The sequence below is a fragment of the Phyllobates terribilis genome, unplaced genomic scaffold (assembly GCF_046119375.1).
Source record: "Phyllobates terribilis strain yellow unplaced genomic scaffold, ASM4611937v1 Scaffold_2__4_contigs__length_985480577, whole genome shotgun sequence".
Classification (NCBI taxonomy): domain Eukaryota; kingdom Metazoa; phylum Chordata; class Amphibia; order Anura; family Dendrobatidae; genus Phyllobates; species Phyllobates terribilis.
In genome coordinates, this window is record NW_027362762.1 from 500,242,914 (window position 1) to 500,312,828 (window position 69,915).

At 45.3% G+C, this 69,915-nt stretch overlaps 1 protein-coding gene across 4 annotated transcripts; it reads left to right on the plus strand.

Moving 5' to 3' along the window:
- The first annotated feature begins 13,139 nt into the window (after positions 1 to 13,139).
- On the plus strand, positions 13,140 to 46,490 carry MEAF6 (MYST/Esa1 associated factor 6). 4 transcript variants are annotated; one of them, XR_012287042.1, is made up of 9 exons: positions 13,140 to 13,295; positions 15,917 to 16,032; positions 19,390 to 19,477; positions 21,635 to 21,680; positions 32,909 to 33,101; positions 37,711 to 37,740; positions 40,289 to 40,342; positions 41,025 to 41,058; positions 43,617 to 46,490. XR_012287042.1 is itself a non-coding variant. In XM_073665894.1 (8 exons), the coding sequence occupies exons 1-8, from the start codon at positions 13,206 to 13,208 to the stop codon at positions 43,623 to 43,625; spliced, it is 606 nt and encodes a 201-aa protein (XP_073521995.1). In that variant the 5' UTR covers positions 13,140 to 13,205; the 3' UTR covers positions 43,626 to 46,490. The 4 variants fall into 4 exon arrangements, 2 of the variants coding, with proteins under 2 accessions (XP_073521995.1, XP_073521997.1); XR_012287058.1 differs by lacking the exon at positions 37,711 to 37,740; XM_073665894.1 differs by lacking the exon at positions 40,289 to 40,342.
- The last annotated feature ends 23,425 nt before the right edge of the window (positions 46,491 to 69,915 follow it).

The following is a 69,915-nucleotide window of genomic DNA, read 5'->3' on the forward strand; positions in this document are numbered from 1 at the left end:
AATCTAAATCTATAGCACTACCAGGCTTCTGTAGTATACTTTGTACTATGTAAACCTCAAACTAATAATTTAGTACAGGCGTTTGCCAGCAATTATCTTTTCTCTGGCCCCCAAAGTGTTATAACGGCAGCTGCGTTTGGCCGTCTGCCATTCCTTTTAATTTTTGTATTACTCTACAGGACGCTGCAGAGCGTGCAATGGAAGATTACGTCAGTCAGGACATACTCTGTGAGTGGAGTTAGCGCACAATGCAGCGCCTCCAGTGACGTCTATGCCCCAGCCACGGGTCCCCAGTGACGTCTATGCTCCAGCCACATGTCACTAGTGAGGTTGGCTGTGGCTGTATATGCCCCAGACACATGTCCCCAGTGTCTCCAGTGATGTCTATGCCTCAGCCACATGTCTCCAGTGATGACTATGCCCCATCTCAGTGTCTCCAGTGACGTATGCCTGAGCCCCATGTCTCTAGTGAGGTTGGCTGTGGATGTATATGCCCCAGCCACATGTCCCCAGTGTCTCCAGTGATGTCTATGCCTCAGCCACATGTCTCCAGTGATGACTATGCCCCATCTCAGTGTCTCCAGTGACGTATGCCTGAGCCCCATGTCTCTAGTGAGGTTGGCTGTGGATGTATATGCCCCAGCCACATGTCCCCAGCAGCGACGTCTATACCCTAGCCCCATCCCAGTGTCTCCAGTGACGTCTATGCCCCAGCCACATGTCTCCAGTGATGTACAGTGCATTGTGAAAGTATTTGGCCCCCTTGAACTTTTCTACCCTTTGCCACATTTCTGGCTTCAAACATAAAGATATAAAATTCTAATTTTTGGGGGAAGAAACAACAAGTGGGACACAATCTTGAAGTGGAACGAAATTTATTGGATATTTTAAACTTTTTTACATTGAAAAGTGGGGTGTGCAATATTATTCGGCCCCCTTGAGTTAATACTTTGTAGCGCCACCTTTTGCTGCGATTACAGCTGCAAGTCGCTTGGGGTATGTCTCTATCAGTTTTGCACATCGAGAGGCTGAAATTCTTGCCCATGCTTCCTTGCAAAACAGCTCGAGCTCATTGAGGTTGGATGGAGGGCGTTTGTGAACAGCAGTTTTCAGCTCCTTCCACAGATTCTCGATTGGATTCAGGTCTGGACTTTGACTTGGCCATTCTAACACCTGGATACGTTTTATTTTTGAACCATTCCATTGTAGATTTTGCTTTATGTTTGGGATCATTGCCTTGTTGGAAGATAAATCTCTGTCCCAGTCTCAGGTCTTTTGCAGACTCCAACAGGTTTTCTTCCAGAATGGTCTTGTATTTGGCTCCGTCCATCTTCCCATCAATTTTAACCATCTTCCCTATCCCTGCTGAAGAAAAGCAGGCCCAAACCATGATGCTGCCACCACCTTGTTTGACAGTGGGGATGGTGTTTTGAGGGTGATGAGCTGTGTTGCTTTTACACCAAACATATCGTTTTGCATTGTGGCCAAAAAGTTCGATTTTGGTTTCATCTGACCAGAGCACCTTATTCCACATGTTTGTTGTGTCTCCCAGGTGGCTTGTGGAAAACTTCAAATGAGACTTTTTATGGATAGCTTTGAGAAATGGCTTTCTTCTTGCCACTCTTCCATAAAGGCCAGATTTGTGCAGTGTACGACTGATTGTTGTCCTATGGACAGACTCTCCCACCTCAGCTGTAGATCTCTGCAGTTCATCCAGAGTGATCATGGGCCTTGTGGCTGCATCTCTGATCAGTCTTCTCCTTGTTCGAGATGAAAGTTTAGAGGGACGGCCGGGTCTTGGTAGATATGCAGTGGTCTGATACTCCTTCCATTTTAATATGATAGCTTGCACAGTGCTCCTTGAGATGTTTAAAACTTTGGAAATCTTTTTGTATCCAAATCCGGCTTTAAACTTCGCCACAACAGTATCTCAGACCTGCCTGGTGTGTTCCTTGGTCTTCATGATGCTCTCTGCACTTGAAACAGAACCCTGAGACTATCACAGAGCAGGTGCATTTATACGGAGACTTGATTACACACAGGTGGATTCTATTTATCATTACCAGTCATTTAGGACAACATTGGATCATTCAGAGATCCTCACTGAACTTCTGGAGTGAGTTTGCTGCACTGAAAGTAAAGGGGCCGAATAATTTTGCACGCCCCACTTTTCATTTTTTTTTTTTTAAAGTTTAAAATTTCCAATAAATTTTGTTCCACTTCATGATTGTGTCCCACTTGTTGTTGATTCTTCCCCAAAAAGTTAGAATTTGATACCTTTATGTTTGAAGCCAGAAATGTGGCAAAAGGTAGAAAAGTTCAAGGGGGCCAAATACTTTCACAATGCACTGTATATGCCTCAGCCACATGTCTCCAGTGATGTCTATGCCTCAGCCACATGTCTCCAGTGATGTCTATGCCTCAGCCACATGTCTCCAGTGATGTCTATGCCTCAGCCACATGTCTCCAGTGATGTCTATGCCTCAGCCACATGTCTCCAGTGATGTCTATGCCTCAGCCACATGTCTCCAGTGATGTCTATGCCTCAGCCACATGTCTCCAGTGATGTCTATGCCCCATCCCAGTGATATATATGCCCCAGCTACATGTCTTCTGTGACGTGTATGCCCCAGCTACATGTCTTCTGTGACGTGTATGCCTCAGCCCCATGTCTCCTGTGATGTATATGCCTCATCTCAGTGTCTCTAGTAACGTATATGCCTTGGCCTCATATCTCCAGTGCTGTCTATGCCCCATCAGTGTCTCCAGTGACGTCTATGCCCCAGCCACATATCTCCAGTGATGTCTGTGCCCCAGCCCAGTGTCTCCAGTGATGTCTATGCCTCAGCCACATGTCCCCAGTGATGTATATGCCTCAGCCACATGTCTCCAGTGATGTCTATGCCCCATCCCAGTGTCTCCAGTGACGTCTATGCCCCATCCCAGTGTCTCCAGTGACGTCTATGCCCCAGCCACATATCTCCAGTGATGTCTATGCCTCAGCCACATGTCCCCAGTGATGTCTATGCCCCATCCCAGTGTCTCCAGTGATGTCTATGCCCCATCCCAGTGTCTCCAGTGATGTCTATGCCCCAGCCACATGTTTCCTGTGATGTATATGCCCCATCTCTGTTTCTCCAGTAACGTATATGCCTCAGCCACATATCTCCAGTCATGTCTATACCCCATCAGTGTCTCCAGTGATGCCTATACCCCATCAGTGTCTCCAGTGATGCCTATACCCCATCAGTGTCTCCAGTGATAGCTATGCCCCCATTACAGTCTCTAATGATATCTATGCCCCTTCCCAATGTCTCCAGTGACGTCTATGACCCTTCCCAATGTCTCCAGTGACGTCTATGCCCCAGCCACATATCTCCAGTGATGTATATGCCACTGCCCAGTGTCTTCAGTGATGTCTATGCCCCAGCCACATGTCCCCAGTGACGTCTATGCCCAAGCCCCATCTCTGTGTCTCCAGTGATGTCTATGCCTCAGCCACGTCTCCAGTGATGTATATGCCTCAGCCACGTCTCCAGTGATGTATATGCCACAGCCACATGTCTCCAGTGATGTATATGCCCCAGCCACATGTCTCCAGTGATGTATATGCCTCAGCCGCATGTCTCCAGTGATGTCTATGCCCCATCACAGTGTTTCCAGTGATGTCTATGCCCCATCACAGTGTTTCCAGTGATATCTACGCCCCTGCCCAGTGTCTCCAGTGATGTACAGTATATGCCCCTGCTCAGTGTCTCCAGTGATGTACAGTACAGACCAAAAGTTTGGACACACCTTCTCATTTAAAGATTTTTCTGTATTTTCATGACTTTCAAAATTGTACATTCACACTGAAGGCATCAAAACTATGAATTAACACATGTGGAATTATATACTTAACAAAAAAGTGTGAAACAACTGAAAATATGTCTTATATTCTAGGTTCTTCAAAGTAGCCACCTTTTGCTTTGATGACTGCTTTGCACACTCTTGGAATTCTCTTGATGAGCTTCAAGAGGTAGTCACCGGAAATAGTCTTCCAACAATCTTGAAGGAGTTCCCTGAAATGCTTAGCACTTGTTGGCCCTTTTGCCTTCATTCTGCAGTCCAGCTCACCCCAAACCATATCGATTGGGTTCTGGTCTGGTGACTGTGGAGGCCAGGTCATCTGGCGTAGCACCCCATCAATCTCTGTCTTGGTCAAATAGCCCTTACACAGCCCTGAGGTGTGTTTGGGGTCATTGTCCTGTAGAAAAATAAATGATAGTCCAACTAAACGCAAACCGGATGGAATAGCATGCCGCTGCAAGATGCTGTGGTAGCCATGCTGGTTTAGTATGCCTTCAATTTTGAATAAATCCCCAACAGTGTCACCAGCCAAGCACCCCCACACCATCACACCTCCTCCTCCATGCTTCACGGTGGGAACCAGGCATGTAGAGTCCATCCGTTCACCTTTTCTGCGTCGCACAAAGACACGGTGGTTGGAACCAAAGATCTCAAATTTGGACTCATCAGCGCAAACAAATCTCTTCTGCTTGTTGCCTGTCCTTAGCAGTGGTTTCCTAGCAGCTATTTTACCATGAAGGCCTGCTGCACAAAGTCTCCTCTTAACAGTTGTTGAAGAGATGTGTCTGCTGCTAGAACTCTGTGTGGCATTGACCTGGTATCTAATCTGAGCTGCTGTTAACCTGTGATCTCTGAGGCTGGTGACTCGGATAAACTTATCCACAGAAGCAGAGGTGACTCTTGGTCTTCCTTTCCTGGGGCGGTCCTCATGTGAACCAGTTTCTTTGTAGCGCTTGATGGTTTTTGCAACTGCACTTGGGGACACATTCAAAGTTTGCGGACTGACTGACCTTCATTTCTTAAAGTAATGATGGCCACTCGTTTTTCTTTACTTAGCTGCTTTTTTCTTGCCATTATACAAATTCTAACAGTCTATTCAGTAGGACTATCAGCTGTGTATCCATCAGACTTCTGCACAACACAACTGATAGTCCCAACCCCATTTATAAGGCAAGAAATCCCACTTATTAAACCTGATAGGGCACACCTGTGAGGTGAAAACCATTTCCGGTGACTACCTCTTGAAGCTCATCAAGAGAATGCCAGGAGTGTGCAAAGCAGTCATCAAAGCAAAAGGTGGCTACTTTGAAGAACCTAGAATATAAGACATATTTTCAGTTGTTTCACACTTTTTTGTTAAGTATATAATTCCACATGTGTTAATTCATAGTTTTGATGCCTTCAGAGTGAATGTACAATTTTCAAAGTCATGAAAATGCAGAAAAATATTTAAATGAGAAGGTGTGTCCAAACTTTTGGTCTGCACTGTATATGCCCCTGCTCAGTGTCTCCAGTGATGTATATGCCCCTACCCAGTGTCTCCAGTGATGTATATGCCCCATCCCAGTGTCTGCAGTGATGTCTATGCCTCAGCCACATGTCTCCAGTTATGTCTATGCCTCAGCCACATGTCTCCAGTGATGTACAGGTGCATCTCACTAAATTAGAATATCATCAAAAAGTTAATTTATTTCAGTTCTTCAATACAAAAAGTATGCTCTATGACTAAGGGCGCGCTCAGTGCCAGAGTGTTTTTACCGCCAACTTGTGGAAATTTTTATTTTGCTTTTTGATATGAAATAAAGTTTGAAGATTATTTTAACTGGAGGTGCCTTCCCACTTTACGCTTTTGATGGGTCTCCAGTGATGTATATGCCCCAGCCCCGAAGTCTCCTGTCATGTGTATGCCCCAGCCCCGATGTCTCCTGTATGTACAGCAGCCTCTGTGTCTCCTGTGTGAATATACAGCAGCCTCTGTGTCTCCTGTGTGAATATACAGCAGCCTCTGTGTCTCCTGTCATGTGTATGCCCCAGCCCCGATGTCTCCTGTGTGATGTATATACAAACCTTCACACTATATAATTGCCTTCATACAGTATAATGCCCCCCCCACATAGCCCTCAAAATATTATAATGGCCCCACATAGCCTTCCGTACAGTATAATGCGCACCCCGTAGTCCTCCATACAGTATAATGCGCTCCCCATAGTCCTCCATACAGTATAATGCGCTCCCCATAGTCCTCCATACAGTATAATGCGCTCCCCGTGTCCTCCATACAGTATAATGCACTCCCCATAGTCCTCCATACAGTATAATGCGCTCCCCATAGTCCTCCATACAGTATAATGCGCTCCCCATAGTCCTCCATACAGTATAATGCGCTCCCCATAGTCCCCCATACAGTATAATGCGCTCCCCATAGTCCCCCATACAGTATAATGCGCTCCCCATAGTCCCCCACAGAATATAATGTGCTCCCCATAGTCCCCCATAGAATATAATGTACTCCCCATAGTCTTGCATAGAATACAGGGTGAACCATTTATATGGATACACCTAAATGAAATGGGAATGGAATGAAACTTCCTGTTTGTGGCACATTAGTATATGGGAGGGGGAAAACTTTTCCAAATGGGTGGTGACCATTTTGAAGTCGGCCATTTTGGATCCAACTTTATTTTTTTCAATGGAAAGAGGGTCATGTGACACATCAAACTTATTGAGAATTTCATAAGAAAAACAATGGTGTTCTTGGTTTTAATGTAACTTTATTCTTTCATGAGTTTTTTACAAGTTTATGACCACTTTTAAAATGTGTTCAAAGTGCTGCCCATTGTGTTGGATTGTCATTGCAACCCTCTTCTCCCACTCTTGACACACTGATAGCAACACCACAGAAGAAATGCTAGCACAGGCTTCCAGTATCTTTTGTTTCAGATGCTACACATCTCGTATCTTGATGGTATGGTGGAGTATATGGGGTACAAAGATAGTGGGGCCATTCTTCATCAATGGAAACCTCAATGCCACTGGACATCTGAAATTGCTACATGATGATGTGTTGCCCTCTTTATGCACTGTAGATGGCACGTTCCCTGAGTTTTTCCAACACGATGGTGCACCACCATATTATGGGTGTCAGGTCCGAGCATTCCTACATGAACAGTTTCCTGGAAAGTGGATTGGTCGTCATGGGCCAGTTGAATGGCCACCAAGGTCTCCCAATCTGACCCCCTTAGACTTTTATCTTTGGGGTCATCTGAAGGCAATCCTGGTATGTATAGCACCCCCCCCCATCCCCCAATCCTGGTATGTATGGCACCCCCCATCCCTGGTATGTATGGCACCCCTCATCCCCCAATTCTGGTATGTATGGCCCCATCACTGCACACATAAAAAATAAACACTTATACTCTCCTTCCTTCCTCACCTCTGCTCCAGCGCTGCATCCTGTTTTGCTGCAGCAGCTCATGTCAGCATCTGAGCAGCGAATGACCTCACAGCCATGCGCTCTCAGACGCTGATGTGAGCTACCGCCATATTCACTCCTCTCCATGCCCGGAATATGGACGTGGAGAGGAGCAAATATGCATTCTCTTTAGTAGCGGGCACTGTCAACAGGAGCCGCGGCTCAGTGCTCGTCCGTGCCTGCTACTAAAGAGAATGAATATTCATTCTTCTCCACGCCCATGGGAGTAGAGAAGAGGGAATATTCATTTCCCTTTAGCAACGGGCACACGTGGTAGCTGCAGCAGCGGCCACTGCGTGTACCCCGCTCCTCCGCCGCCGCAACTCCCCCTCCCCACTATCCACCAACGGAATTTCTATACACTCAAGAATATACTCAACAATGTGCTGAAAAACTCGGCTTATACTCGAGTACATACGGTAAATACAATACTCACCTATCCTCCTCGTTCCCCCGCTGCTTCACCCCTCCCCCGGCACATGGGCCCCATAGCAGTCGCGTAGCCTGCCGCCATTGGCGGTACGCCACTGTCCAAGATCCTATCCCAATATGTAGTAGGTGTAATAATAATATTAGCAAATACCTCCAATTATAAATGTAGTATAGTTCTCCTGATTCAGTATGTCACTTACCTCATGTGCAGTCATTGCAGGACCTTAAGTATCCATGGAAAAAAGCAATTGATCCAGCGAAAAAGGCATATAGAAGAAAATAAAACGTAGCTTTTATTAGCCATATAAAATAATGCTCCACTGTTTAGCAATATTTTATATGGCGAATAAAAGCTAAATTTTATTTTCTTTTATATGCCTTTTTCGCTGGATCAATTGCTTTTTTCCTTGGATCCTCTCTTAGTTGCTCTGGCTGGATCCGTGTGAGGCGTAGATTGCTTCCCACCCCAAACAGGTGACTATTTTCTTTGTGTATACTTAGGTATCCATGGTTACGACCACTCATATAGTGACAGTTAGTTGTTAGTGGTCATAACCATGCATACCTAAGCTACTACAATGCCCTGTACATGCAATAAGTGACAAAGCGAATCAGAAGAACTACACTACATTCCTAATTGGAGGTATTTGGTATTATTATTATACCTACTACATATTGGGATAGGATCTTGGAGTTGGGAATATCCCTTTAATTCTGAGTTGCTGGATCACGCTGGGGGTTACGTGTGAACTAGAAGTCACCTGTACAAGGAAAGAGATGTGGTGTCATAAGCAAGGTAAGTGAAAGCAGTGCTTCCTCACAGCTTCTATTACTGCCTTCAAATGAACTGTAATTAGGGGTTGGTGATAGAAGCAGGGTGATAACACCACCGCTCCCTGAAACAACTCGTGTGAGAGCGGTGACAGAGGCTGAGAGGTGGTGTTTCTACCCCTGATGATGTCTCATTTCAGGGAGAGATGGTGGTGATAGAAGCAGGGACTGTGGTGGGCAGGGCCGGCGTCAGCGCCCGGCGCACCCGGGCAAGTGCCGGGCCCTGAGCAGGTGGGGGGGCCCACTCACTGTTGGGCAACCCGCTGCACTATTGGACCCGTGAGCAGGGCAGTGCCGGTGTCAGCGCCCGCTCCCCCCACGCCTGCTCAGCAGCCGGCACAATACTTACCTCTCCCTGTGCCTCCGCAGCAGCTGCGGTCTTTTCCGCGTCCTCTGACTGTGACGTCTCAGGTCAGAGGGTGCGGTGACGTCTTTACACCACGCTCTCTCCTGAGCCGTCACAGCGCAGAGCAGGAAGACGCTGGAGACGCTGGAGTCCGGAGCTGCGGCAGCAGGTGAGAAGTGAGGTGAGTATTTGATTATTCTTATTTTTTTTTTTTAATGTATGGAGGCATGGGGCATTATAAGGGAGGGTGTGTGTGTGACATCCTGCATGGTGCATAATACGGGGGGGGGGGGTGACATCCTGCATGGGGCATTATAAGGGAGGGGGGGTGACAATGCATGGGGCATTACAGGGGGGGTGACATAATGCAAGGGGCATAATAAGGGAGGGGGTGACATCCTGCATGGGGCATAATAAGGGGGGGGGTGACATAATGCATGGGGCATAATAAGGGGGAGTGACATCCTGCATGGGGCATTATAAGGGGGGTATGACATTCTGCATGGGGCATAATAAGAGGGGGGTGACATCCTGCATGGGGCATAAGGGAGAGTGACATCCTGCATGGGGCATTATAAGGGGGAGTGACATCCTGCATGGGGCATTATAAGGGGGGTGACATAATGCATGGGACATTATAAGAGGTGAGTGACATCCTGCATGGGGCATTATAAGGGGGGTGACATCCTGCATGGGGCATTATAAGGGAGGGGGTGTGACAATGCATGGGGTATTATAGGGGGGGTGACATAATGCAAGGGGCATAATAAGGGAGGGAGTGACATCCTGCATGGGGCATTATAAGGGGGGGTGACAATGCATGGGGCATTATAAGGGCGGTATGACATTCCGCATGGGGCATAATAAGAGGGGGGTGACATCCTGCATGGGGCATAAGGGAGAGTGACATCCTGCATGGGGCATTATAAGGGGGAGTGACATCCTGCATGGGGCATTATAAGGGGGGTGACATAATGCATGGGACATTATAAGGGGTGTGTGACATCCTGCATGGTGCATTATAAGGGGGGGTGACATTGCATGGGGCATTATAAGGGGGGGTGACATTCTGCATGGGGCATAATAAAGGGGGTGACATCCTGCATGGGGCATAATAAGGGGGGTGACATCCTGCATGGAGCATAAGGGGGGTGACATCCTGCATGGGGCATTATAAGGGGGGTGACATCCTGCATGGGGCATTATAAGGGGGGGTGACATCCTGCATGGGGCATTATAAGGGGGGGTGACATCCTGCATGGGGCATTATAAGGGGGGTGACAATGCATGGGGCATTATAGGGGGGGTGATATAATGCATGGGGCATTATAAGGGGAGATGACATCCTGCATGGGGCATTATAAAGAGGGGGGGTGACAATGCATGGGGCATTATAAGGGGGGTGACATCCTGCATGGGGCATTATAAGATGGGATGACATCCTGCATGGGGCATTATAAGGGAGGGGGGGTGACATCCTGCATGGGCATTATAAGGGGGGGGTGACAATGCATGGGGCATTATAAGGGGGGGATGACATTCTGCATGGGGCATAATAAGGGGGGGTGACTCCCTGCATGGGGCATAATAAGGGGGGTGTGACATAATGCATGGGGCATTATAAGGGGGAGTGACATCCTGCATGGGGCATTATAAGGGAGGGGGGTGTGTGACATCCTGCATGGGGCATTATGGGGGGGACATCCTGCATGGGGCATTATAAGGGAGGGGGGGTGACATCCTGCATGGGGCATAATAAGGTGGAGTGACATAATGCATGGGGCATTATAAGGGGGGATGACATCCTGCATGGGGCATAATAAGGGGGGGGGTGACATCCTGCATCGGGCATTATAAGGGGGGGTGACATAATGCATGGGGCATTATAAGGGGGGTGACATAATGCATGGGGCATTATAAGGGGGGGTGACATCCTGCATGGGGCATTATAAGGGGGGAGACATCCTGCATGGGGCATTATAAGGGGGGAGACATCCTGCATGGGGCATTATAAGGGAGGGGGGGTGGCATCCTGCATGGGGCATTATAAGAGAGGGGGGTACATCCTGCATGGGGCATAATAAGGTGCGGTGACATAATGCATGGGGCATAATAAGGGGGGATGACATCCTGCATGGGGCATAATAAGGGGGGGTGACATAATGCATGGGGCATTATAAGGGGGGTGACATCCTGCATGGGGCATTATAAGGGGGGATGACATCCTGCATGGGGCATTATAAGGGGGGGTGACAATGCATGGGGCATTATAAGGGGGGGATGACATTCTGCATGGGGCATAATAAGGGGGGGTGACTCCCTGCATGGGGCATAATAAGGGGGGTGTGACATAATGCATGGGGCATTATAAGGGGGAGTGACATCCTGCATGGGGCATTATAAGGGGGGGGTGACAATGCATGGGGCATTATAAGGGGGGGATGACATTCTGCATGGGGCATAATAAGGGGGGGTGACTCCCTGCATGGGGCATAATAAGGGGGGTGTGACATAATGCATGGGGCATTATAAGGGGGAGTGACATCCTGCATGGGGCATTATAAGGGAGGGGGGTGTGTGACATCCTGCATGGGGCATTATGGGGGGGACATCCTGCATGGGGCATTATAAGGGAGGGGGGTGACATCCTGCATGGGGCATAATAAGGTGGAGTGACATAATGCATGGGGCATTATAAGGGGGGATGACATCCTGCATGGGGCATAATAAGGGGGGGGATGACATCCTGCATCGGGCATTATAAGGGGGGGTGACATAATGCATGGGGCATTATAAGGGGGGTGACATAATGCATGGGGCATTATAAGGGGGGGTGACATCCTGCATGGGGCATTATAAGGGGGGAGACATCCTGCATGGGGCATTATAAGGGGGGAGACATCCTGCATGGGGCATTATAAGGGAGGGGGGGTGGCATCCTGCATGGGGCATTATAAGAGAGGGGGGTACATCCTGCATGGGGCATAATAAGGTGCGGTGACATAATGCATGGGGCATAATAAGGGGGGATGACATCCTGCATGGGGCATAATAAGGGGGGGTGACATAATGCATGGGGCATTATAAGGGGGGTGACATCCTGCATGGGGCATTATAAGGGGGGATGACATCCTGCATGGGGCATTATAAGGGGGGGTGACATCCTGCATTGGGCATTATAAGGGAGGGGGGGTGTGACATCCTGCATGGGGCATTATAAGGAGGGGGGTGTGTGTGACATCCTGCGTGGGGCATTATAAGGGAGGGGGGGGTGTGACATCCTGCATGGGGCATTATAAGGGGGGGACATCCTGCATTGTGCATTATAAGGGGGGGAGGGGACAGCCTGCATGAGGCATCATTTGGCAGGGAACAGCCTGCATGGAGCGTTATATGGGGGCCAGTATTCTGTATGGAGCGTTATATGGGGGCCAGTATCCTGTATGGAGCGTTATATGGGGGCCAGTATTCTGTATGGAGCTTTATAAGGGGACCAGTATCCTGTATGGAGCGTTATATGGGGGCCAGTATTCTGAATGGAGCGTTATATGGGGGCCAGTATCCTGTATGGAGCGATTCTATTCACAATAGATATCCCTCATGTAATGTAAGTGAAATCTTTGGCATTGTACTATATATATATATATATATATATATATATATATATATATATATATATATATATATATATATATATATATATATATATATATTCCTCTGCGGTATCTGTGCATCATGAACCGTGGTATGTGTTAAAGGGGCCCACTGAAACTCTTTCGCCCGGGGCCCACAAAAACCTGCAGCCGGCCTTGGTGGTGGGGCCACTGAAGTTACAAGTTGGGGGCAGAAGTGTGGTGGTGGCCACTGAAGCTGGGGTCAGTGCTTCATCATTATGGGGGTGACAGAAGCTGTGAGAAGTGACAGCAGTACCCTGTACTTTTCGCACTGCAGACAATTCCCTCTGTGGTGAGCACACGGTGTCTGACAGGCCGTCCATGAGAGCAGCTAAGGCAGCCAATCAGACGCCAGCTTTCTTTCTTCCCAGGTCAGATAAACAATGTGAGGAGTGATCTGGTTGGGTAGTGGCTCGCAGCACACGGCCGTACCCTCCACTAGTGCTCCTGTAATAAGCGCGCTGCCGCCGTTCACACATCAGCAGTACTCTGCCGGCTCCCAGCAGGCGCGCTCAGCACTGCATAGAGGGTGGGCCAGGCTTATATATCCGCTCGTCGCCGCCACCTCCCCTTGTCCCTCCTTCCTTGCGCGCACTCCATCATGGCGATGCATAACAAGGCCACAGCGCCACAGATCCCAGATACGCGCCGGGAACTAGCCGAGCTGGTGAAGAGAAAACAAGAGCTAGCGGTAACACCGAGCATCTCCTTCTCTGTATAACACGCAGCGCCTCATTCACGCGTCTCCCTCATTCCTCACACCACCCGCATTTTCGCCATACGCCGGTTACGCAAATGGCGTAACTGAGCCGTTTCACGCTTCTCATACGTGCATTGCGTGACGCACTGGTGTGTGGGAATGGCACTTGCTCTGTGCGTTAATCGATACGATCATACAGCAGATGCTACGTAGTAACGTGTCCGCCCCCCGGGCCGATGGGATGTGCGGGGCCGCTGTGCTGGGCGGGAAAGAGAAATGTGGGGCCGGCGGGGGTGCTGGCGCGGTACTGAGGGGTGTTATACCGGGGGAGTAACGCTGGGCGCCATTGTGCCTCTGCTTACTGCCTGCTCACCTGTTGTGCTGGACGTGGCTTGTCCGCTGCCTCATTAACCCCTTGGACCCTGGCAGTTTTGCCTTTTATGCCAGACCATATATATATATATATATATATATTTTTTTTTTTACTTTCACTTTTTATTTTTTTTTGTGGCAGCAGTTGATTAACCCCTAAATGACCAGACCAAATTTTTACAATTCTGACCACTGTCACTTTATGAGGTAATGACTTTGGAACGCTTCAATGGATCCCCCTGATTCTGAGACTGTCTTTTTGTGACATATTGTACTTCATGATAGAGGTACAACGTCTTCGATATCACTTGCGTTACTTGGGGGGGGGGGGGGGGGGGGGGACTTTGGTGAAAATTTAGCAATTTTCAAACTTTGAATTTCCATGCCCTTAAATCAGAGAGTTAAAAAAGACCATATGATGACTAGTTTAGAGCGCTTGCTACACGAGTTTGCATTGGGTACTCGAGTCCCCAAAAAAACCATGCGGGGATTGCCTGCCGCACACGGGCCGGAGACTTTCGCGTTCCACTCGAGCACCTGCAGTACTCGGTGTAAACTCATAGCGAGCTGCGCTCATCACTAATGACGACATATTCAATATGACGAAATTCTGTGTCGTACCTCTGGGTTCAGAATGCTCACTATACCCCTGGATAAAATTCTTGAGGGGTGTAGTCTCCAAAATTAGGTCAGTTGTGGGGGGGTTTCTGCTGTTTAGGCACCTTAGGGACCCTGCAAATGTGACATGTCGTCCACAATCTATTTCAGCCAATTTGTGTTCCAAAATTCAAATATTGCACCTTCCGCTCCGAGCCCTGCCGTATGTCCAAACAGAACTTTTTGACTACATGTCGGGTAACGCTGCGCTTGTAAGAAAGTGAAAAACAGTGGGGTCCACTTTTTGGTGTTACTTCTTGCAAAAGTGAGAAATTTGGGGCTAAAACAAGATTTTTGTGAAAAAAAGCAAAACAAACTTTTTCAATATGATAACCGAATGTTATCAATTTCTGTCGTACCTCTGGGTTCAGAATGCTCAGCATACCTCTGGATAAAATCCTTGAGGGGTGTAGTTTCCAAAATGGGGTCACTTGTGGGGGTTTCCACTATTTAGGCACATCAGAGGCTCTCCAAACGCGACATGGCGTCTGCTCTTGGTTGCAGCCATTTTTGCGTTCATAATGTCACACGGTGCTCCTTCCCTTTCAAGCCCTGCCAGGTGCCTAAATATTACTTTTCCCCCACATATGGGGTATCGGCAAACTCAGGAGAAATCCCTACAAATTCTAGGGTTCATTTTCTCCTGTTACCCTTGCGAAAGTAAAACAATTGGGGCTAAAGTAAAATTTTTGTGAAAAAACAACTAAAACTTTCATGTTTTCTTTCCACATTCGAATAAATCCTGTGAAGAACCTGAAGGGTTAATAAACTTCTTAAATGTGGTTTTGAGGGGTGCAGGTTTTACAATGGTGTCCCTTCTGGTATTTTCTGCCATATGGTCCTTCCAAAGTCACTTCAAATGTGATATGGTCCCTAAAAATGGTTTTGTAAATTTTGTTGTAAAAATTAAAAATTGGTGGTCAACTTTTAACCCTTCTAACCGCCTAACAAAAAAAGTTTAAAAAATGATGTAAAGTAGACATACGGTAAATGTTATTTAGTAATTATTTTGTGTGGTATAACTTTCTAATTTAAGGGCATGAAAATGTAAAGTTTTTAAAATGTCACACTTTTCAAAAAAAAAAAAAATTTTGTCAAATTTTTGATATTTTCATAAATATACGACCAAATTTTACCACCATTATGAAGTACAATATGTTAAGAAAATACAATCTCAGAAACACTGATATCTGTTGAAGCGTTCCAGAGTTTTATTATCTCAGTGACACTGGTCAGATTTAAAAAAATTTAATAAGGTGAAAATGACCTCCGTCACTAATGGGTTAAAGCATGCATAAAGATCATTTCGCCAGACAGATGAGCATTTTACTAGTTTGTTAGGTGATTGGCAGCCTGCTTACTCTGCCCAATAATTCCTAGCAACTTTCACAATAGTTGGCCAGTGTAAATCTAGTTTAAGAGAATAGGTTCTCTGTCACACTACTGGCTCCTTTTTTGGGATGGCGATGAATTGTCGTGGCAGTTGAAGACCCCAAGGTCTACCATTTTGGTACCTCTGTTTGTAGGGGAACACTGACAGGCCAGTATTCTGCAGCACAGAAAACATCTTTTTGTTTTTATAGGAAACGTTGGCAAATCTAGAACGCCAGATTTATGCATTTGAAGGAAGTTACCTGGAAGATACCCAGATGTATGGAAATATTATCAGAGGTTGGGACCGTTACTTAACAAACCAAAAGTAAGTTGTTAACCCTGCACTGTATTCACCTATTAGTACTGGGCCATACGTATCCTGCATTATCATACCCTTGGGGTTGGAGGGGTGTACCCTTGGACCGCATATGTATGAGGTTGTTTTAGGATGCAAAATAGCATTGATCATGTGTATGGTGCCTGTAGTATCTGCATACTGTGGATCCGTGTTCTTCTGACTTTACTTTCAGGTTTTTCTTCCTAAATTCCATTAGCGAATAATGTTCCATGCCATGCTATTATGGTGTGTGTGCACACGTTGCATTTTTGCTGCTTTTTGTTGTGGAGAAACTCAATGTTTTACAGTACCGGCAAAGTGATTGAGATTTTTGGAATGTTATTCACACGCTGCTTAAATGTTCCTTGCAAAATTGAAGCACTTTCAAATCTTCACTATGTCAATTCTTTAGGCGCTTTTGTATAGTTTTCACTCATTCTAGTGACTGGGGTAAAAAGGTGAGTATTTTACGCAGGGTTTTTCCTGCCAACACATCAATCTTTTCAGCAGAATTTTCTGCTGCAGATAATGAACGTGTGCACATTCCCTTACAGTATTTTATCCCCTTGCTTAGTGTACCAGGCAGCGACGCACAGTTTCCACTACCATACTGCCATTGCAGTCGTTGCACAGCTATATGGCATTGCTGTGTACATGTCAATCATAACTATAACATTGTGGGAAAGGAAGCGAAAGCCATACAGCGAACAAATATTATTGAGAGCTTTGGTATTAGAAGTGTAAAGGAAGAACAAATACAAAACAATCAGAATAATAAAAATATTGGAGGAAGAGAAATTTATCACAAAATATGTTTCTATACAAATGCACAGAGCATGGGTAACAAACAAGGAGAACTGGAGCTACTAACGCAGGAAAAGAAACATGGTCATTTGCATCACTGAAACTTGGTGGGACAATACACATGATTGGAATACAATGCTAGAAGGATACAACTTGTTTGCAAGAAACAGACTTGATAAACTGGGAGGAGGAGTCGCATTGTATGTTAGAAAAGTGTATATCTGCACAGAGATTGAAGCTTCAGAGACTGGGAGTTCTGTGGAGACTGTTTGGGTAAGAATACTAGGAGAGAACAACGGAAAGGACACCATTGTAGGCGTTTACTGTAGGCCACCTAGGCAAGCTGAAGATATGGATGAACTCTTTATGTATCAGATGGCCAAGTTCTCAAATGGAAGGATCTAAACAAACTGTGGGCAGCAACTAACAGAATGCATTTCTCACTGTTAAAAACCAAAGTCCTACATCTGGGCTGTCACACTGTAGAGGGATCAGCTTCTAATTTGCACATGGAAACACAAGAAGCAATGGGATGAAACTGAAAGGGATAAGATACAGATTAGATATTGTAAAAAACTTTGACAGTGAGGGTGATCAATGAGTGGAACAGGCGGCCACGAGAGTTGGCGAGTTCTCCTGTAATGGACGTCTTCAAGCAGAGGCTGGACAGACATCTGTCTGAGATGGTTTAGTGACTTCTCCATTGAGCAGGGGGTTGGACACGATGACCCTGGACGTCCCTTCCATCTCTAACATTCTATAATTCTATAACCATTTGTGCTAGTATAAAAAACTCTTTAAAATGAAGAAAATCTTACATTTTCATATATCTATATATAATTAACTCTTTCTAGACATGTGGGAATTTTATTCTTGGAGTAATGGCATCGTCACACCAGGCTGTTTTTTTCACCTGCTGCAAATCGTTTGAAGCTCCAATGTAGTCTTTGGAATCCTGTCGTTTATTTAGGATGGGCCAACAATGTTTCATCATTGTCTTAAAGGGATTGTCCACTACTAGGCCAACACCTTCTTGTTCTGAATGTTGGCCTCATAAAAATAAAAAAAGCTTATATTTACCCCGCCCCATGCCGACGCCCTTCCAGCAGTATCTGCACTTGCGTTTCCGGGGCTCCCATGAGGTTATGACACGTGAGCCCGGTGCCCAGTCAGTGCTGGCGTCACTGTTCCCACCTTCAGACGCTTTAGTAATTAAGAGGAGGTGAGCGGTCACCCACAGCTGACTTTGTTGATTACGTAAATGTCCAAAGGCGGGGACAATGATGCTAGCGCTGACTGGGCACCAGGCTCACGTGTCTTATATTTAATTTGAGCCCTGGGAATTTGAGTGCCGACAATGTTGGAACAGCGCCAGCACAGGAGGGGAGTATAAGCTTTTTTTATTTTCAAAGGGCAAATATTCTCAATGAGAAAGGGTTGTCTGAGCAGTGAACAGTCTGTTTAAGGGGTTAAAATCCCATTGAAAGCCTTTGTTTTTTAAACTAAAGACACTTTAGTGAGCTCTCCTTTTCTCTGGGGTTTTGTCATCCAGAAGTGTCTTGTGTGAGGGTTGTTTGTTTTTTTTTTTTTGTTTTTTTTTATGAAAAAACCTCCATTCAACAATGAAGAAACCTTTAGCTGTCAAGAAAAAGGGCCCAGGCGTCTTCTAAGCATTTTTATAAGTCTTCCCATTGACTTGTATTGGAAAGTAAAGAGTGCCTTCAGAGCAGAAGACTCATGAAGAGTTGTAAGGTCTCACCTCTAATAACAGTTTGGTGTCTTTGAAAACTTAACCGCTTCCCGACCGCCCACTGTATATAAACGTCGGCGCTGCCTGGGCTCTGTGCAGCGCCAATGTTTATAAACGGTCGGTGGTCCTGCAAGTGCTGCGGTGCAGAGCGACAGCTCTGACAGGGGTAATCATCGGGACCTGATTAGATCAGGTCCCAATGATAACCCTTTGCTATCTTCTAGATGCCACGATCTATAGCGATTGCGGCATTTAGAAGATAGTGAGAGGAGAGGGAGTTGTCTGAGAGGACCTGGCGTTGTCATGGCACCCGGAGGTCACATGACCGCCTCCGGGTCTGCTATGTACGGTGTCCTTATAGGCTCAGCCTGCAGCTGAGTCTAGCAGGAGATAATGACAGTTTTACACTGTCAGCAGAGCTCTAATGCAATGCAATACATGTCTGGTGGAGTCTTGTGATAGCAGATCATGGCTGATTTAATCAGCTGAGAAAGATGCAGGCTCAGTGTGCAAGCCCGCATGAAAGTCAGGGACACAACATATGACTTAAATGTACGTCATATGTTGGGAAGGGTTTAATTGTGGATCATCTACAAAATGAAAGGTCTCCACATGGCCTGTTTTATTAGGAAAATATTGGAGTACAAAGTTTTACCCTTGTTGTATCGTAAATGTTTCCTTATATGAATGCTCCGCTGATTATTATATTTTGTAGCAATAATGTAAAATGGCATTAATACTTCTTCAAACTAGTGATATATATATTTATATATATTATTTTTTTAATTAAGGAACTCAAACAGTAAAAATGATAGAAGAAATAGAAAATTCAAAGAAGCGGAAAGACTATTCAGTAAATCTTCAGTCACCTCTGCAGCAGTAAGTGCTTCCCTATATATTGCATTATACAATATATGTAGACTTTAACTTTTGTGTCTCCCCCATTTCCTCATAGACTGTAAGCTTGCCAGCAGGGCCCTCACTCCTTTTGATTTGAGAAATGCTTATTCTGTATTGTTTGTATAAGTCCCCCCTAAAATTGTAAAGTGCTTCGGAATATGTTGGCTCTATAAAAGTAAAAAATATTACAAATAATATTCCCTATTTCTTCTTTCCTATATGTTGTCCTTAGGATCTTTCAGTGCTTAGGTTGAAATTCCACTCTATAGACATTTTTGTTTTGTTTTTGTCATTTCTGTTTTGTCTGATGGGGTCATTTTAGATAAATGGGACAGTGGCAGTTTTCTTTTACTACCAAATCTGCCGTGTTGGGATTCACCCCTAATTGCCAACATTATAGGTTGGAGGTGTAATTTTTATTTCTATACTGCTACTGCATACCACTATTTTTGTTAAATAAGGAGTAGTTGTTGGTTTATTAAAGGGAATCTGTCAGCAGGTTTTTGTGATATCTGAGAGCAGCATCATATAGGGCAAGAAAGACTAATTCCAAGGATGTATCACTTACTAGGCTGCTTGCTGTAGTTTGGATATAATCCTTGTTTGTCTGATGTAGATGTAGGGGAGCTAAGATTTCTGGGCTGTGTATAACCTGCCCACACCCCTGAATGGCAGATTCCTGTCCACATTGTACATTGTCAGAAAGCTGCAATTCAGTAGTGGGAGTCGGGTTGCACTGATTAGCCTGTCTGCCTGGCATGCAAGATGTTAGGCTGTGTGCCCACGATGCGTTTTTTAAGCGTTTCCGCAGAGGCAAAAACGCTGCAGAAACGCTTAAACGCATGGTAGAAGGCCTGCCATGTCCCCCAATGATAATCCGCATGTGCTGTGCACATGCTGCTGACATTTCTGCTGCGGATTATCATTGCGGAAAAAAACGCAGCACTACCAATTATTTTATGGAAGCGCTGCGTTTTCGCCACCATTGACTTGCATTATAACGCATGGATTACGCATCACTGCATAAGTAGATGCGCATTCCATGCGTTCTAATGTGCGGATGGTACCCAGGTCTAGAGAAGAGGAGACTCTCCTCCGGACCTGGGTACCATTGAAAACTGTAAAAAAAAAAAAAAAAAAAGAATAAAATCAAAAATATATACTTACCTTCCGGCGGCCCGCGGTGCGCTCCTCCTTGCTTGGCGGCAGTTCGCGATGGAATGAAGGACCTGCGCTGATGTCATAGTCATGTGACTGGTCACGCGACGCTGATGTCGGCAAGTCCTTCAGTCTACCGCTGCCGGCAGCCGGGACGGTGAAGCAAGACAGCTCGGGCCATCGGAGGGTAAGTATACATTTATTTTTTGACATTCTCTCGGTCACACTATATAAATCCATGCTGTTTGCATGGATTTATATAGTGTGACCAAGTTGACAAGCACTTTCCAGTTGATGCTAAAATAGCTTGGAAAGCGCTTGTCAACCCGCATGCGAAAATGCATGTGAAGAACGCTTCACATCCGCATGTCTCTGGCAGGAAAACGCATGTACAATCCGCATACGTTTTTTTCTGCCAGGGAGATGCAGAAACGCTCAGGAAAAAATCCTGAGCATTTCTGCATCGTGGGCACATAGCCTTAATCTGCTCATAAAATATTGATGGATTTTGAAACTGCAACACACAGCCTAAAAAGTGACACATCCCTGGAATCCAGCTTTATATTATGCTGCTGGGATAAAAGGGACTCTGTCAGCACAAAATGAGTATTTAAACAAAGTCCCGCTGCTTGCTGCATCATGGTGTGACCAATCATTTACATACACCTTCCCATCTGCTTGTTTTCCCTCAACCCTCCTTATGCCATTGACTGCTCTGGCTTCATAAAGATGGAGGTGATTGGCCCTTTCATGAAGCACCGAACACCTGTACTTGGTTGGAACAGTCATTCTGTACTGCCAGTCTATTTAAATAGGAAAATCTGATGATGTATTCCCTTTAAATTAGGCAAAACTTGAGCTGTTTAGGATTAACTGGCCTTTAATAGATGAAAGAAATGCGCATTGTGGCACGTAATACACCAATAGTGGGTAATTTCAACTATTTTGTCCAGAATCTAATCTGTCTTTCTGTTTTAGGCAGTAAGTGCATTGGCTGGAGTACAGGATCAAATGATCGACAAACGTGAGTTAATCTATTTTAAGTGTATAGAATTTTTGGGGGCAAAAACCTTCCTCAGTAATTTATATGTTGTTCTTAGCTGAAGGCTCAGTTAACTTCCCACGTTGCGTTTTTGACTTTTGGTTGCACAGGGGAAAAAAAAAATTTTTTTTTAATGTGTGATTACTTCTGTGTGGTGGTTGTGATGCCATTTACCTGGTGATGAATTGAAAGTGCATGAAGTTGTCATCATGCAAGACCTTCATTTTATCCAAAATGCTTTTGAATATACAGTGGGGAAAGTAAGTATTTGATACACTGCCGATTTTGTAAGTTTTCCCACCTACAAAGAATGGAGAGGTCTGATTTTTATCATAGGTACACTTCAACTGTGAGAGACAGAATCTAAAAAGAAAAAAACAGGAAATCACATTGTATGATTTTTAAATAAATTGCATTTTATTGCATGAAATAAGTATTTGATCACCTACCAACCAGCAAGAATTCTGTCTCTCAGACCTGTTTAGTTTTTTCTTTAAGAAGCCCTCCTACTCTGCACTTATTACTTATATTGTTTGCACCTGTTTGACTGTGTGGACAGGTGTCTTTTATACAGGTAACGAGTTCAATCACATTCCAACCTCTCCACCATGGCCAAGACCAAAGAGCTGTCTAAGGACACCAGGGACAAAATTGTAGACATGCACAAAGCTGGGACGGGCAACAGGACAATAGGCGACAAGCTTTTTTGAGAAGGCAACAACTGTTGGCACAATTATTAGAAAATGGAAGAAATACAAGATGACTTGTTAATCTTTCTTGGTCTGGGGCTCCATACAAGGTCTCGCCTCGTGGGGTAAGGATGATTCTGAGAAAGGTCAGGAATCAGCCCAGAACTACACGGGAGGACTTGGTCAATGACCTGGAGAGAGCTTGGACCACAGTCTCAAAGATTACCGTTAGTAACACACTACACCATCATGGATTAAAATCCCGCAGGGAACACAAGGTCCCCCTGATCACGCCAGCACATTTCCAGGCCCAAGTTTGCCAATGACCATCTGGATGATCCAGCGGAGGCATGTGAGAAGGTCACGTGGTAAGATGAGACCAAAATAGAACTTTATTCGGTCGTCCATGACAGCACCACGTGAGAGAGAGGATCCGCCCATCAAGGACAGGAAACCTACAGGTTAAAAAGGGCGGCCCTCTCTTTCCGCCTCAGTTTAGGTTTCCTGTCCATGATGGGGGACCTTGCAGGCTTACCTGCAGAAGATGGACTCCTGTCCCAGAGAGGGCCACAGCAGGTGGTTGGAGCCGGTCCGTCCCGGTCCTCTGGAGACGCCACGGCAGGGCTCATGGGGGCGCCTCCGTGAGCGTTGCGGCAGGTGCAACATCGCCTCACGGGAGGTAGATGTCCACCAGGTGTGGGGCCGCTAGCGGGCTCCCCCCCCCCCCCCCCCCCGCTACCGCTTGCAGGAGATCCAGGTCGCGCCGGCGGCGCACGTGACGGGCGCGACCTTCTGACGCGACTTCCGGTGCGCCGGGCAGGAAGCCCTGTGACGTCACCGGAAGGGGCGGGGCTCGTTTGAATTTTTTGGCGCGAGCAGCTGAACGCCGGGGGATTGAGGACCTGGCGGCGAGTAGCCCACCTGGATCCCACCTGGACCTGGGGAGGAAGACCAAGGAGCAGGTAACGCCCTCCTGGGTAAAAAAAAAAAAAAAGGGAAACACACACACACACACACACACACACACACACACACACACACACACACACACACACACACACACACACACACACACACACACACACACACACACACACACGGTACCGGTATGGCAAGTATATAAAGGGTCTGGTAACATACAGAGGTGCTTCCCAGCCCATTCTTACATTGTAAGCTATGGAAGATTCACAGGAGCTGTCACCTAGGCAACAACATCTGCTGCAGGAGCAGCCCTCTGGGGAGCCCTCACAACTAGTGGCGCAGCGTCATTCCCGGCTAGGGTCTGGTCGTACAACTAGAAGAGCTACCACTAAGAGCAGGAAGGACGGTCCGGTGCGGCGTGATTCCTCGCCATGCATGCTGGATTCTTCTGCTTCTACGGTACCGAAGGTTCTGTGGGGTGAGTGGAATCTTCGTGAAAGTTCTACTAATGTTTCCTCCTTCTTTCTATCTATGACTTTCTTTTAGAGCAAGAAATGTTCCTCGAAGTCCAAGCACAGAGAGTGTGCCTTATGCAGCTGTCCACTCCCTGATTCTTATAGCAAAAGGTTGTGTCAGCTTTGTATCAGCAAAATGATATCGGAGGAGACCCCAGATTTTTCCCTAGGCCTAAGAACTTTAATAAGGGAAGAAATAGGCAAAGCATTGCAAGGTTCAGAGTCTGGGCATATTCCTCAAGAAACCCAGCCGGGTTCAGACTCTGAGCTATCGGTCGCTTCCTCCTCCGCCTTCTCTTCCTCTGATAGTGAGCCAGACAGACAGTGCTTCCCCCTGAAGGAGGTCGATGCCCTAGTAAAAGCCGTCCGATCTACAATGGGGATAGTGGACTCGAGGGTAGAGAAGTCAGCTGAGGATGTTATGTTTGGTGGTCTGGGGCTAAAGAAGAGAAGGGTCTTTCCAGTAAATTCAAGGGTGAAAGACCTCATTGATAAGGAGTGGAGAAAGCCTGACAAGAAGGGTAGTGTTCCTCCATCCTTTAAAAGGAAATATCTGTTTGAGGATGCTATGTGTTCCTCCTGGTTAAAAGCACCCAAGCTGGATGTTGCTGTTACTAAAGCAGCGAAAAGAACTTCCCTCCCGTTCGCTATGGGTGCATTGAGAGACCCCCTAGACAGACGGGCTGATACTTTCCTGAAAGGGGCATGGGAGACAGCTGCGGGAGCACTGAGACCAACAGTAGCAGCTACCTGTACGTCCAGAGCCCTGATGGTGTGGCTTGAACAGCTAGACAGTCAGTTGAAGGATGGGACTTCTAGGAAAGACATTATTTCTTCCCTTCCACTGGTTCAGGGGGCGGCAGCTTTTCTTGCTGATGCATCTGTGGACTCGGTGAGGTTGGCAGCAAAGTCAGCAGCACTGTCAAATGCGGCTCGGCGAGCCTTGTGGATTAAAAGCTGGCCAGGGGATTTACAGACTAAGTCCAGACTGTACAATCCCGTGTGAAGGGGAATACCTCTTTGGTCAGACCATGGACGACTTATTGGAGAAAGCGGGGGACCCTAAGAAGGGGTTTCCATCAGTTCCTCTACCCTCCTTTAAGAGATCGTTCCGGAAGAGGAAATTTTTCCGGAAGAGATATTTCAGGGAGCAAGACAAGTCTGATGAAAGAGGTCGAAAAGGTAGAGGTCTACTCTTTGGTCCGTCTCCAAAAAAATGAGCCGAAGACAGGGGATACACAATCAGCCCAGGTGGGAGGGAGATTGCAATTTTTTGTCCCAGCTTGGGAGCAGATTTCTCATAGTAATTGGATTTTGAGCCTGATTAAGTATGGTCTTAAGTTTCAATTTAAAGCATTGCCTCACAAAAGGTTCATGGTTGTTCCCTCCAGTTCTTCCCCAGAACGCCAGGCTGCCCTCGTTTCGGAAGTACAAACCCTAATAAGAAAGCACGTCCTGATTGAGGTTCCGGAAGCTGAAAAGGGTCTTGGTTTCTACTCCCCGCTCTTCTTGATTCCGAAACCGGATGGAAGTTTCAGGACAATTATAAATCTGAAATCCCTGAATAATTTCCTTAAAATACACACCTTTAAAATGGAGTCTTTAAAATCCGTAATAAAGTTACTTTTTCCCCACTGCTATATGGTAGTGCTCGATCTCAAAGATGCGTATTACCATATCCCAATTCATAGTGATTACCAGAAATACTTGAGGCTGGCCATTGAAATAGACGGGGTGGTTAAACACTTCCAATACACTGCACTCCCCTTCGGTTTAGCTATAGCCCCATGGGTTTTTACTAAAGTAATGGCGGAAGTTATGGCCCATATAAGAGAAAGGGACATTCTAATTATCCCTTACCTGGATGATCTCCTGATAGTGGGGAATTCGTTGGTTCAATGCGAGACCCACCTGCAGGAGACCATGTCGGTCTTAAAGAGTTTGGGGTGGTTTCTAAATTTAGAAAAATCTAGACTATCTCCACTCAAGGTACAACAATATCTGGGGGTCATATTAGATTCCAGGAAACAGCTATGTTGTCTTCCAGAAGAGAAAATTGATAGAATCCGGGAGTTGGTACAACAATGTATACGTAAACCTTCTATGTCACTCCGTAAGGCCATGTCACTATTGGGAACCTTCACCTCCACTTTTCCTGCGGTTCGTTGGTCACAATTGCATTCAAGAGCCTTTCAGTGGGATGTGTTGTACAATAACGCAGCTTTAGAGGGGCATCTAGACCGTAAGTTTACGCTAGGTCCTCGTGCCATATGGTCCCTTCGTTGGTGGTTACGACAAGACAATCTTGCTAAAGGGGTTCCCTGGGAATGTAGTCCAACTGCAGTCTTGTCCACTGATGCAAGTGCTACAGTTTGGGGAGCTCACTTTGAAGGGAAATTAGTGCAGGGAACCTGGTCAAGCAGTGAGCAACAGTTGTCATCAAATGTTAAGGAGCTTCTGGCGGTGCAGCATGCGTTCAACGAGTTCCTTATATATTTTCAGGACCAGCATGTCCGTGTACTCTCGGACAATCAAGTCACGGTAGCTTACATAAACCACCAAGGGGGAACCCGCTCAAGAAACTTGATGAGGGTAGCGAACGCACTTCTGCTGAAAGCCGAAGATCACTGTCTCTCTCTTTCGGCTACTCATCTAAAAGGCAAGGAAAACATCACAGCCGATTTCCTCAGCCGTACTTCTGTAAAAGGAGAGTGGTCCCTAAATACACAAATATTCTCCAGAATCGTAGAAATGTGGGGCCTTCCGTCTGTGGACTTATTCGCAACAAGAGCCAATCGGAAAGTGGAAAATTTTTGTTCCTTAGACCCCAGAGAAGGACCCCTGGCAGTGGACGCCTTTATGGTTCCCTGGAGGTTTCCTCTGGCATATGCCTTCCCTCCCATGATCCTGCTCCCAGCGGTGATAAAAAAGATCAGGGCAGACCGGGCCAGAGTGATACTCGTATGTCCCTTTTGGCCCAAAAGACCGTGGTTCCCTTGTCTCCGGAAGATGTCGATATCAGATCCCTGGGTTCTTCCGGAGATTCCGGACCTCCTCACTCAAGGGCCACTTTCCCATCCTCCAACCCCGAGTCTACATTTGACGGCGTGGAATTTGAGAGGGTGTTATTGACCAACAAAGGATTCCCCGCAAATGTAGTGAATACTCTCCTGGCTAGCAGGAAACCTGTTACCACCCGTATTTATGCCAGGACCTGGAGGAAGTTTCTGTCCTTTGCAGAAGTTAAGGTGGAGGAGGGGCCCCCTATTGGGAAAATTCTGGAATTTCTGCAGCGAGGCTTAGAATTAGGTCTCACTACCAGTACCTTGAAAGTACAGGTGTCGGCGTTGGGAGCTTTATTTTCTTCCAATATTGCAGATAACTATTGGATAGGCCGTTTTATAAAAGCTTCTTTTAGGTGTAGACCCATTACCAAAGCAAAGAGGTCTCCCTGGGATTTGAATTGTCTTAGATGCCTTGACCAGTCCTCCTTTTGAGCCACTAGATTTAGTCTCCCCCAAAATTATTTTCCTAAAGACGGTCCTGTTAGTAGCCCTAACTTCAGCCAGGAGAGTCAGTGACCTACAGGCCCTTTCAATATGCCCTCCATTCACGCAAATTCTGGACGATAGGATTATATTAAAACCTGATCCAGCCTTTCATCCTAAAGTGGCCACTCGATTCCATAGAACCCAGGAAATAGTTCTCCCAACTTTTTGCTTTCCGCCCAAAAAGAGGAGAGACTTCACACTTTAGACGTTAAGAAAGGATAAGTCCCTATTTATTTGCTATCAGGGGGCTAGGAAGGGTTGTAAGGCCTCAAAGGCTACAATCGCTAGATGGATCAAGGAGGCCATTTCCCTTGCATACTCCTCAGGGGATAAAGAGATACCGGAGGGATTGAGGGCGCATTCTACCAGAGCGGTGTCAACCTCCTGGGCGGAGAAGACAGGGCTTTCCATTGAGGAGATTTGTAAGGCTACCACTTGGTCTTCTCCCTCTACTTTCTATAGGCACTATAGATTGGATCTGGGTGGCTCTGCAGATCTCCCTTTCGGGAGAAGGGTGCTTCAAGCTGTGGTCCCTCCCTAATTTCCTTCGTCTCTGTAATTCTCTCACGTGGTGCTGTCATGGACGACCGAATAAAGCCTTAGTTACTTACCGGTAATGGGATTTTTCGGAGCCCATGACAGCACCCGTATATTCCCTCCCTTCACTGGTGTTGTTCACTCCTGTAGATTTGATTTCTTTTTGTGCACCCTTGTGGGAAATTGATGAAAAGTAATGTACTTAATGTGATTATGTTTTGTTATAACTAACCTTGGCGGTACTCTCATGCTCTGTTAACTAAACTGAGGCGGAAAGAGAGGGCCGCCCTTTTTAACCTGTAGGTTTCCTGTCCTTGATGGGCGGATCCTCTCTCACGTGGTGCTGTCATGGGCTCCGAAAAATCCCATTACCGGTAAGTAACTAAGGCTTTTTAGTATCCACTCCACTCGCAGTGTTTGGAGGAAGAAGGATGAGTACAACCCCAAGAACACCCTCCCAACCGTGAAGCATGGTGGGTCAGACGTCATACTTTGTGAGTGATTTTTATTTTTTTTGCAAAGGGGACAGGACAACTGCACTGTATTGAAGGGAGGATGGGTGAGGTAATGTATTGTGAGATTTTGCCCAACAAACTCCTTCCCTCAGAAAAAAACATTGAAGATGGGCCGTGGCTGGGTCTTCCAACATAATGACCCCAAACCTACAGCCAGTACAATTAAGGAGAGGCTCCCTAAGAAACTTTGTAAGGTTCTGGAGTGGCCTTGCAAGTCTCCAGACCTGTATCCAATAGAAAATCTTTGGAGGCAGCTGAAATTCATTGTTGCCCAGCGACAGCCCCGAAACCTGAAAGATCTGTATGGAGGTGTGGGCCAAAATCCCTGCTGCAGTGTGTAAACTTGGTCAAGAATTACAGGAAACGTCTGACTTTTTTGTAATTGTAAACAAAGTTTTCTGTACCAAATATTACATTGTTTTTCTATTGCATCTTATACTTATTTAATGCCATAAAATGCAAATTAATTATGTAAAGATCATACAAGGTGATTTTTTTTTTTAAGTGTACCTACGATAAAAAAAATACAACCTCTCCATTCTTTGTAGATGGGAAAACTTGCAAAATCTGTAGTGTATCAAATACTTATTTTCCCCACTGTAGGTATAGTCATTTAAAGAAAACTGACTGCCAAATGTTTTGCATATACTATTTATTGAGCACAACATAGAGAGTAATTGTTTGCAATGCCATAACTTAGTATTTTGTAGCATAACCTGTTGCTTTAATTACTGCACCACACCAACGGGGCATTGAAGCCACTAGGGTATTCAAGACATCTTGAGGGATCTTGCTCCATTCCATTTGCAAATCTGCAAACAATTCATCCTTATTTCTATGGGTATGGGCCCTAACTCATCCTTATAGGTGCTCTATAGGGTTTAAATAAGATGATTGGCTTGACCATTGCAACATTTTTCTTTTGCTAACCAATTTTTGACTAAATTGGACATGTGCTTAGGATCATTGTCTTGCTGGAATGTCTATCCCCTGCCTACTTTTGGTTTTACCATATGGCAGCATTACATTCTCCTGTATATCCTTGTACATGTTAGCAACATATTTCCATCAATTCTATGCAGAGGGCCAATGGCAGATGCAGAAAACCAGCCCCAAACCATGAGATTGCCTCCACCATGTTTCACTGTAGGTGTTTTGATAACTTACATCATAACATTTTCAAATTGGGCGGTATGTATAGTGCTTGCCATCACTACCAAACAGATTGAACTTGGATCTTGGATTCATCTGACCACAGCACCTTAGACCAATCTGTCTCCTTCCATTGGCTGTATTTTTTTGGCAAACTCAAGTTGGACCTTACCTTTCTTTTCAGAGATGAAAGGCTTCTTGACTGGAAATTGTGAATTCAACCTTGCTGCTCTTAGCCGTCGCACAGTTTGGCGACTCACTTTGACCCCATATTCTTCTTTCATTTCATGTGAAATCTATACAGCACTTTTATGGACATCAGATACTGACTTTTTCTTAATAATGTGATCAACTCTGGAGGAAGTTTTCAGTGGTCGTCCACTTCTAGATTTGGCAGCTGTTCCATAACCTTCTTTTTCTTTAATATACATGACACTTGAATTCCATAGCTACCTCTTTTTGGCTTTTGCCTGACATCACTCACCGAATAATAAGCTTCCTGACTGGTGATAAATTTGGCTTTGTCTTTGCCATGTTTTAACCTGAAAAACACACACACAAAATATAAAATTTTAGGCAAAATATGCAAAACATTCAAATGTTGAAAACTAACCCAAAAAGGGATAAAACAATCTCAAACACAATTGTCTTCCTTATAGCTGACAAGCATTTGCTTCTGATTTACTAAATTCACCAGGAAAATGGCATCACAACAACCAGACAGACCTTTTGGTCGCCACGGTATTTTTTTTTTTTACATGCGTTTTTGTGTGTATAGCTAGATAATTATGATCTATCAAAATCCATGTAGCTAAATCAATTACTCAACATCGGAAGATAGCCTAAAACAAATTACCAATGTGTCTTTGGCTCGTTAAACAGAATCTGTCAACAGGTGTTTACCTCATCTGAGAGCAGCCTGATGTAGGCAAAGAGAAGCTGAATCCAACCATGTATCACTTAGATTACTGGGTGCAGCCGTTCTCGGTTTTTAGATCTAGCAGTGATGCAGAGCTGAGGAAGCTGAGGGCTCACACCACAGCTAACCCAGCCCACACCAGGCTCTCAATGTACAAAGTCTATAGACAGTGAGCTGCTTATCACAGGAGTGGGTGTGTCTGACCAGGAGGCAGGAGCTGCTGTAGTTAAGCAATAAGCTCCTGGTGCTAAAACATTCATTGTAAGCAAACAAAATGTCAGAGCTTGATAACAGAGGGATAACTGAAATCTGTGTTTGATCCCCCACAGCATGCTGTCTTCAGATTACATAGCAAAAACCTGCTGACAGATTCCCTTTTAACTGAAAAAAGTAGGAGCCAAATTTATTTATTATATGGATGTGATAATGCATCACATGGAGAAAGCAATTTACATTTTTTTATTTTGCATTTTATCCATAAATTGGTGCTTTAGTCCCCTGAATGATTTTGGTAAGGTAGTTACACATGTTTAACGCAATACCAGCATTTAATATTGTCCTGTCTGTTCTTGTACTGACTTTTGAAGTATATAATTTTGTGTTTTATACACATACCCCCACAGTTCAATAGGGATCAGTAGTCTAATGACTGCAACTAACAAAATCTTAGATGCCCATGTTGTTTTTAAATTGGCATCAAATCCATGGTAGGGCTGACGATTGTTTTCTTGTGGAATTGGTCTTACATACTGTACAAGCATCTTTTTTTTTTTTTTTCGTTTTCTATTGTGACTTACCTTTCCAAATGGTAGATTTCAGGGATTATTCGTAGTTTGCCATCAGACTTGCCTGAGCGACTTTGAACGGTGATATATGTATGAATAAATACACTTCTGAAATAAATTTATTGGTCACTTCGTTGGGGACACAGGAAGCAATCTTATATGCTGCCAGTTGGATTCTGACACTAAGGGCAGAGACACACTTCTGTATTTCTCGTGGGAGGATCTCATCATAAACCTGGTACTGGCAGTCTGCTCTCCTGACCTGAGCTTGACAGCTGCATAGAAATCAATCATGTGGTCATGCTCAGGTCAGGAGAGGTGCTGGCCAGTCAGTTCAGTGCGGCAGTGTGTCCCTGCCCTAAGGGTAAGTGCACACACGTTGTGTTTTGCTGCGTATTTTCAGTAGACTTTTATGTAAATTGTCAGCTGCGTCTGGCAGTACCAGCAAAGTGTATGAGAAACCAGAATTCACTGTTCCCACATGTTGCTTTTTTGTTTGCTGTATATTTTCAGTGATTAGAAAAGGGCTGAAAGAAGTGACATGTCACTACTTTCAGCAGAAACGCGCGTATTTTGTCCCGTATTTTGTTGCGTTTTTCACCCATAGGAAGTAATGGGTGTTCAAAAATACGCACCAAAATCTCCTGCCAGAGAAAAGTTCAGCAGATTTGTTGCAGAAAAAACACAACGTGTGTGCACTTACCTTAAAAATACTTCTCAGGAAAAAAAAGCTGACTCCTCCCCAATAGGTTACTCCTGGGCAGCTGACACCCAGCTATTCGATTTAGATTAGTGTCATTTGGAGACAAGACATGAGTTTTGAGTCCCAGACCTGATTTGGCCTTGATTAGGTTCTCTGTTCTCCTTCCTTTAAAAAGTAAAAAGCAATCTCCTTATTGGGTACTTGCTGCTCATCTCCCGGAGAGGTTTTTACAAAATCTGACTGACAGTGCCTTGTGGGTCATCCCGGTATGCTCTGGCAGAGGTCAGACTACCTCTAGGGCTACCATTCATGGTTCACTCCCCCTTGGGTAACAAACAAACTAGTGTGTTTGTAGACCTCTTACCTTTTGCATCTAGGGATACCTGCCTTAGTAGAAGCATACTACAAGTGGCATTTGCTTGGGTATTAACCTGAGATTTCTATTCCTCCTTCTGCCGTACTGGTGACTATTCCACGCCTGGTTTTTTGCTTTCAAATACTGATGTAAAATATATATATATATATATATATATATATATATATATATATTTTTTTTTGCAAACTGCTTTTCTCTTCCACATTATTGGTGAATCCACTCAACTGAGTGCAGTACGAACTGTCCACCCTGTTGTCTCCCACTTTGACAGCCCATGACTGTCATTCTCCAGCCAGTGGTGAATCACCATTTTCATCTGTAGCCCAGACCTGCTTAGAACAAGTTCTGCTACTGGAAAGTCCTTACCTGACTAAGTCTTGCAAGGCTGGTATCCACCACCATTGTGAGCAACCCACCTGTATCCAGAAGCAATCCCCTGTTTAACTTAAAACCACAGGCATTTTTGTTAACTGAACCATTAGTGTTGGAGTCTTTCTAATAACCGAAGTAAAGTGATTTGTTTCTCAGTTGCTATCCTATTTTGCAGGAGAACCAGGCAGTGGGACAGAAAGTGATAACTCCCCAGATTTTCAAAATCAGGAAAATGAACCCAGCCAAGATGATGCCGAAGATCTAGATGGCTCCCTGTCTGGTGTCAAGCCTCAGAAAGCAGCTTCCTCAGCAAATTCCGCAGGGCATCATAGCAGTCATAAGAAACGCAAGAATAAAAACAGGCACAGGTTGGCCAAAGAATTGTTGCTTTCATTTAAATCTATTGTTGTTCTTTTAAAGCAAGTCATGGGTTGTATAATTTTTTTTCTTTTCTCTGCTCTCCAAATTCTTCCTTTTTGGCCTCGCTAGTACTGCTGTGCAATATATTATACAGTTAGATTTGTAGGATCATTAAACATCCAGGGTGTCAAATGTGGCATTCTGCTATTTGGTTTCAGGGCTATCGAGTCAGTTAAATGTTATATCAATCTAGGGCCCCTACCTACAATTTTACTACAGCAAATTTGTTACTTATTACTATACACGAGCTGTTAATGAAGGCTCACCAACTCTACAGCCCTGTTTGTTTTGGCGTTGGTATTAATGCATGTATGAAAATATCAATTTGTACATTTAACAAGCTATTTTAGAGAAATTACCAGGAAAACCAGCATCAGAGAGGTTATGGATAGTTACAAAGATTACCCATGTTATTTAGATTAACTCCTTAACACTCCAAGATGAAAATATACTTTAAAGACGAAGGTGCCAAACTAGTCTGGTTTCCGGCTATCATATTTTCCACAGCCGGCTGTTCCCTGTGTTAGGTGATTGACACATGTCACCCTCGTGCGTACCCTAGGGAGAGCCCTGTCAGTTGTCTGCAGCATCGATTTGTAGAGTCATTGGGGAGAACACCGGACCGTTAAATGCCATAGTGTTTAAGCAGAAAATGTATAGCTATTGATTTATCTAATATTTGAAATTGGTACTGCTACATCTGTAAAATTCCAGTCTTATCACAAATTAAACACTTTTTTTTTTTATAGTAAATGTCGTAAAAGAAAAAGGTGTCACCACCCACACACAATGCAATAAAAAATGTAGTATGTACCCCAAATGGTATCAAAAAAAAAAACCTCCACCCAACTCAATTGACAGAGAAGTAAAAAAAAGTATCACAAAATGGTAACAATTTATTTATTTTAATTGTTAGAAAGTTACATTTAAAAAAAAAAATAGAAAATAAAACTTTAGTTTGGTATCGCTGTTTTCATATGCACCTAGACAGTTATGATGTCATGACTTTTTATTTATTTTTTTTATCTTTAACCCTAGAACGCATGACCATAAAAATCTACTTTTTCACATACCTGGGGCCTTTTAGGCCCGTGTGCAAATAACATGGAATAACTCAAACAAAAATGACAAACAACTATATACCTGAAGAATACCTAGAGTTTCAAAATTCTAACTAAAGTAATCTTGTAGAAAATAGAAAACAATTAACAGGGCGGGACTGCGAGGCCCCAGGTATGCGTTCTAGGGTTAATTCACAATTAAAGTAAATATTATACCCCATAAACTGGCGGAAAAGCATTTTTTTCCCACCACACTTGCAATTTTTTTTCTCTCCTATTTCTTGTATACTATGTAGTAAAATGAATGGTGCCCTTCAAAACTGACTGCATCCTTAAAGGGGTTGTCCCATGAACAAAGCACATTTTAATTAATAGATCTTGGAATATAAAGAAGTTCCACAATTGGACGTGTTTAAATAAAAAAAAAAAAAAAAAAATCCTTTGAGATAATCTTATAAATGTGCCCCTGCTGTGTACTGTGTAATGGCTGTGTCTGACCGTACAGGGACATGGTCTGATCATACCGCATCTCCTGGGCAGGGGAGGGGAGAAGTATACAGACATTACAGCAGGGGATCACAGCTGATTCTTTACATGAGGAAAAACAAGTTTTTAAACAAGCAGGGAAATGTTTTACCTTACTGAAAGCGCGCATGAGTTAGCAGCTGATTCTATCTATATCCTCTCTTCCTTCCTCCCCGGCCCAGGAGATGTGGTATGATCAGACCATGTCCCTGTACTGTCAGACACAGCCATTAGACAGTACACAGCAGGGGCACATTTATAAGATTATCTCAGCACAGGGACATTTTATTTAAACACATCCAATTGTGGAACTTAGTATTATTCCAAGATCTATTACTTTAAATGTACTTTGTTCAAGGGAAAACCCATTTAAAGAGTTATAAAATGGTTCTGTGGTTAAGAAGGAAAAAAAAAAGATACATTAATTTAAATGTGTTCATAACATGAGCAAGCACTCATCATTTACTTATCTTCAATGCTGCTCCTATATTCAGCTACCAGCCTTGGTCTTGTATTTGGCAGCTCTGTCATGGCCAATGTGCAGACATTGAGGCTGGCTTGGGATTGAAGTGAGCAGTCAGTCAGACCTCTTCACACAGTGTTGATGACTTGCTGACATGGATAATTGTGTGTGGAGCAAGGGCCTAGAAGTAAACCTGCTGAATTGGGGACCAAGGCTGATGGCTGAACCTTGTGGCACATCTGATAATAAAAGTAGATTAGTAAAATGTTCATAATCCTATTATAAACACATCTTCCATCAGTCACTTTTTGCACGTTTAAAACCTGAAGTGACTTGCCCGTCCTCTGCTGCTCCCATGACACTCCGGTCTCTGATGCTGTTGTCAGTCTCCTCTCCCAGCCCTTTACTAACAGGAAGTACTTGGTGGGAGACGTGGTCACATGAGACAAAGCGGAGTTCGTAGATGGACTTTAACTGTCTGACGTGCCCACATCTCCCTCCTGACACTTCCTATTAGTTAAGGGCCGGGAGAGGAGATTGGACAGCAGCATCAGAGTAAGTGTCGCCGGAGCAGCCAACGACTGGTAACTATCAATGAGGACCATTCCTGACCTCAAATCATTGTCGCATTTAAGTCAGAACTGTGGGCAAGTGCTTATCTTTTCTCCTACCTATGGGCGCTGCCTTCTTATGATTGGGCAGAGTCATAGTGGGATGATATTCTGGGCTGTGGAGTCGGTATAAAATGGACCGACTCAGACTCCTGAAATATATAATAAATTGGGTTCAGTGCAGCATTTGCTATAATTTTTCATTAAGAATTTGGGAAAGTTATGAAATGTCCTAGAAATGTCTGTTCTGTCCCTGATCTAAGGGTTTAGGGTTTTAGTTGAGATGAATCTGTGCTGCACTTTATGTACACGCTCAGTGGTGGTTTGGCTTACCGACTCCACAGCCCTGATGAAATTACATGTGAATGATAAGAAAAATAACACTATAGGGGACAGTTATTTTGATGCCCTGTATCTGCACAACTGAGTGGAGAGAAAATTATATAAAATTATTTTAATTTACATTTTTCTGACTATATCGAACAGAAGGCATAGACATCGTATTCGGTGTTGCTTTTGTTTTTTTCAATGGATGAGATGTTTCCATAAAACGTCAAATTTTTTTGTTGTGTAATGCATGTTGTTTGACCACTCAGGCTGTCCTAGCACTGCAGCACATAGAGAACGACAAATGCTACTGGGGTTCAGGGGGGTTTGATAAAGGGAATGGTGTAATCTGCAACTCAATTCTTTGCTGCAGCCAAGGAAGTCAACAGGGGCCATCTGGATTCAGTCTGTAGCTCTTATGGTTTGGCTTTAAGTAGCCATATACTGCATTAGTCCTAATTACATACCACTTACTTTTTAGTAAAATCGACAATTATGTAATCCGCAGGCTGTTACACTATTGGCCAAGTAGATGAGATTTTACATGCTGCAATGATGAATTTTTACCACTTTTCAATGAAACCAGGGGTGAATATATAAAAAAGTTTCCGGGAGAATTTGCCATTTATCAAGCTACTCTTTTATACTTTTTCTGGATTTGCTCCCTTTTATGGTAGGCAAAATGTAGTACTAGTGCTGGCCAGAAGGTGGGGCAGAAGACAAATTTCATACAATATGCCCTATGGAGTAAAAAAGGCCACAATTAAATGGCATCAGCAATCTGCCTAAAGTGAAACTGTGTCTATGGGCTGCCAGCAAGCTGGCCTACTTTATTAGGCTATGTTCGCACTGCGTCTTTTTCCATACTTTTTTTTTGGCGCAAAAAGCATTGTCAAAATGCTCCTGTGAATTCACTTATTAATTTCTATGTAGAAACGATTTTGTTCCCATGTTGAAGATTTTGAGCTATTTTTAAAAGACATCAAGCATTTAAAAGGAACATGTCCATTCTACATGTGTTTTCCTTGAGGAAGACTATCCATACTTATAATGGAAGACAATGGGAGGGCTAAAAAAAGTGACTATCTGCACTTGTTTTGCATGTGTTTATGCTGCAAAAAAAACTTGCATTTTCTTCATTGGTTAAATAAATGTAAAAAAAAATAATACCCAAAAACTGCTAAAAATAACTTCTTTAGGAATTATCACAAAAAAAGGTTCAGTTTTACAAAACTCCAGATAAAAGGTGATTTTCCTGAATCGTCTTCTGCTAGAAAAAACGTATATTTTTTTTGACCTTCGGAAAAAGACGCAGTGTAAACCTAGCCATATAACGTAATGTCTTCTGAAGGAAGTCCTGGCTGTAAGCAAATATGGCTGAAAGTGTAATTTATTATTTTTTTCTTCATATGTTAACACACACTGTTGCTTTACATTCTGCCCTCTCCTAATCCTGCACAAGTGATTAATGTTTCTTCAGATTAGCATTCTGTTTTGTGCTAATCACTCAATTCCGCTAATCGTTGCATTAATTCCTATTGCTTTCTTTTCTCTTCAATGCTTCCCCCAGTCCATCTGGCATGTATGATTATGACTTTGAGTAAGTGCGATTCTTTGGTCTGTACAACTCCTTATGTTCAGATAATGCAAACTGTATGTTTTATGACTTGTACCATCTGTAACTGCATGCTTTTATTCTATAGACTTGACCTGTAAATACTTTGCGTTGGTTTGGGAATCCTAAACTGACCAGTCTTTTCTCTTTTTCTTAATGTTCAGTAACCTAATCAAATTGTACCTCTAGCCTTTCAGAACAACAAGTGGGAAGATATCCTTAGTGGACTCAGATCTACAAGCTCCACTGATTTCCAAAATTACAGTATAGCGCTTTAGCCAGCTTAAACCGATAGCATAATTCTCAAATTTCTCTAGCTGGAATGTGTGATGCAGTCTCGCTATGCTTCTACCACCCTAAGGGGTACTGTTGCATGATCTCTTAGGTACTATTCCAAGCTGTTTTTCCCTAATTGCATTGTTATCTATTATGAGGGCACTGTTTCGTGTTTGCTCTGGTTCTGTAATAGAGGATGTAGGACATGGTAGTTGACACTTTCTTGGGCGCACTATTGAAGAGAGATTTGTAAAGACTATCTTCTAAACTTTGGAGACATACAGCTAGTTCTTTGTACATCTGCACACGTGGCTTGTGTAATGAAAGAAAGCATCACTCAAACTGTACATCCATTTAGGCCACATCTCAATTACTAATTCCAAAGCCCAGCCTAGGGCTTCTGTGTAGATCTGACAGGGCCATAAAGTTGGAGTCTGAGTCGGCGTCCATTTTGGTGGAGTCAGTATAAAATGGATCAACTCAGAGTCCTAAATTGGGTTCAGTAGTACAATGCTGGAAGTGCTGTAAATGTTTTCATAAGAATTTGGGAAAGTTATGAAATGTTCTGTTCCTGATCTGAGGATCTGGGCTTTTAATTGAGATGAATCTGTGCTGCACTTTATGTACACGCTCAGTAGTGAGGCCGGGCTGTGGAGTCTGAGTCAGGGAAATTTCGGAGTCTGAGTTGGAGGTTTGGCTTACCGACTCCACAGCCCTGGTAGATAATAAAAGTAAAATTAAACATTGTTTTTGTAACTCCGCCCTCCCACCTCCAATATTGTACCAAAGCATTGGAAAAAATAACTATACCTATTCCACTTGGTATAATAATGATCCATAGAGTAAAGTAAACATGGTTTTCATCAGCAGTAAACAAGAAAACTGGTGTAACTGCCATACTCCTTTTACACCCACCACTGAAGGAAATTGAATGTAATATACATTCACTTTTTTAATATCTATTCAATCAATTGATACAAGCCAAACAAATTACAACTTGCTCTACAAAAATGCGTTCTCAAATTTATATTGATGGAGAATAAAAAGAATTCTGGCTCTTCAAATGGAACAATAAAAATTAAATCCTTGGTCCAAAACAGCCGCTTTATTAAAGGGATTATTTGGGACTATTTTCCTTTTCCCTCTTATGGGCCTAAGAACTTACGGGCAGGTAGTTTCTAACTACTTGCCTGTTGTGCCTGGTGCCGATCTCTGCTGGCAGGAGCAGTCCTGCCCCCGCCGACTATTCTGCGACTTCCGGTGACATCACGCCAACAGAGAAGTTGCTTCTCTTCTGCTCTACTGACTGGGCATTACTGCCGATGTCATGGTGATTGACAGCCAGTTCCCTGCTGCATAACTGCAGGTAAGTCGGCTGCCAATCATTATGACGTCGGCAGTCATGCGCTGTTGACAGAGCAGTCCAGAAGAGGAAGATCTGCTCTATTGACGTGAAGCAGCAGAATCACCGGCAGAGTCTGAGCGCTCTGAGCTGGCATCGGGCACAATAAGCTGGTAGTTAGCAACTACCTGCCTGTCATTTCTTAGCCCCATGAGACGCTTATGTTTTATTGCAGTCTCTTAAAGTAGCACATTCTAACGGATCTTTAATAATTTTCAGAGTCTCTACAAATAACCTCTGAACAGTTCCTAAAAAAAGAGATCTAAAGTGATCATCAGGTTTCGATGTGTCCTCAGAATGAAGGGAGATTTATCATTCTGGAAATCCGTGGAGATTCATGTTCTGACTCCACCAATGTGCTCTTGCACGAATCAATGACTTATCCTAAAATGATTTTGACTAAATTCCCCCCAAGTATTAGTCATTCAGTCCAGTGTGGTCTTCTTTCTATTGGTGATACTCTATTTCCTTAATAAAAAGAAATGTTACAACCTGCACTACACAATGTGCACACATCTGATCCCGCTACTTTCTGTCAGCCATTGTAGATGCAGTCTTTATACTCTATATAAGCTGCACATCAATTTTTACCTGTATCTGGTATATGTGATTACTTCAGAATAGAGCGGCTGTGGATTGAGACAGAGGAAATCAATTTTATTTTTTTTTTACTTGAACTTAAAACTTTATTTAAGATGGTGTTGCATGTGTTTCTATTTACTTTGTCATATATCATGGGACACCGTCACAAAAAGTAACTTCAAACTTATCCCCGCCCCCCCCTCCAAGTTAAATCTGTCAGTATGACTTTAATTCTATTTCCTGTTTGTTGAAGACCATCTACTCTATTTTCAGTCTCCATATCTCCCGATCAAGCACAGAGTGACGCCTGCGCTTCCTTGCTCATGTGTAAGTGGCTTCTAGAAGTAATGTGCCGACTTTCAAATGCCAGCTTATACCGAAAATGTTAGAGGAGTTCCAGTCTGCAAAGTCTGCCCTCTCTCTCCGTGACTGCAGACTGCCGAATAATGACGGTGAGCACATTGCACACTTGCATGATTCCATGATTCCCCTGTGTGAGTGGACGGTCATGTGAATGCATGTATGTAACTTGCATACTTGTGGTCATGTGCCGGCCTGTCTCATCCTACTCCTCTCAATAGAAGAGAATTGAAAGAATCTTGAGAGTCTAGTAGTCACGTGACTGCAAGTATGCAAATCTCAGACATGCAGTCACAAGACTATCCAATTGCACTGGGAATATAGAGGAATCATGAGTGTGTGGGTATCGCACAAGGTCATGGTTCAACAGTCTACAGTCATAGTGACTGCAGATTTTGCTTCATAGACCAGACATCCCCTTTTAAGTAAAGTTATTTTTTTGTGACTGTCCCTCTGTAAGAGCAGGATATTTTCCTTTTTGTTAACCATTATTCTTTTTTTTTTCTATCATAATCTGTACTTGCAAAATGACAGCTGCCATCTTCATAAATAGTTAAACTTGATGGCATATGTTAATACTTTCTTCAGAATGGACACTTCCTTGTTGAATAGTCCTTCCTTTTACACATTTATCTTGTCTTTGCTGTAGGATTGACCTCAAGCTGAACAAAAAACCGAGATCGGTAAGCATTACTAGTCAAAATGTATCTGGATTGTTTTTTTTTGCTAATTTGTGAATACTTTATGATGCATTTTACCAGCTGTGGTGTTGCACCACTCTGACTATTATATAAATGGGTTTATTTCTTTTTCACATCTGGCTCTCATGAGAAAAAAAAAAAGTTAAAAGAAGATTTTAATAGATGGTGGTACCGATAGAGATTTACACAATGACTTGAAAAAGTAGGCATACCCACAAACTTAATAAGTGTTTTTATTTGATATACCGACACAAAAGTAGCAAGTATTCAAGTGTAAAGGAAATGATAAATGGTTTTCTAATTATTTAAAAAATTAAAATCTGAAAATTAACATGTATTTGGAATCAGCCCCTACCCCTAAAAAAATTCCTGAGTGACCAATTGCCTCCAGAAGTCACATAATTAGTAAATTGAGTCCACCTGTGCATAATTTAGTCTCAGTATAACTACAGCTGTTCTGTGAAGGCCTCAGGTTTAAGAACATTAGGGATCAAACGGCATGATGAAAACCAAGGAACAGGTCAAGAATAAAGATGTGGAGAATAATAGTTGTTATTAAAATAAAAAATAGCTGAAGCTCTGAACATCTCACAAAGCACTGTTCAATCCAGCATCCAAAATTGAAGGTGTATGTTTGAGAATCTTTCCACTGACCAACTATTAGGCTGTGTGCCCACGATGCGTTTTTTAAGCGTTTCCACAGTGGCAAAAACTCTGCAGAAACGCTTAAAAAATGCATGTTAGAAGGCCTGCCATGCTCCCCAATGATAATCCGCATGTGCTGTGCACATGCTGAGGAAATTTCCACTGCGGATTATCATTGTGGAAAAAAACGCAGCACTACCAATTATTTTGCGGAAGTGCCATGTTTTCGCCGCCATTGACTTGCATTGGAACGCATTTATTACGCATCACTGCATATGTACATGCGGAATCCAAGCGTTCCAATGTGCGGATGGTACCCGGGTCTGGAGGACAGGAGACTCTCCTCCGGACCCGGGTACCATAGAACCTGGAAAAAAAAAAAAAGAATAAAATTAAAAAATAAATACCTTCTGATGGCCTCCGGTGTGCTCGTCCTCTCATGCCGGCAGATCGTGGTGGACTGAAGGACCTGCCATGACGTCATTTAGTCATGTGACGGGTCACGCGACGCTGACGTCGGCAGGTCCTTCAGTGTACCGCTATCTGCCGGCAAGCCAGGACGGAGCGAAGCAAGACTCCGGGAGCCATCGGAAGGTAAGTATAGATTTATTTTTTACCATTCTTTACGGTCACACTATATAAATCCATGCTGTTTGCATGGATTTATATAGTGTGACCAAGTTGTCAAGCACTTTCCAAGTGACGCTAAAATCGCTTGGAAAGCGCTTGTCAACCCGCATGCGAAAATGCATGTGAAGAACGCTTCACATCCGCATGTCCCTGGCAGGAAAAACATGTACAATCCGCATGCGTTTTTTCTGTCAGGGAGATGCAGAAACGCTCAGGAAAAAATCCTTAAAGTGCAGTCACAGCCGTATAACACGGACGACTATCGCATCGCAATGATCGGACTGGCTGGCGGCTCTCAATACCCGAGTGAGACTGCATGTTTTTCTATACAGCTGTCACGCTCTGGTCAGGTGAGCCGCTGACCAGTCTGTGCATTTCGATGCGATCGTCCTCTGTGTTATATGCTTTTCTGACTATACCCATAGTCATACTCCACAAATCTGGCATTTTTAGAAGCAAGCCATTTGTGAAAACAAGCCATAAGAAGTCCTGTTTGCAAACAGCTATGTAGGGGACATGGCTAGCATGTGAAATAAGGTGCTCTGGTCAGGTGAGACCAAAATAGAACTTTTTGGGTTAAATGCAAAACGCTCTGTGTGGTGGAAAACGAACACTGCACATCAGCCTGAAAACACCATCCCTACCATCAAACATGGTGCTGGCAGCATCATGCGGCTGGGATGCTTATCAGCCGGGACACAGAAGATTATTGGAGTTGATGGTTAGGTGGATGAAGCTAACTACTAATGGAGGAAAACCTGTTAAAGGCTACAAAGGACTTAAGATTGTGGCGTAGGTTCACTTTCCAGCAGGACAACAATCCTAAACATACTGGCAGAGCCACAATGGAATTTTCATGTGTGTGAATGGCCCAGTCACTGTCCAGACCTAAATCCCATTGAGAATGTGTGGCAAAACTTTAAAATTGCTGTTCACAGAAGCTCTCCATCCAATCTCTCTGAACTAGAGATAGTTTGCAAAGAAGAATGGCACAAATTTCACCACCTAGATGTCCAAAGAGTTTCACTTTTTGTATTGAACTGAAATAAATTAAATTTTTGTGGATATTCTAATTTTGTGAGATGCACCTGTACATTGCTGAGATCGTACAGCCAGGAGCTGATACGTGTCACGCACTTCCCAAACTGTGGGCATCAGCTGACCTGTTCCCTTTTAAGTGCAGATTTTGATGAGATGAATTTGTTTCTAGAATTCATGAAATTCATTAACTGTTTTATTCACCTTTTTTTTTTTTTTTTTTTTAGGATTATTAATGTGGCTCCATCTTCAACATGGAAAAGCTTCAGCAGAATAAATTATTTCTTCGGTCAAGACTTTCATTATTCATACAAGACAGGACAAAAGAATTTTTCTGCATTTAAAAAAAAAAAAAGACTATGAAAGATCTTCAGAGACTTGGTTTTAATTCTGGATTTATACGGATGTTTATAAGTCACAATCCTTCTGCTATTTTTACCTATAGATGAATGCCAAACAGTGTGGCCAAGAGTAATATCTAAAGGGCGTTTCCTCAAAACTGACATTATCCCCCTATCCATAGGGAATAACATATGGACCCCCAGCGATGCTGAGAACTGAGCTTTGAATGGAACGGAGGGTGAGAGAGTGCGTCTTGCTTACAATCATTCTCTATGGGATTGATGAAAATGGATTTGCTGTACTTGGCTATCTCCTGCGGTCCTATAGGCGGTGAATGGTGTGCAGCTGCACTTTTTCTGCCTTTTCATTCAGACGTGACTCTGTAGAGTTTTCAGTATTGCTGGGGATCCCAGAAGTCAGACCCCCATTGAACAGTAGCATATCTCCCTTTTCTATGGATGAGGATAACCTTTAGGCTTGAGAAAAAAAAAAAACCCTTTTAAGGACAAACTGTGAAACATTTAGAATATTTGTACTCGTGGTTTGTGACCCTTCCATAACCACATTTGCTCCTACTTTCAAGGCAGGAAATGCAATGGCTTAATAATTCAGCCCCTTGTGGAATGTCCTCATCTTGAAAACATTTTAATTCCAGAAGTGCAGTGCCTTCTGACTACAGGTTGTCTGCCTCTTCCCTGAAAAAGGACACCTCAAAGGTGACCACAGCATTGTGTGAATAATGCCCTAGTTACATCACAAGTTTTTACGCCATTTAACATGTATACTGCAGGATAACTCTCCAATGTTAATATAGGCTGTGACATATGATTCCTGTAATGGATATGGTATGAGCTTTTGAACTGATACAATCATAGTCTATGGGGGTTGGATGCATCCATTTACTGAATCAGTCACCTACCAGCTATAATATACAAGCTATAATAACATTAGTTTAAAGCACCACTCCAGCATTGTGTTTTTTTATTATTTCAGTGCTGGAGTGGTGATACTAATGCAAGTTCCCTAACTCCATTATACTTACAAAAACAGTCTTCAGCTTTTTCCTGCGCTACTCCGGTCCCACGCCGCCATCATGTGACTGCAGCTTCTGACTCACTGGGAGTCCGACGTAATGGTCACAAGTTCTCAATGAAAGTCTATGGGAGCTTCGTTCTGGCTCTCATAGACTTACATTGAGTAGTGACTTCCAGATCACCCAGCAGACACTGGAGCGATCCGACATGTCACAACCAGCAGAAGATGAACGGAGCGGCTCTGATAACAGATGAAGACAGCGGCTGGTATGGATAATATTAGGGGCAGGGAACATACAGTAGTGGCACCACTCCAGCGGTTAAAAATTATGCTGGAGTGCTGCTTTAAGTATGGCATCTTTAAACTTTTATCATAGACTTATATTGGAGACAGATGGTATAGTATATGCTTTTTTTTTTCTTATGGGATCCTGCAAGATGGAATGGTATAGTCCATAGTCTCATGGACATGTTTTTTGCTTGTACTTTGGCAGCTTTACAGCACACGTTCTAAATGTAGGAAAAAAAGTGTGATGTGAACAGGGCAAATGTGCATGTCATGTTACTGTACTGTATTACCTGAAATGATAACCAACTGCCCCCACCCCTAGACATGGTCTTGCATTTCCATTTTTTGTGTTTTTCTGCTTTCCCCTCCTGTTACACAACATTTTCAGATTACTCCTCTTTTTGGCTAGAGTTGTGGGCATTGGAATATGGTTCCAAAAAACGAGACTGGTACTTTAAATATTCACACTGCATTTAGTGCGTCACATACAGTTGTAGTTAGCTGGCACATTTGTTAAGAGTAAATGCAGTAGGGGATTTTATTTTTAATTGTGAATGTGTACATATATATATATTTTTTTCTTGGTAGTTTAGACCAAAATGCTGTTTGGTAATAAAATACATTATCACAGTGACTGAATGTTGACCAGATTCAGCTAGCCACAGAAATTTCCAATAAACAGAAGTACTTTTTTTTCCTAAGGATTCTGAAAGTGGAGTGAAAGTTCTTTTTAAAGCTTTTGAAATAGTTGCTTGTATTCCTCCTCCCAAGAGTACGTGCACACTATCAAAAATTGTTGCGGATTGTACACAGCGCACTTGCGCTATGTGCAATCCGCATGGGGCCAGATGTTACAGCATAGTGGATGGAATTTATACAAATCCCATGCCCACTATGCGTCTCCATGCTCCTTCAGATCACCAGGGGACACGGACATGCGGCACGTCTTTACAGACCGGAGCATGTCAATTTCTCTTGCGCAAGAGAAATTCTATCAGTGCAATCCGCAATGTTCAATGAACACATGCAGATTAACCTGCGTGCAGCACTTTGGACACATCATAAAGTATACAGTGTTCAAAGCTCTGCCAATACCGACCGTGTGCACATACCCTAAGACATTCACATCAGTTTTTCAGGCCATACCTTGTTGAGTTCTGGTCAAGAAAGCTGCGGCTGGTTCCGAAAACACGGTCTACACAATTTTTCACAGACCCCTGAATTTGGCACTAAATGTGGTCCAAGGAACAAAAGTCCATTTTTTTTAAAAAAAATTTTTTAATACGTTTCTTCCACATCTGACTTACTAAATCAACCTCAATTTGTTACATCTCAGACAAATTTTTTTCCAGTTTTTGTCAATCTTTATTTTTTTTATTGTGATTCATAACTGCCTATTCACTGTGGATCTACAGAATAAAAAAAAATATTTGTTAGTCCTTTGTCCTGTGTATGTTACTTGATTCATAACTATTATTTGAACATCACTGGCACATGAATGAGGTGTATTTATTGCCAAAGTGTATCTCAGTCAGTGAGAGTAAAAAATGTTATACAAGCCGAAGAACTGATTTGACTTACAATAACTAATGACCTTCACATCACATCTGGCCCCTAGACATCTGGGCTGATTCTTTTACTGACAGGTGTTACTAAATCATTGTACTAAATCATTGCACATGAGGTTAAATTTACTCCTCCCCTCATCGACAATGCCCCTCCCCCCTACATTGAAAGGAAAAAAACTCAGCAGAGGCTTTTAGACATTGAAATATCAAAGACTGACTGTCACCTGTTGCAAACAGAGAACAGGTGCTTACGAAGAGTAGTCTTCTCCTTATAGAACTAACAAATCTGCATTCTGTGACTCTCTAGCATGCAAACATGAAATTAGAATTGCATTACTGCTCTAGAAAATAGGAAAAAAACTAAGATACTTAGCGTATAAATTGGCCAATTCATGTGTGCCCTGCAGCCACAACAAGGTGATTCTCTGATGTGATTCCTCTCCTGAGCTTGATGGCCTACATTTATGAGTAGATAGGATCCCACTGTGATTAAAACCATACATACATACGCATGTTAAAAAATATAACCCACACACACACGACCAAAAGTTTTTTTAAAGTGTGATTACCTTTGTCTGGTTGTTGTGATGTGATTTTAGTAAACCGGAAGCAAATGGTTGTCAGCTATAAGGAAGAAAATTGTGTTTGACGTTGTTTTATCCCTTTTATGTGTTAGTTTTCAACATTTGAATGGTTTGCATATTTTGTCATGGATATAAAATTTTAGGCAAAATTCGACTATATTTTCTCCAATCCCCTCCCTGACAGCACCACCTGGAGGTTGCCTCCCCATCCTAATTAGGAACAGGAAACACAAGAGGTTAAATAGCCCCTCCCCTATACTATCCCCAGTGTTTTCCTGTCCCTATGGGAGGAAGAGGTTCCTAGGGTAGCTGTGGCCGGCGAGCAGTGCCCTATTAACAAACTTGAGCCGGGCTGCAGGGATCGAGCGCCTCTGGCCTTCCTCCCCTGTTAGCTCCCGTTTCCTCCAGAGCGGGACCTCCTCACTCTCCTGCACCTTCGGGTAAAGCAGAGTTGGTGGTGGGCTGGGGGCCTCCTGTAGCTCCCCAGCCTGTAGATTAATCTTCCGTCCTCCATGGCAGCTTCCGGCTCTCATGCAGGATGCATCGGAAGTACGCGGTGTTCAGCCGGCGACGTCACTTCCGGTTTGCGTTCCAGAGTGGAACGCATGGGGCAGCGGCGGGAAATTTGAAACTGCGGTTTTTCCCTAAAATGGAGGAAATCTGCCACCTGATTGGTGGGAGTCGGTGCTGGATCTCGGTTCCTTCTATAAAAGGCCCAGATTAGAAGACACCGATAAAGTAGGACAGAAATGTCTGTATCTATGGAAGGTGTTGTCTCAAAGCCTGCATCTGCAGAGCCCGGCGCGAACCCAGCCCCAGTAAGTACTCCTGGGATAGGTTATTCCCCACTCTCTTGAGCAGGATCTGAAAAGTTTAAATACACCCCCCCCCCCCCATCTAATTTTAGGGAGACAAGGATCCTGCACCAAAAGTGGGTGAAAGTACTATGCCATTTCTTACCTCGGGCCATAAGAAACCCCTGTGCCAGAGATGTTAGGAGAATAATGTGAAAGAGGAACTGCCGTCCCTTATGGAACAAGTTAAAGGAATGGTCCAGCAGGAAATACAGTCCTCATTAGCTTCCTTCTCACAGTCCTTCCAGCAAGCGAGGGCTGAGGGTCCTCCCCCGGCCAAAAAGAGGAAGTATCCAGTCATGGATACTTCAGACTCCGAGGAAAATATTTCTATGGAAGCGCTTGAAGAAGGTGACTTGAGTGCAGATCAGGGAAGTGAGGAGGACAAAAAGTACTATTTTAAGTCAGAAAATATGGAAGAGTTGTTATTGCAAGTGAGGGACACTATGCAGGTGGAGGAAGAGAAGAAAACCCTTACAATACAGCATAGATGTTTGGGGGCTTGAAGTTGAAGAAAAAGCTAGTGTTCCCGGTGCACGACAATATCCATAGTCTCATCACAGATGAATGGGAGTTTCCGGAACAAAGGTGAATATTGCTGGAGAAATGAAAGAGACATTCCCGCTAGATGGGAGTATGACTAAAGCATGGTCCGAGAACATCTGCGGCTTCCCTGAGGACAAATATCGCCTCGACTTGTGTAGCACGATCCATGTTCCTCTGGTTACAGCAATTAGAGGATCATCTCTGGAAAGGTACTCCTAGGGAGGACCTGCTTGCATCTGTTCCCCTACTGCAGAAAGCCACAGGACTCTTTGCGGATGCCTTTGCAGAGTCTGTTAGAATTGCAGCAAGATCGGCAGTACTATCCAATTCCACGAGAAGGGCTTTATGGCTGAAAATGTGGAGTGGAGATAATGTGTCAAAATCAAAGCTTTGTTCCATCCCGTTTAAAGGAGAATATATGTTTTGGTTCGGCCTTGGATGAGCTACTAGAAAAAGCTTCGGACAAAAAAAAATCTTTACCAGAGCCAAAAGTTCCAAAAAACTTTAGGAAGAAGCCATTTCTTTCATCTCAGCAACAGCAATCGTTTCACTATAGAGCCGAAGGAAAATCCGGTCTCTGGTCTTGCCTCAAAGGTGGAAGAGGGAAGAATATTTTTCAAAACTCAAGAAGACAGACAATGACGCCAGGAACGTAGGAGGCAGGATTGCAAGTTTCCTTCCACAGTGGCGGCTAATATCAACAGACAGAAAGATACTGGAGATAGTGGAAACAGGAGTCAAAATCGACTTCGCTGCTTACCCACCAAGAAGAATAGAGATAACCTTGTCTTCCTGAAGATTGCAGAAAGTCCTAATATCAGGTCTTCAGGATTTACAAAATGCAGGAGTCATATCAACAGTTCCTGGCAGAGAATGAGGAGAAGGTCACTATTCTCGAATATTCTTGTTAAAAAAGGCATCGGGTGCCTACAGGATAATTATCAATCTGAAACGTCTCAACCAATATGTAAAATACAGAAGGTTCAAGATGGGATCTTTAAAGTCCACAATTCCACTGATTGGGGATGATTTTGTGATGGCAACGATGGACCTGCAAGAGGCGTATGATCATGTGCCAATTCATCCTTCTTACAGGAAGTTCATCAGATTTGCTGTAAGTCAAAATCAAAGAATACATCATTTTCAATTCAACGTGCTTCCCTTCAGGATTTTGTCGGCTCCCCGCTTGTTCACGAAGCTCATGGAGGAAGTGGTGGCTTTTGTAAGAAGACAGGATATCAGTATCGTCCCATATTTGAACGATTTTTTTATTAATGGCTCCCTCAGTCCCAATATTGAAGGAGCACCTCCAGATGACTCTTCATACTCTGGAATCATTGGGATGACTGATAAATCGCGACAAGTCGGATCTACTTTCCTCCACCAAGAAGACCTTTTTGGGAATTCTTCTAGATTCCCAGCAGCAGGCCTCGTTTTTGCCAAGGCAAAAGCAAATTCAGCTGAGGTCGAAAGTCCGTGCTCTAATGAACCAGAGCAAGGTCTCAATAAGATTCGCCATGTCCGTCCTGGGGACCATGACCTCCTCTATTCAAGCGGTAGCTTGGGCTCAAGCACATACAAGGGTTCTCCAGAGCTTCATCCTTTCCCACTAGGACAGATCTCTAAGTTCCCTCACCAGCAGGATTCATCTACCAGAGCAGGTGAAAGTATCTTTAAGATGGTGGCTTTGTCTGAGAAATCTGGAGAAGGGAACAGTGTGGTTTCAGCATCCATTGTGTCAGTCAAAACAGACGCCAGCAAGAGGGAATGGGGATCCGTAGTCTCCCAGGTGTCCTTTCAGGGAATTTGGTCGCAAGAAATTGTGGATCAGTCCTCAAACTTAAGAGAATTGAAAGCAGTGGAAGAGACCCTTCTGGCAGAAGAGTCCCTACTCCAGGGGTCGCATGTCTCAGGTGGGCTACTGTTGTCATATTGTCCGAGTAAATTCTGACATCAGGGAAGCACAAGGAACTGAAGCCTGCAATTAATCTCAGCAAGGATCTTTCGCTGGGCAGAGCTTCATCTCCTATCCCTGTCGACTCTGCACCTTGAAGGGGTCCGACAATTATCAGGCAGATTTATTAAGCAGAAGGGACATTCATCCGGTAGAATGGAGTCTGAACTGGAAGATATTCCATATGGTTGTAAAGAAATGAAGAAATCCAGAAGTGTGTATCTGTTCGCAAACCACGAAAACGCGAAAGTAAAAACCTTTTTTTCTCCCTGAGCCCCAAGGATCCGGCAGCGGGAATAGACACGTTTGCTCATCCGTGGAATGTCAGAGTCGTGTATGTGTCGTCGTCCCCCCTCTCCCCCAATTCCGTTGTTACCAAGGACTTTACAAAAAATCAGGCCCGAAAGAGTAAAAACAATCCTCATACCTCCAATGTGGCGCAAAAGGGCATGTTTCGGAATATTGAACAGTTTGAAGGTGGCAGATCCGTTGATTCTTCCTCAGATACACGATCTGCTGCACCAGGGTCCAATTTACCATCTGACCCCCTCAAAATCTCTCCGTAGCAGTCTGGCTTCGGAAGCCACCACCCTAAAAGCCAGAGGCTTTTCAGAGGAGGTGATCCATACACTGCTGGAAGCACGTCATGAACTCCATTTATGGAAAGATCTGGAAGACCTTCAAGCTGTGGTATGACCCTCATACACTAGATCCCTTTCAGCTGAATATTTTTAAGATTCTGGATTTTTTTGCAAAATGGTCTGGCTAAAGGATTAAGACCAAGCACTCTTAAGGTCCAGATCTCAGCCCTAAGCTCCTATTTTGATACTGACTTGGCCCAAAACAGATGGATTAGGAGATTGATGACAGCTGCATCATGCATGAACCTGACGAGAGCAAGAAATGTTCCGCCTTGGGATCTCAATACAGTTCTTAAAGGTCTCACCATGCAACCTTTCGAGCCAATATATGAATCTCAAATAGACCAGCTGTCATGGAAAGCAGCGTTGTTGGTAGCCCTGACTACAGCTAGGAGATGTAACATCCATGGTGGCGTGCTGGCATGGCTTACCACCTCCCACCATGCAAGACCGCCATCTTACCTATCAATCCAGGCTGCTCACTTTGCTTCAGTACCTTCTGTGTCTTTTGTCTGATTGCTTAGGGTGGCGGCGCGGCTACTGCCTGATTCTTATAGTTACTGTGTGCGCACTCCTAATGCCTCCCCAGCCTATTGCTGTGAGTCACTTGATACTTAAACCCCCTCCACCCAGTAGGGGGTGCCTGAGCAACACTTTCATTCAGTGTGTTCTGTGCAACTGAGTTGCCAGGTCCTGTCCTGTCCTGTATCTTGTCTGCTTCCGCCCCTGGGGGCTGTATACCGAGGCCTGTTACCTGTATCTGTGACTTCTAGTCTGTCTCCGCCACCCTGGGGGCTGAGTTCCCAGGCTCATTCCTGTATCTTATTCCTGGTTCAGTTCCTGTCTGAACTGTGTCCTAGCCCGTTACCTGTTTCTCTCTATGTCCGAACCTTCCCTTTTCCCGCAGTGTCTGAACCTGCACCTAACTCCAACTCGTCTCTGAACTTCTGTTTGAGTTTTGTGTACACTCGCTACTTCATTGTAAGTACCTTGTGTATATCTGGTTCTGCTTGTTCACCGCACCTGCGGTTTCGCTCTGCTCTGCTTGTTCACCGCACCTGCGGTTTCGCTCTGCTCTGCTTGTTCACCACACCTGTGGGTTTCGCTCTGCTCTGCTTGGCTACCGCACCTGCGGGTTTCGCTCTGCTCTGCTTGGCTACCGCACCTGCGGGTTTCGCTCTGCTCTGCTTGGCTACTGCATCTGCGGCTCCGTTCCGGTGTCCCAGTCTGGGACTGTGGCCTTAATTATACTCCAGTCGACCATCAGCTCTTCCCCAGTAACGTGTGCGTTATGACCTAGTGGTGGAAGATTCACCCGTATATCAAATATTCCATTAGTCTACTTTTTTATTATGCTAAGAGTACAACTACCAGGCCTTTATTCCGCACAATCATGTAGCACCTATAATGGTGTAACACTGAATCAGCATTGTATGTTCTCCAGTACAAACTGCCTCATTGTGGTTCTGTGAATGATGCTTAGTCTGGCACCTCAATTGAAACCTGTCTTCCTGGGGTGTCCCCATAAAACCCAACACATACACACAACAAATGCATAACATGGAGAGCCTGGTGGCTCAGTGGTTATCACTGCAGCCTTGCAGCGCTGGTGTCCTGGGATTAAATCCCCCTAAGGGCAACATCTGCAAGGAGTTTGTATGTGATCCGTGTGTATTCTCCAGTTTCCTCCCACACTCCATAGACATACTGATAGGGAATCTAGATTGTTAGCCCCAAATGGGGACAGTGCCGATTAATGTCTAAAGCGCTGTGGAAATAATGGCGCTATATAAGTGAAATAAATAATGCAGACAGCAAATGCACAATATAGATGTCAAATACACCATAACATCAAATACATAAAACACACAAATACACTACATACAAAAATAACACATCACAGACAAAAAAAAACCTTCAGTGCTAAAATTATACCACTTTACAAAGCCCAAATAATGCCAACATATAGTGCTCAAAATTGTGTACCAAAAAATTCCAGTCAAATGCCAAAATAGTGTTCAAATAATGTAAAACAAATATTAATATACAGTGAAACAATTACCAACATGTAGTGCCAAAATATGTATCCAAAAATCCCATCCAATTAATACCACTATACAGTGCTCAAAAAACACCAAGATACAGCCCAAATCAGGAGGCTAATATATCATCAAAATTCAGAGTACAAATAATAGCAGCATATAGTGCTCGGATAACTGTTACGGGTCCGGATGGTGGAACCACTGTGCCGTGGTACAAGGAGAGACCGGAGGGGCTTAACTAGGGGCCTCACCCAGACCAATCTTGGCTACAGGGCTTAGTCGACTCCGTGAACCAAGGAAGGACCGAGAAGGTGGACCAGGTGCTACTTCGGGACTGACCTCATGTGAGAACAGGTGACTTCCACGGGACTGATGGCAGTGCTGACTGCTACGGCAGATAGGCAGGCTGGTGGGCACAGCAGGTAGGCAGGCACGGCTGGTAGGCAGGTGGGCCGGCATGGCTGATAGGCTGGTGGGCAGCACTTAGACATTAGGGCTGGAGAGAGTGTTAACATACAAACTTCAACATTGCACAGTCACCCCCGCTGGCCGGGGACATTTTAGGATGGTGCACTCAGCCCCTTTTAAGAAGCAGGGAGCGCACGCGCCCTAAGCACGGTGCACAGGGATCTGTGGATGGTGCGCGCACCCCCGGCAGACACAGCGTGGGAGACAGGAGGACGCAGGACCGGAGCTGCAGCGGTAAGGGGGTCGGCGTCTCTGCCAGGCAGGAGGCAGAGACTAATATCTACAATAATGCATCAAAAAAAATCCCAGCTTGTAGCAACATATAGTGCCCAAATAATATGGATATTTAGAGCCCAAATGTCACCAACCAAATACCAATATACAGTGGCCAAGAATACCAACATACAGGCTAAATAATACCAAATATTAATACACAGTACTCAAATAATGCCAATAAAGTAAAACTGACCTAGTGTCCATCTAATACAGACCAAATACAGATATTCAGTTCTCAAATACCACCCAAACACCAAAATACAATGCCCAAATACCAAAATATACCAATTTACAGAACCCAAACATTACAAATCAATAAATACTGATGTACAGTGTCTCTGTAATACAAACATGGAATGCCTAAATAAGACCAATATGTGGTCCCCAAATACCAATTTACAGTGCCCAAATATTACGAACTAGTGATGAGCAAGCGTGCTCGTAACTGCTCGAAATGCTCGGCGAGTACTTCTGGGATATTTGGGCGGGAGCTGGAGTCCGCACCCTGCATGTTTGGTGCTGTTTTAACAGCGAATAAACATGCAGGGATTGCCTGCTACTCACTGTAATGCCACAGCCATGTTCATTGTGGCATTACAGTGATTGGCTAGCCGCATAGCGTCATTGAGTTTATATCAGACCCGGTGACCCTATACTCGTCACAGTCTACCCTTCAGACAGGCAGAGTAGGAAGAGCTGAGTGAGGGAGAGAATTGGCGGTTGATTTAGTCAGGTATTCCACAGCAATATACATCTAAACTAAAAGTCCTTCTAAGGACTAATCCAGCTGCAAATATTACTGGTGATAGCAGGAGTTAGGCAGGCAGAGTTTGTGGACAGTGTATACAGCAGAATAGGGCCCATTGCACGTTCTGTCTGCTGCTGTTACAGATATCCATACACCTAGATGCCAGGGCTATTTTTTTTTCTTCTTTCTCTTAATTCTGATTGTTTGCTTAAAAAGCTATACAATACACAATTTTACTGCTCCATTTGCTTGTTAGCATAATACAGCCAGATTTTTTTGATTTTATTCACATTTCTGTATTGTGGAAGCAGAGAAACTTGTCCATCATCAGACGTGATCCAATATTACTACGGTAATAATCGTGACATTTTTTGGAGCGTGCCAAATATTACACTCCAGTTAAAGTCTGCCAATTGTGTGTTCAACTTATTCACATTTGGTCGCTAACAATTACCACATGTCTAACGCCACTGTGTAAAACTGTGGTCATCAGACGTGATCACATATTACTGCGGTAATAATCGCCACATTTTTTGGAGCGTGCTAAATATTACACTCCAAGCAAGGCGCGTAGCAAGGGATGGGGAAGTGGACGTAATGGTGATGGTGCACGCAGAGGCCGAGGCCTTGGGAAAGATGAAACTGTGTCTGCTGAGGGAGCCGCCGAACAACACTCTTGAAGACAGAGCAGTGTGAAAAAGTTGTTTGTTGGATAGCAGATGATGCTTCCAGTAAGTTTGCCACCACCACCACCCTATCTTCCACACGGTCCAGTCTTAGTAGCCGTTAGTTTGAACCACATATTCCTCACCCTGATCCTCCTTCCTCCCACCATGACGAGTGCCCGGAGATGACTCATCCCACACTTTGGACACACCGAAGAGCTTGTTGACTTTCCCATTTATGGATTCGGGACAAGAGGAGATCGCATGTAGCAATCACACAAAGGCGACGATGGGAAACTGCAATTACAAGAGGTGGATGATGATGATGAGACACAATTGCCAGAAAGTCAGGAGGAGGTCCAGGATGTGTACATGGAAGACGAGGTGGAGGATGATGAAGTAACTGACCCAACCTGGCAAGGTGACATGCATAGTGAGGACAGCAGCGCAGAGGGGAGGGAGGCGTAGTACCACAACAGGCAGGAACAAGCAGTGGGGTGGACACAGACACAAGGTGTGCAACCGTTCCCCGGAACACCAACACGAGGGAAGTTGCCAGTCCAACTGTTAGGTCTTCCAAAGTCTGGCTCTTTTTTTAAAGACTGTCCACTACAGATAACACCAAAAAATGCTGGCATGGCAGATGTTGCAAATGGCATCAGCAGGGGCAGCAAAACTACCAGCCTGACCACCACCCTCATGCTCAGGCACATGACAATAAAGCACCCGACTAGGTGGGCCGAACACCAGGGTCCAGAAACAATGTCTGTGTAGCATCGGCGTCTCTGCCTCCTGCCCGGCAGAGACGCCGTCCCCCTTACCGCCGCGGTCCTACTCCAGCGTCTTCTGGTCTCCCTGCTGCTGGTGCATGCAGCTTCTCTGGCCCTGTGCCTAGGGCGCATGCGCGCGCGCTCCCGCCCTCTTAAAGGGCCCGCGCTCGCCGTCCTAAAAAGTCCCCGGCCAATGGCCAGAGGACTTCCCCTATAAAAGGCACCTCCTCCAATATGGAGGTGCCCGTGCAAGGTTGTAGCTTTGTGTGTGATACTCTGCTTCCGCTGTCATGTCCCGCTGCTTGCCTGACTACCAGTCCAGCCCGCTAGCCAGACTACCAGTCCAGCCCGCCAGCCAGACTACAAGTCCAGCCCGCCAGCCGGACTACAAGTCCAGTCCGCCATCTGGACTACTAGTCCAGTCCGTCTGCTTGTCTACTCTCTAGCCCGACAGTCTGCCTACTGCCAGTCTGTCTATGGGCTCTGCCCGCCTGCTTACCTGGAAGAACCTGCCTGTTACCTTCCAGTGCCTGCCAGCCAGCCTACTTGGAGGCTCCTGCCTGTTACCTGCCTTGCCTGCCAGCCAGCCTACCTGGAGGCTCCTGCCTGTTACCTGCCGTGCCTGCCAGCCCGCTTACCTAGAAGCACCTGCCTGTTACCTGCCGTGCCTACCAGCCAGCTTACCTGGAGGCTCCTGCCTGTTACCTGCCTTGCCTGCCAGTCCGTTTGCCCGGATCACCCGTCAGCCTGCCTGCCATGCTCATCTGCTATACCGGTCAGTCCCTGCCTTCTGACCCATGGGAGTCACCTGCTCTCATACATGTCGGTCCCCAGAGTAGCACCTGGTCCCTCTGCTCGGTCCCTCCCTGGTCACGGAGTCGATTGAGCCGCCGTACGACCTTGGTCGGTCCGAGTTGATACCTAGTTACGCCCCTCTGGTCCCTCCTTGCACCGCAGCACAGAGGTTCCACCTCCCGGATCCGTAACAGTTTGCACGGGCCATGGAACCCGATGGCCTCCAGGCCCCTTCGCTTGCTGACCTGTACCAGGAGGTTTCTCGTAAGAGATCCCAACAGGAAACCATCCTGACCTACCTGCGGTCTGTCAACACTCACCTGGACACGCTGTCGGTACCACCTGTGTCCGCTCCAAGTCGAACATCACCCGCTCCGGCAGCGCCGCTACCTACCCTTACCATGGCATCTAGCCTAGGACCCCGGCTTTCTGAGTCTCCTCGTTTTGGACGTGACCCCGTCCTATGTCGGGGCTTTCTGAACCAGTGCACGCTGCACTTTGAACTTCTGCCACTTCAGTTTCGCCAAGGTGGCGTTCATCATGTCTCACCTCACCGGGGAAGTATTGGCATGGCTTAACCCTCTATGGGAAAGAGGGGATTCCCTGGTGTCCAATCTTTCGACTTTCCTCACTGCGTTCCGGAAGGTCTTCGATGAACCCGGACGAAGGACCTCTACTGCCTCCTCATTGCTCCGTCTCCGCCAAGGGAGTCTCACTGTGGCCCAGTATGCCATACGGTTCCGTACCCTCGCTTCTGAGCTTGCCTGGGACAACGAGGCCCTGGTGTCCACCTTCTGGGAGGGCCTTTCCGGTCGGATTAAGGACGAGTTAGCCGGCCGGGACGTTCCTACCACCCTGGATGACCTGGTGTCACTTGCAACCTGGATTGACATCCGTTTCCTAGAACGTGCTAAGGAGACTACCCGGGAGCGAAGATTTCCTCGTCTTGCTCCTGCTTTCCAGAGACCCACTTCCCAACTTGCATCTCCCGGAGCACGCTCGCCCGAACCTATGCAGATCGACCAGACCAAGATGGTCAAATCTCGCCAAGAGTCACGCCGAGCCGAGGGGAGCTGTTTCTACTGTGGCAGTAAGGAGCACCTGATTCGTTACTGCCCGGTGAAGCCGGGAAACTCCAGTGTCTAGGACCGCTCGGAGAGGTCGTCCTAGGCAAAAGTAAATCCTCTCGGTTCTTGACTTTATCCGTCTCTATTTCCTGTGGGGAGAACCGCTTCTTTGAAACCGCACATCTGGATTCCGGAGCCGCTGGGAATCTCATATCCCAGTTCCTTGTAGAGAAGTATCAGATCCCTACCAAACCTCTGGCTGAACCATTGGCTGTCGCTACCGTGGATGGAAGACACCTTCCGGGGACCATCTTGCTCGTCACAGAGCCCGTAACCCTGCAGGTGGGAATGCTGCACTCCGAGAGGATTTCCTTCCATGTGCTTTCCGGTTGCTCTCATCCCCTTTTGCTAGGTCTACCCTGGCTACAGAGACATGAACCCGTTCTGAATTGGCAATCCGGCGAGGTGCTCCGTTGGGGGCTGGATTGCCATGAGACCTGCCTGGTTCCTTTTCTCCCGGCTCGACCTCGAACTTCTCCGACTAATTTACCCGGTCTACCGGCACCCTACTGGCCTATGCTGATGTCTTCGACAAGAAGGAGGCAGAGACTCTGCCACCCCATAGGCCATATGATTGCCCTATTGACCTGATACCCGGTGCCACTCCACCCCGTGGGCGTATCTACCCATTGTCATTGGCCGAAACCCGGGCCATGTCGGAGTACATCGAAGAAAATCTGGCTAGGGGATTCATCCAGAAATCTTCCTCCCCGGCTGGAGCCGGATTCTTCTTCGTTAAAAAGAAAGACGGTTCACTACGTCCATGTATCGATTATAGAGGACTCAACCAAATCACTGTCAAAAACAAATACCCCCTGCCGCTCATCTCTGAGCTGTTCGACCGCCTTAAAGGCGCGAAGATCCTCACCAAGCTCGATCTTCGTGGGGCGTATAACCTGATCCAGATCCGCCAAGGAGACGAGTGGAAGATGGCATTTAATACCCGGGACGGTCACTATGAATACCGTGTGATGCCCTTCGGTCTCTGTAATGCTCCCGCCGTCTTCCAAGAATTAGTTAATGACATCTTCCGTGACCTCTTATATTGTTGCGTGGTGGTGTACCTGGGCGACATCTTGGTCTTCTCTCCAGATCTTCCCTCACATCGGAGGGATGTTCGCCAGGTCCTGCTTAGGCTCAGGCAGAATCACCTATATGCAAAATTTGAGAAATGCCTCTTCGAGCAGTCCTCCCTTCCGTTCCTGGGCTATATCATCTCTAAGACAGGTCTACGGATGGACCCCGAGAAGGTCTCTGCCATCTTAAAGTGGCCCCGTCTGGAGGGGTTGAAGGCGATTCAGCGATTCCTGGGCTTTGCCAACTATTACCGTCTCTTCATCCCACATTTCTCTTCCCGGACTGCTCCCATCTCTGCGCTCACCCGAAAGGGAGCAAATCCTAAGGAATGGCCGTCCGAAGCGGAGGAGGCCTTCCTCTCTTTAAAACAAGCCATCTCGTCTGCCCCTGTGCTGCACCGTTCGGATAACAACAAACAATTCTTTCTGGAGGTTGATGCTTCCTCTTCCGGAGCCAGAGCGGTGCTCACCCAGAAATCTCCATCCGGGAGAATGGTAACCTGCGGCTTCTTCTCCAAGCTCTTCTCCTTGTCTGAGCGCAACTACTCCATAGGAGACCGAGAACTGCTAGCCATCAAATTGTCACTGGAGGAGTGGCGTTACCTGCTCGAGGGAACTCTGCACCCGGTGGTCATCTATACTGACCACAAAAACTTGACTTATCTTCAGAACGCCCAAAGACTCAATCCGCGTCAGGCCCGGTGGTCTTTGTTCTTCGCCCACTTTAACTTTACCCTACATTACCGCCCGGCGGACAAGAACGTTAAAGATGACGCCTGTCTTCCGATCAAGAGGAGGAGCCTATGCATATCATCGATTCCTCTAAAGTGATGAGTGTGGCCCCCTTGGATCTTTCTCGTCTCCCACCCGGTAAGACTTTTGTAGCGGTTCCGGATCGTAAGAAGGTTCTTCACTGGGGTCATTCATCTAAACTAGCCGGCCATGCTGGCCAGAAGAAGACCTTCCTGCTCATTACCCGGCATTATTGGTGGCCTACCCTGCGCCAGGATGTGGTAGACTTCGTCATGGCCTGTTCGTCCTGTGCCCGCATCAAGGTTCCCAGACATCTTCCTGCCGGCCGTCTCCTGCCTCTTCCCATACCTGCTGCCCCGTGGCAACACATTGCTATGGACTTTATTACGGATCTCCCTGTTTCTGCTGGTTGTACGATCATTTGGGTGGTCGCTGACTGCTTCTCTAAATTGGCCCACTTCATTCCTCTGCCTGGTCTCCCGTCTGCATCTGTGCTGGCTAAGGACTTCATCCATCATATCTTTCGTCTCCACGGCCTACCGGTCCACATTGTGTCTGATCGAGGGGTCTTGTTCACTTCGCGCTTCTGGAGAGCTATGTGTAAGCTACTGGATGTCACCCTGGATTTCTCCTCCGCTTGCCATCCACAGTCCAATGGCCAAGTGGAGCGTATCAACCAGATCCTTACCAGCTACCTCCGGCACTTCGTCAACGCTCACCATACCGATTTGGTGGAGCTCCTACCTTGGGCCGAGTTCTCCTACAACAACCATGTGAGCGAATCTTCTTCCAAGTCCCCATTCTTTGTGGTCTACGGTCAACATCCCCCGGATTCCGTTTCCCGTTTCCTTTTCTGTGGACAACCTGGCCGCGGAGTCTCTGGTCAGCGAATTTTCCACTATTTGGGAGGACACTAGGTCCGCACTTCTTCAATCCTCCGAGCGGATGAAGAAGCATGCTGATAAGAGACGTCTGGATCCACCTCAATTCCGTCCGGGAGACAAGGTTTGGCTCTCCTCCAAACATGTTCGTCTCAAGATACCCTCCTATAAGTTGGGCCCACGGTTCATCGGCCCATTTGAAGTCCTCAAGCAAATCAACCCAGTAGCCTACAAGTTAAAACTCCCGGCCACCTTACGGATTCCCAACTCCTTCCACGTATATCTCTCCTCAAACCAGTTGTGCTTAATTCTTTTTCCGACAATCCAGGTACCTCCCCAGCTCCGGTCTCCGCTGAGGACGTCTATGAGGTAGAGAACATTCTGGCCACCAAGAGGGTAAGAGGAAAGACCTTTTTTCTGGTGGATTGGAAGGGGTTTGGCCCAGAGGAGAGAACTTGGGATCCCAGGGAGAACATCCACGCCCTGCTTCTCTTTAAAAAATTTCTTGCTGGCCTGAAAAAGAGGGGGCGTAAAGGGGGGGGGGGTACTGTAGCATCGGCATCTCTGCCTCCTGCCCGGCAGAGACGCCGTCCCCCTTACCGCCGCGGTCCTACTCCGGCGTCTTCTGGTCTCCCTACAACTGCTGCTGGTGCACGCAGCTTCCCTGGCCCTGTGCTTAGGGCGCGCGCGCTCTCCCGCCCTCTTAAAGGGGCCGCACGCGCTGTCCTAAAATGTCCCCAGCCAATGGCCGGAGGACTTCCCCTATAAAAGGCACCTCCTCCAATATGGAGGTGCCCGTGCAAGGTTTTAGCTTTGTGTGTGATACTCTGCTTCAGCCCTCAGGTCCCGCTGCTTGCCTGACTACCAGTCCAGCCCGCCAGCCAGACTGAAAGTCCAGCCCGCCAGCCAGGCTACAAGTCCAGCCCGCCAGCCAGACTACAAGTCCAGTCTGCCATCCAGACTACTAGTCCAGTCCGTCTGCTTGTCTACTCTCCAGCCGACAGTCTGCCTCCTGCCAGTCCGCCAGTCTGTCTATGGGCTCTGCCCGCCTGCTTACCTGGAAGCACCTGCCTGTTACCTGCCGTGCCTGCCCGCCACCTGCCGTGCCTGCCCGCCAGCCTACCTGGAGGCTCCTGCCTGTTACCTGCCGTGCCTGCCAGTCCGTCTGCCCGGATCACCTGTCAGCCTGCCTGCCGTGCTCATCTGCTATACCGGTCAGTCCCTGCCTTCTGACCCATGGGAGTCACCTGCTCTCATACAAGGTCGGTCCCCAGAGTAGCACCTGGTCCCTCTGCTCGGTCCCTCCCTGGTCACGGAGTCGATTGAGCCGCCGTACGACCTTGGTCGGTCCGAGTTGATACCTAGTTACGCCCCTCTGGTCCATCCTTGCACCGCAGCACAGAGGTTCCACCACCCGGATCCGTAACAGTCTGTGAGTGACACCACTGCCTGTACCACTGTTGTGCATGCACGCCAATCCCCTATCCATGGGAGCAGGTGAAGATTTCTCCTGCCCTGCACCTGTCGTTACACACTCGCAACCACCACCATCAGCAACCATGTCCACATCCTTGTCCCAGCACAGCGTTCAGTTGTCCCTACCCCAATCCTTAGAACGCAAGTGCAAATACGCAGCCAACCACCCAAAGGCCACAGCGCTAAACTGCCACATTTCTAGAATGCAAGCATGTGTCCCAGAACATTACCCATGCCCTCAACAACGCAGTTACTGGGAAGGTCCACCTAACCACAGACACGTGGACAAGTGCTTGTGCCATCTCACTGATGGCACACTGGGTTAATATAGTGGAAGACAGGACACAGTCGGACCCTGGGTTGGAACACATCCTCCCGACGACGAGGATTGCGGGCCCTGGGTCAATCAGGGTTGGCCCCACATTCTACAACTTCTGCACCTCCTCCTCAGCCTCCATCTCCGAAATGACCACATCAGTCGGAAGCTGGGAGAACTGCAGCACTGCTTTGGCCAAGCTGCAACAGGCTGTGCTGAAGCTAATATGCTTAGGGGACAAACCGCACACCGCTGCAGAGTTGTTGATAGCTTTAACAGAGCAGGCAGATCTGTAGCTGTCACCGCTGAACCTATACCCAGGCATGGTCATGTGTGACAATGGCCAGAACATGGTGGTGGCTCTGAAGCTCGCACACATACCATGCCTGGCCCATGTGCTCAACCTAGTGGTTCAGCGGTTTCTCAAAACCTACCCGGATCTGCCTGAGCTGCTTGTCAAAGTACGCTGCGTGTGTGCCCATTTTCAAAAGTCACATACAGCTTCCGCGGCCCTCACCGTGCTTTAGCAGCATTTGCAGCTTCCAGCTCACCGACTGGTGTGCAATATCATCACGCTTTGGAACTCAACCTTGCATATGTTGGGAAGGATTTGTGAGCAGAAGAGGGCAGTTGTTGAGTACCAGCTTCAACACGCCCATCGGTATTCAGATTAGCTTCCACACATGAGCTGCTGAGTGGGCATGGATATCTGACATTTGTGCCATCCTCCAAAACTTTTCGGTCTCCATCAAGATGGTGAGCGGCGATGATGCCATAATTAGCGTCACCATCCCGCTTCTCTCTACTGAAACACTCGCTGCTCACAATTAAAGAGGAGGCATTGCAGGCAGAGCACGATGAGATGGAGGAAGGAACTATACAGGGTGATGCTACACAGTCCAGCCTCATCTCATCTCAACAAGGATTGGGTGATGAGGAAGAAGAACAGGAGCTGGTTTCCTGCACTACAGATGGTACTACCCACACAACATTCATATCGTCTGTTCAGTGTGGATGGCCTGAGGAGAGGGAGAAAGAGGAGGAGAACCAGGAGCAGGATGAGGAGAACATGGACAGTTGTCCTCTTGGTGGGGACAGGGAAGTCTTGGCTGTTGGCAGTCGGGCACACATGACTGACTTTATGTTCCTCTGTCTTTCCCGTGACCCTCGCGTTGTATACATTTTGGGCGACAGTAATTACTGGTTGGTGACACTTATAGACCTGCACTACAAGGAGAACTTTGAGGTCTAATAAAATGGTGCAGTACCAGCAGGCCCTTGTTGAGGAATTATTAAAAAAATACCCATAGGAAAACGTTGGCGGCAGAGGTCACAGTTCCTTGGACAACCAAGGAGTACAGGCGAGGGAGACACAAATACGATGCAGCAGGGGCAGGGGAACACTGTCAAATGTGTGGGACAGTTTTCTCAGACTCTCCCAGCGCCCAGGCCCTGGGTACTCTGACAAGGAAAGGTTTTGGAAGATGCTGAAGGAGTACCTTGCCGACCATATCAATGTCCTCTGTGATTCCTCTTTGCCTTATAACTATTGGGAATCCAAGCTGGACACATGGCATGAACTGGCTCTCTACGCCATGGAAGTCCTGGCCTGCTGTGTCGCTAGCATTTTATAAGAGCGGGTTTTTAGTGCCACCGAGGGAATTAAAACTGATGGGTGCATCCACCCATCAACTGAAAATGCCTACAGGCTGACTATTATGAAAAAAATCCAACAAGGGCTGGATTGGGCCAGACTTCTCAACACCACCGGATGATAGCAGTGGAACATGAAGACATGGGTATACGCTTCCTGATTTTGTCTATTTTCTGTTGTCCTCCTTCTTCTCCTCATCCTCTACCACCAGGGTGACTGTGATGCAACACCCTTATAATTGTTTATGATGCCCGTAGGAAATTTTTTTAAAGGCCTACCACATTCTGTGTGTTATACAGTATGTTCATGTATACCCCCCAGTGGTAAATGTCTTTCAGCCCATGCACTTGGTGCATGGGTTTTACCACTATAAGAGACCCACTGCTTAATAATGAGAACAGTTTTTTTAATGTGGACCTCCTCTACGTCTCTTCAAAGGGGTATCGGAGTGCGTCCAATTTTTTCGCAGCCCTTGCAGTCACTGCATGGACATTACCAGTATAGGAGACCCACTCCTTAATAATGGGAACAATTTTTTTTAATGAGGACCTCCTCTATGTAGCATCGGCGTCTCTGCCCCCTGCCAGGCAGAGACGCCGCCCCCCTTACCGCTGCGCTCCTGGTCCGGCGTCTTCTGGCCTCCCTGCTGCTGCTGCTAGTGCACGCAGCTTCCCGGGCACTGTGCTTAGGGCGCGCACGCTCCCTCGCTCTTAAAGGGGCCGCGCGCGTCGTCCTAAAAAGTCCCCGGCCAATGGCCGGAGAACTGTCCCTATTTAAAGCACCTCCTCCAATATGGAGGTGCCCGTGCAAGTTTGTTGCTCTGTGATTCTTACTGTTGCTTCAGCACTCAGGTCCCTCTGCAAGTCAGTCCTGTCCGCCAGTCTGTTCTTCAGTCCAGTCCACCAGTCTGACTACTATCCAGCCCGACAGTCTGTCTACAGTCCAGTCCGCCAGTCTGTCTATGGGCTCTGCCCGCCTGCTTACCTGGAAGCACCTGCCTGTTACCTGCCGTGCTCGCCAGCCTGCTTACCTGGAAGCACCTGTCTGTTACCTGCTGTGCCCGCCAGCCTGCTTACCTGGAAGCACCTGCCAGTTACCCGTTGTGCTCGCCAGCCTGCTTACCCAGAGCACCCATCTGGCTATCAGCTGAATCAGCCTGCTTGTCTACCCGGACCACCCATCAACGTGCCTGCCAAGCTCATCCACTGTACCAGTCAGTTCCTGCCATCTGACCCGTGGGAGTCACCTGCTCGCATACAAGGTCGGTCCTAGAGTGGCACCTGGTCCCACTGCTCAGTCCCTTCCTGGTTCACGGAGTCGATTGAGCCGCCGTGCGACCTTGGTCAGGCCAAGTAGGTACTTACTCACGCCCCTCTTGTCCCTCCTTGCACCGCAGCACAGCAGTTCCACCACCCGGATCCATAACACTCTACGTCTCTTCAAAGGGGTATTGGAGTGCATCCTAATTGTTGGCAGCTCTTTAACTTGCTGCATAAGCAATAACAGTATAGGAGACCCACTCATTAATAATGGGAACAACAAAGCATAGCCGGCTGATGGCCCTCTAACAATAGTAAGGGCCACCTGATGGCCTTGTTAAAATAGGCTTTGTGACTTTCACAGTCCCTCCTTCATAAATGAAACAGGATGTGTCTGATCATGTCTCACACACCACATGGCCAGATAAGGTAGTAAAATGTTAAAATGACATTTACTGGTGAATGTATTTTTGAAAGCAATGCAAAAGTGCAAAAACTCTACTTGTGAACATAGCTCAAGGTGTGGTGGAACTTTTTTTTTGGTTATTTATTTTGCCTTATATACAAGTCATTACCCTGGAAAGAATCTTCCTTAATATTTTTTTCCAGGAAAATCCATTTTGCCCTCGTTTTTGTATGTTTTATTGTGAGTCCGTAAAAGTGGCGTAATACTCTGACAACATTGTTCACAGCAGTGACCTGAGAGTCAGAGATGCTTTCAGGGATTGTCACCATTCTGTGCCCATATCCTTTTAGCACTGTTCCCATAAATTTGGCCAATTTTTAGGCCCCCTCCAGATCTCCCAGGGGGGGCAGAGGAGGGTGTGCGCCATAGAAATGCTTGAGTTTCCCATTGACTTACACTGGGCTCATTGCTCGTGTCGATCTCTGAAATACACTATTCAGATGGCACTCCCAATGGAAGATTCCCTATAATGAAGCAGATGGAGGCACTGTGGACATTGTCAGGCCTATGATCCAGTGGTGTCCGTCTTTTTTTTAAGGCATGCATAAAAGCGCAGTCGGCCAGACTGAGTTCAGAGTAACTCTGTTGCCTCATAATAGAGAATGGATCCCTGGGGGGTTTCACCTGAATCACGTCATTCAGCGATTTAGATCGAAGCCCCAATGTAAGTGCTCAACATAGAGCACAGGATAAATGTGGTCTAAAATGTTCTGTTAAGTGTTCCCAATAAAAGCTTCAGCTTAATCCACAAAAAAAGCCCCCAATCAGGTCCATAGTCTATCAACAGAAATATAGGGGGCTTCCAAGTTTCAATGGTAGCACAAAGGCTCTGGAAAAGCACCATGGCTCCCCACTAAAAAAGAAATACAGCAAAATCTGCACTCAAATTGAAATGCCCTCCTCCCTTCTACGCCCCAGTGTGCCTAAACCACATTTAGCGTCCAAATGTTTGGCATTTCTGTAGCAATAAGAGCACGCTTAATTTACGGGTGCATGTCTCCTGAAGAACGAGCTAGGGACAATGTACGGGTAATACAACATATGTCCCACCCCTGCTCCACCCACTTTGGCAGAGTTGGCCAAAATGGCAAGTCGTAAATTTCTTGCACAATATTGTGTTGTACAAAAATTTTGCAACATTTGAAGGTACTTTATGAGCGAAAACTGGCACAAACACCTTCATGAGTGATGTTAATAGTGACTTCAGAAAAATGTCTTAAGCCTGGAAAACCCATCAAAAAAAGTACAATAGTCTTCTAGTTAGTATCAGCCTGTCAGCACTGAGGTGGAAGATGTTAAGGTAGTAATCATTCTGAAAACCATTATGTAAATAAGCTGTATAAGTTTATAGTGTACTTGTCATTTCAGGCAATTTTTTAGAATAATCTGTCATCATTGTACATGAGGAATAAACTATAAGGCCATGAAATGACTTGTGTAAAAGCATTTTCTACTAGCTTCCCCTCTGTAAAATTCTATTTCTAATTTTCAGTTTTCTCTAAGGTAATAAATGAAATCTATTACCTATATCTTTACACAGGACATGTAGAGAGGTGGTTTCCTGGTCTTTATTTTCAGCAGCACACAGACAGAAGGAGCAAAGTAGAAGAAATTATACAGCAGTACTCAGCAGTGTGGCTGTGAATCCAATACTGGAGTGACGTTTTCTTGAAGAAGCAACGCTATCTGCTTGAACTTTCACTGTACTAACTGCTCTCCTCTTCCGCTCTCCATAGAGCTGTTGCCTGATATTTTAATGAACTGAAGGTGCATCTTGCCTTGATCAAGACAGATTTGAGGTGTGTGTGTGAGTGAGTGACTGGGGAAGGGGGTGGAGTGGCTCATAAATGGGGAAAGAAGCAAATGACAAAGTTTATTGAATAACATATGTTGTACAAAGATTGAATGTGCACACATCCTTACAGCTGTATAGAGGTAGCTTTTGCCAGTTTTCTGGTGTAAAACTTCTTTACATGTTGCAACAATTTTTGCGCAGCTTATAAATGCACAAATATTTGCTGACTTTTACCATTTTTCCACTACTCCCAGCCAGGTCCGCTGATTTTTTTTTTGCAAAGTTAGTGGAAGTTAACTGAGAGAGGGTAAGTATGCGCCCAGCGCCCAAAACATCCTAATCGTAAAACAACAGAAATCGAGTTTGGTTCTTGGCATGGCGGACAACCACTGAAAGATGCATGTTGCTCCACTCCAGTCTTTAGAAAGTCTCAAATCCTCAGACTTACTGTTTTCCTTAGCCATTATAATCCCACATTCATCTTTAGAGAGTTGAGATTGTGTCTTTTTTTGCCATTTATATATTTAACATTTTGGGGGGGGATTTAATTTATTACTGTTGGTGATTTTTCTCTAACTTAACATTTTTAAATTTGAAAGTTATTTTTTTCATTTGCGTTCTGATTACAGAATTGTATTTATATTATATACTATTAAATATTATGGGAAAAGCCATCTTTCATCTTGCCTAAGCAGCTACATGAAGCATGTGGAACAATAGATTTGAGATGTTCATTGACTTCTATGGAATACTGTTCATGCTCTGTAATATTAAGCTTTGTCCATCAATTACTGTCAGTGGCAGTGCTGCGAATGAGATGACTGTCACCACACCCTTTTCAAGCAAGTTGAATACTGTAAAATCTTCAGAAATGTGCTGCAAGGCCTGTAATGCCATAATTTGAGTGCAGTTTGCGTAACCCTCCTTTATGTCTTTGCTTAGCTTTATTCTTGTTTAATGCCCATGGTACTGTGAGATTTGAGCACATTTGGCTATGTATGTTGTGATCTGGCCTTCTCTGCACTATTACTTGTACATGTACACAACACTTATGTTAGATTTACACAGGATATTCCATGATGCAAGATGTGCATTATAGGAAAATGAAAAGTTAATTTCTCCTTGTTTCCAGGTGATCTTCTGCCTCAAAGGGAAACAACTCTTAAATGGATTTTCCAGTACTTTATATTGATGGCCTATCCTTGGGTTAGGTCATCATTAGTGATGAGCGAGCAAATCATAATGCTCGGGTGCTCGACCCGAGTAAAGAGCCTAATGTAAGTCAATGGGAAACTCGAGCATTTTTCCGGCGGCCTTCCCCGGACGTCTGCAGAGGGCCTAAAAATTGGCCAAATAGATGGGAACAATGCCCACATGACATGGAAACAGCATGGGGAAGACCCCTGGAAGCATCTCTGACTCCCAGGTCACTGCTGTGAACAATGTTGTCAGAGTATTACACCACATTTACGGGCTCACAATAAAACATATAAAAACAAAACCAAAATGGATTTTCCTGGAAAAAACGTTAAGGAACATTCTTTCCAGTGTAATGACTTGCATCAAAATAAATAACCCCCCCATCAGGCGGCCCTTACTATTGTTAAAGGGCCAGCAGTCGGCCCTCACTATTGTTAGAGGGCCATCAGCTGGCTATGCTTTGTTGTTCCCATTACTAAGGAGTGGGTCTCCTATACTGTTATATTGTGTATGTAGTGACTTCAAAGCCTGCCCAAAATTTGGAAAAACCCCAATACAACTTTGAAGAGACCTAGAGGAAGGCCACAGTTTAAAAAATGTTCCCATTATAAAGGAGCGGATCCCCTATACTGTTACTGCGTGGGTAGTGACTGCAAGGCCTCCCAAAATTTTGAAAAACCCCAATACATTTTGAGGAGACATAGAGGAGGGCCTCAGTTTAAAAAAATTTCCCATTAGGAGCATGTCTCCTATACAGTTATTGCGTATGCAGTGACTGTAAGGCTTGCCCAAAATTTGTAAAAAACCCTATACACCTTTGAAGAAACATAGAGGAGAGGGCTTCAGTTTAAAAAAAAATCCCATTATAAAGGAGCTTGTCTCCTATACTGTTATTGTGTATATAGTGACTGCAAGGCCAGACCAAAGTTTTTGTAAAAACCCCAATA

Excerpts from the sequence above, each read along its gene's own strand:
- MEAF6 (XM_073665894.1), top strand. The coding sequence starts at position 13,206 with ATGGCGATGCATAACAAGGCCACAGCGCCACAGATCCCAGATACGCGC. Across the intron at positions 13,296-15,916 it reads AGAGAAAACAAGAGCTAGCG|GAAACGTTGGCAAATCTAGA; the intron begins GTAACACCGAGC and ends TTGTTTTTATAG. Across the intron at positions 33,102-37,710 it reads AAGAATAAAAACAGGCACAG|TCCATCTGGCATGTATGATT; the intron begins GTTGGCCAAAGA and ends TGCTTCCCCCAG.